Source organism: Haliotis rubra, unplaced genomic scaffold (assembly GCF_003918875.1).
Source record: "Haliotis rubra isolate DU_JTF1 unplaced genomic scaffold, ASM391887v1 Scf317, whole genome shotgun sequence".
NCBI lineage: Eukaryota > Metazoa > Mollusca > Gastropoda > Lepetellida > Haliotidae > Haliotis > Haliotis rubra.
This window is the reverse complement of record NW_025766988.1, coordinates 1,099,085-1,171,173: the sequence shown is the minus strand read 5'-3', so window position 1 is coordinate 1,171,173 and position 72,089 is coordinate 1,099,085. Positions and strand designations below refer to the sequence as shown.

Sequence of the window (72,089 nt, the reverse complement as noted above, 5' to 3'; positions counted from 1 at the left end):
TGCAGAAAGATAGGATATCTATCATTTTCAGACCCCCCTTGCATAGTTTTTTTTGTAAAGTATTTTTATTCACTTTACTTGGTTACATTTGAACAAGATATGTGGGTAGAGTAGAATGGTACAGGTTGCATAATAAAAAGCAGACAGTGTATAACATATGGTACTGGGAATATAGATTAACAATTGAGATGCTAGCTAATATTACAGAGAATTAAAAGACTAAAAAATAAATTACAGGACTGCATCTAGGACATTCCATTTTCTGTAAAAATGTTTCATATTATCGTTTTTCTTCTCGATAAATTTCTCTATCTCGTAGATATCTTTTAATAATGTTCTGTAGATGGTGAAGCTAGGTTTGTGTCCTTTTATATTCATTACGAAAATGTGGCGCTTTGCCAATAGTATCATGTGTTTGAGTAAGTGGTTACTACTGCAACAAAATAGAATATCATGGTTTGACATTTCATACGTTTTACCAAGGACTTGAGTTATAAAATTGTTAAATTCTGACCAGAACATTTTGATGGTTGGACAATCAAGGTATACATGGTAAATATCCTCACTTACTGAACCACATAATGTACATAGGTCATTATCTATCAATTTCATTTTTAGTAATTCTCGTTTAGTGTAAATGACTCTATGCAAAAACTTATATTGAAAATCTAAGAGTTTCGTGTCTTTAGTGCATTGTCTATATTGTGAAAATATGGTTTTCCAATTTAACAACTCATTTAGTTCCCCGTTCCATTTGAGACACACATTCGGAATGTTATAATCAGATATAAAATTATCATAGAATATCCTTGAACCTTTACTAGGTTTAGTCAAATCGTTCCAAGGAGAGCACATAGATAACGACGGTATATTAAAATTGTTATTTGTTCGTATAACGTCTTTCCACTGTTTGGGTATACTAAGGAGAACACGATTAAAGTCAAGTACAGTACCTTTAATACCAAATTTTGCCTTAAGTTCTGCGAATGTTAGAAATGCGTGGTCGTTACAAATATCTTTAATATAAACTATTCCACATTTAATCCAGTTATGAATGATCAAACTTGGCTGGTTACACTGATGATTTAACCATAGTGGCTGCATGAGTATTTCATTAATGTTGTTATTGTTACATACCGATCTTTTAACATATCTATGCCAGGCATCAAGAGAATCTTTCCAAAATGGATTTTTAATATTATAATGTTTTGTGATGTTGGCTCCTAAAAAAAGAAGGTTTTGTAGAGGGAAACCGGCGAGAGCATAGTTCTTAGGTTTTGAAATATATCTCTTCAAACATGAAAGTTTTAAAGAGTCGATAAATGTTTTCACGTCGACCATTCTTAGACCACCTTCTTCGTACCTTCGGACTAAATTAATTCGTTTTATTTTATCAATTTTATCATTCCATATAAATTTGAAGAATAATCTGTTCAAATCAGTGATAAATGTTTTTGGGGGATTAGGGAGAGAAGAGAAGATGTGGACAATCGTGGATAAAGCTAAACTTTTAACGACGGTTATTTTCCCTATCAACGTTAAATTGCGTCTTTTCCAATTCAGTAGAATTCTTTTATATTTGTCGAGTCTCTTCTTTGTATTAATTACCCATAGGTTTTCTAAATGAGCATTTAATTTGATTCCCAATACTTCGAAATTCTCATTATGCCAATCCATCTTATAGTCCTGGGATAGGACTATTTTACTACCTGCCATTGAGCCTAGCCATACTACTTTTGTTTTATCAATATTTATTTTCAAACCTGACATCTTGTAAAAGGAAAGCAAAGTTTTCATAGCTTCATTAAGAGGTTTCGGAACCGTCCAAAAATAATTCAGTGTCATCTGCATATTGACCAATAACATGTTCGATGTCGTTTAAAACAATTCCTTTTATTCTGTGGTTGTCTCTGATCATTATTCCTAGTATTTCTGCTACCAATAAGAATAAATATGGAGATATGGGATCACCCTGTCTACATCCCCTTTCATTATCGAAAAACGTGGACAAGTGACCATTCTGTATCATACACGAGGATGCATTAGAAATCAATATGTTAACCCATCTTTGAATGTTACTTCCAAAACCAAACTTGTCTAGGACCATCTTAATGAATAATTTTGACACGGTGTCGAAAGCTTTTTCAAAGTCAATTAAGATTAGTAAACCTTTTATGTTTTGCCTTTTTAGTTTCAAACATAATGTCATAAAGAAGTCTAATGTTTTCCGTAATGCATCTTCCTGGAATGAATCCTGTTTGATTTTCGTTTATAAGAAAATTCAAAGTTTTTTTAATCCTGTTTGTTATACAAGTACTTATAACTTTATACAATGCGTTTAGGAGAGAGATAGGTCGCCAATTCTTTAGGTATCTTCTATCCTTACCTGGCTTAGGGATACATGTAATTACTCCTCTATTCATTGTCGTAGTCATAGAATTCTGGCTGAAAGTTACTTTTATATATCGGTGAATCCAAATTTTCAGATTTTTCCAGAAAAATTTGAAGAATTCGATAGGGAAGCCATCTAAACCTGGACTTTTGTTATTTTTCATTGATTTAACAGCATGCGAAAGTTCTTCGACACTAATATCGCGCTCTAGTTCATTTGACTGTTCTTTATTTAAAGAAGGAGTAGCAATATGTTCGAATACAGCTTTAATGTCTTCATCTATGTCGCAATTAGATTTATACAGGTTTTCATAGAATCGCTTTTGTTCCACTATTATTTCTCGTCCATCTGCTATTTCTTCACCATTATCACGAATAAGGGAGTTAATAAGTTTGTTTGTATAGTTTCTATTTTCTAAATGGCAAAAATAATTTGTAGGTTTATCCCTTCTTCATACCACTGGATTCTATTTCTAACTTGGATTCCTTTTATTTCTTCTTCTTTTATTTTTTCCAATTCAATTTTACTTTTAGATAAATCAGCAAGAATTGTTTCATTAACGTTTTGGAAGTTACTTCTTATTTCATCTTCTATATGACATATATTCTCCTCTAGTTCTTTATATTTTGCAGTTCTGCTTTTCTTAAGATATGAAGAGTATGAGATGGATTTTCCTCTCAGTTTCATTAAAAATGTCTCTAAAAATAGAGTGTCACTGATAGTCAAACGTAAGTGTTCATCATTAATCTCGTTTAATTCTTCATCTGAATATGTAGGTCTGCGTATTCTCGTTTTGTTTCATTAAGTAAGTCAATTACTAGTGTTATATAATCCTCTCGTCTCAATAATGATGTGTTAAACTTCCAATAGCCGCTTCCCTTTTCCTTATTTTTTTGTGTTGATAAAGATAACGTTACAGCAGAATGGTCACTTTTATAACCAGGTATGATGGATATATTACTATTTATGTTAAAGAGGTCTTCAGTTACCAAGAAGAAATCTAATCTGGCTTGTTGGCGAGGATTCTTTTTCCACCATGTATACTTTTTTGTTTTAGGGTTTAACTCTCTCCATGCGTCTATTAAGTTTAAATTGCCTATTTGGTCCAAGACAGTCTTACGAGCCTGTGGGTTATTAATGTGTTTATAGTTTTCAAGGTCTATGGAGGGGTCTAAGACAAGATTCCAATCTCCACATACTGCAATTGAATCGTTACCCATATTTACAATCTTATCAAATAAAGATATATAAAAGGAAGGACTATCAGAGTTCGGTCCATATACATTTGTAAGGGTTAATCTTATGTCGTCAACAGTTATATCTAAAATTATGTAATTTCCATTTTCGTCTTTAGAAACATTGTGTATTTCATATTTCAAAATTATTATTTAGAAGAATGGCAACACCTCTTGAGTTTGACTTATATGGAGCAATGACACATTCTAAACCCCATTCATTTCTCATTGTGTTCTCATACTCTGCAGAAATATGTATGTCTTGTAAACATATGATTGAGAATTTCTTTTTTCTATATAAATTCATGACTTCTTTACGTTTACCTTTATCGGCTAGGCCTCTACAATTACCTGAAACTATGCTAATTTTGTTATTTGTATCCATAGTTAAAGAATCTTAGAGTAATCGTAACTTGTCTGGTCGTAAATGGTGTTTCTGTATCCAAGTGAAAGTGTTTTTTTGTTTTATTATAACATAAGGTAATAAAAAAAATAAGAACAAAGAAAATTCCGTGGTTGCCACGAGCAATTTCTCTGAAGGAGCAGAAGGCTCTGCCTGCCCCATGGTTAAGACAAGAACTAAGAAGTGAGTAGGTGAGTGATTGAGCGAGTTTTAGCTCGACGCCGCAACACGAGCGGGGAGACACCAGAAATAGGCCCCACACGCCGTACCCACGCGGGGTGCCGAACTCAGGCCCTCGGTGCGAGGAACGATAAAAACGCCAAGACAACTAGGCCATCGCCCGCCCCCAGGAACTAAGGAAATCAAATCGTGAAACAAACCTTATTCAAGTTAATTTTTTGGGAAATAAAGTTCAAGTACATAGTATGATATCTATTGTATAAAATTCGAAGTATAGAAATTGCATGACATGGCTCGAGAGTGTTGTAACAGTGACATGTTTTCCGGTGCTAGAATGGGTAAGTATTTACAATCAAAGTAAGTTTTCAAAGTTACTTACAGTTTGCGAATCCTTAACGTATCGCTAAAACATACTCCGATACTTGAGGATCCAAAACGAACACCAACACGTGCTTCAATGTCGCATACAAATGACATGTTTCACGTGCTCACGTTAGCCCCGAGCACTCGGTAAACCCGACACACTCAGACGCGTATAGATTCTAAAAATAGCTCAGAGGGCATTGAGTACAACTGATTTATGATGGATTTTGAACCTCTATCATATAATATAGAAAGCAGATTCGGAATAGAGCTGTTATCTTTAAATTTATAGAATACTATCAACACGTCATTGCTGCCGTTATGGATAAGTCTCTTTGGAAAAAAATATGTTTCCAGTTTGTATTTTAGAACTGATAGTAAGAGGAAAATAGTATCCTCCAGAATGTCAACAAAAAACATGGATGTAAGTTTTCAAAGTTACTTACAGTTTGCGAATCCTTAACGTATCGCTAAAACATACTCCGATACTTGAGGATCCAAAACGAACACCAACACGTGCTTCAATGTCGCATACAAAGGACATGTTTCACGTGCTCGCGCTAGCCCCGCGCACTCGGTAAACCCGACACACTCAGACGCGTATAGATTCTAAAAATAGCTCAGAGGGCATGGAGTACAACTGATTTATGATGGATTTTGAACCTCTGTCATATAATATAGAAAGCAGACTCGGAATAGAGCTGTTATCTTTAAATTTATAGAATACTATCAACACGTCATTGCTGCCGTTATGGATAAGTCTCTTTGGAAGAAAATATGTTTCCAGTTTGTATTTTAGAACTGATAGTAAGAGGAAAATAGTATCCTCCAGAATGTCAACAAAAAACATGGATGATTGTCACCGATAATCTATTGATTGTCATGTCTGGTCCATGGAGATCCAGCTTTCTTAGGGTCACGCGTCTCCAGAACCACTTCGGAGGACACAACTCTGACTCGTGTCCAGACGCCTGTGTCTTGACGAAGGGAAGCAGCCTGACGACTCAGGATCGCGCGTTTCTTTTTCAAGAAGGGTGGTAGGTCGGTCTGTATACTTATACCGGACTTTCTGAGGAGTTTCCTGGCGTCGAACACTGCGTCACGGTCAGGGATATACGTAAAGGTGGCTATGATGCTCCTTGTGGGGTTTGCGTTGTGCTTCCTCTGGTATTCAGAAACTGGGAGTCGATGCACAATTTTGAAAAACATGTCAAATGCTCGCTGCTCGGTGAAGTTCAGTTTTTCAACCATGAACTCACGCAGTACCCTCTCTGTGTTCTCTTGAGGAGATTCTGGTATACCATAAAACAGGAGGTTCTGTTTTCTATCGTGAATATCCTTGAGGATGTGTTGACGCTCCAGTTGAACTCGCTTCTCCTTCTCCTCACATAACTCAGTTCGGAGATTTTGCAACTCAGTGTCCTGTTTCGCGACATCAAATTCGAGTCCACTTACTTTAGTTTTCATGTCCTGAAGTTCGCTTTTGACGGAGTCGATAGAATCTTGCAGCTCATGTTTTGTCGCTTTAATGAGGTCGGCTAGTCTCTTTTCAGATGCTAGTATAATGTCCTCCACTCCAGAAATGGTGCGTGTGACGCGTTGTGTCTCAGCCATGGTTCGAAGTTGGTTTAAAATAACCAAAATAACAATTCAAGTGTTGATAAATGTATCGTAGGTTGTGATTTAGCACTATATTTGCCACTTTTAGGAGTTTAAAGCCGAGAATATATCTTCTTGTTTGACGATTAGGTGGATTTTCTCCATGGGGTGGCGAGAGCCGGCGAGACACGTCAAGCTCGAACCATGCGCAACCAAAAAAATGTTTAGATGGGTTGGGAAGCGCCATAAAAAGGTGTGTGAAAAGGGGGATAATCTGTGATTTGATAATCATAATCCTGCCTCTCAAAGTAAGAGATCTGTTCGACCATGAAAATAGTATTTTTGAAAGTTTAGAAAAATGCTGTTCAAAGTTTAGTGGAATCATTTCATCTTTCTTAGTTGAAAAAAGTATACCCAGAATTTTAAATGGTTCTTTCTACCAGCGGAGAGGTATATGAGGACAAAGTTGTTCGTTAGAATCACGCTTGGAACCAAACCATACTGCTATGGTTTTATCACAGTTAACATTTAACCCGGATACAGTAGCAATTTTTTTAATAACATAGATTAGCTCCAATAATCCCTTTTCGGATCCATCAAGTGTAAAGTTTGTATCGTCTGCGTACTGAAAAATGAGATATTCCATACCCTTTATTTTAATTTCCTTAATATTCTTGTTTGATCTAATTGCTATAGCTAATAATTTGACACTAACAACAAAAAGGTATGGGTCCACTGGGTCACCTTGACGACAGCCACACCCCAAAGTGAAATTTGTTGATAATGTTCCAGAGTTGATAACAGAGCTACAGCTGTTCCTTTGAAAACGTTTAACCCAATTTCTGAGTACATGACCAAAGTTAAACGCTTCAAGCGATATGTCAATGAAATCCCACTCAACTGTGTCAAATGCTTTCTCAAAATCAATTGCGATCAGAAGGCCAGGTACTACATGTTCTTCACAATAATGCATTAGATCATATAGTATTCTAGTATTTTCCCCAATAAAACTATATTTTTTTGAAAACATGTTTGTGTTTCACTTATTATTTCAGGAAGAACTTCTTTAAGTCGTGAAGCAATTGCAGCGAATGCAATCTTATAGTCTACATTTAAGAGACTAATTGGTTGCCAATTTTTCAGGTAACGCCTATCAGGACACTCTTTGGGTATACAAATAATTAAACCTTGTCTTTAAAAATCTGACAGCATCCTCATTTCGTACGAGTACACAATAGATCGCCAGAGAATTACACCAATATCTTTCCATTTGTTTTTATAAAATTCTGCACTGAGCCCGTCCGAGCCAGACTTTTTCTGTTCTTCCTATTCTTTAATGCTCGCGCACATTCATCAAGTGTAAGCTCAGTTTCACAGAATTCACGTTTATCATTTGAAAGTTTGACCTCAATATTAGTGTAAACGTCTATGTTATTTTGCCAGCCACTTGTATGTTTACTACTCTACAGATTGTTATAAAAGTTTGATGATTCTTTTGATATGTCTTCCATTTTTTGTCAAAACTGCGGTTAGTTCACCCATATTTTTATTGACATAGCTTTGTTTTTCTAAATTCATAAAATAATCTTTTTTTTCTCTCCCTCTTCGTACCATTTAGCTTTACTCCGAAATATGATTCCTTTTTACTTTAGCAATTCTAATAATTTCAAGTTTTTCCTTTTTCGAGCATAAGTCCTTGTTTTCCTCACTACTTAATGTTGAATATCTGGCTTCCATTTCATATATTGCACATTCTAGGTTTTTTTGTCGTTTTTTTCGTTTTGCTTTTTTCGCCGAATTGAAAACCCTATTGTTTTGGTTCTTATATTCATTTTAAGTATCTCGAAAAATAATTGATCATTCACTGATAATTTTGATAGTTTCGAAATTATCTAAATCTCCGGAGATATGGTATTTTGACACAGTATCGCGTATGGTTTGTTTAACAAGATCAACATAGTCACTATCATAGAGTAGGCACGAATTGAATTTTAAATACTCCGGTCCACGCTCTGTGGGACTCAATGCAAGCTCTAATGAAATAAGAGAATGATCGGACCTTTAGATAATATCAATAGAAGTACGCTTAACAAGGGACATAACTTCTTCAGAGACAAGGAAGTTATCAAGCTTGCTTTGTTTAACGTCATTTCTTTGTCGCCATGTATACTGATGTTTATCAGGGTTAAAAATTCTCCAAGGATCAACCAAACCTAGCTTAGTCTTTATTTTATTAATTTTCTCGAATGCCCCAGGATTATTTCTGTGCTTTATATTATATGTATCTAAATAATAATCTTGAACTACGTTCCAATCTCCACCCAAAATAATCAACCCGGGTAATTGTTCTAATTCCAAGAAGAGGTCATGGAAGAAGTCTGGTGAGTCTTTATTTGGTCCATATATATTCGTTATTGAAAACCTAGTATTTTCTATTGTGATGTCTAGTATAATAAAGCGCCCACTATTATCTGAAATTATTTCATGTACTTCATGAGATTTTAATTTCATTATTTTGGATTCAGTTTGCCACACAGGGTAATGCTTTGAATGTATTTGTATTGATGACTGAACCATCTTTCTTAAACGTGAAACGTTTGACTGATTTGAAACGTTTGACTGATGTTACCATCTGATCTTTCAACTCTGTGGCAATTTCTTCTTCGGACATGTCGGACAGGCAACGTGCCCTCTCACGAACAATGCCACGACAAGAGTTTAGTGTTCTGTGCACAGACACAGCAACCTCAATATTAGCAAATGTATTTGTTGATAGCAAATTGAGAGATTGCTGTCTCCGTGCACACTCCACAAGAGTGAACCACTACGGAGACGGGTTACGTTGTTTACTTCACCGCAAATACCAGATACAGCCTTTGAAATGGCAAACGGATTTAATTTCATTGAAAGGAAATCAGTAGCCTCAATGACTAGAAATCGTGGCCAGGAATCACTGTCAGAAGATGTTTTTTCCAGTTGAGGGATCCAAATCCTCAAAACGTCTTTTCTTTTCAGAGCGAGTTGAAGTGATAGTGCCAAGGTGAAAGGAAATGATTCGACACCCCTGCTCCCCACCCACCATGGAGTGTCAACAAGGACGGTGTCAAATAGCATCGGATCTCCGAGATGCGGACACCAGGAATACAGGGGTGTTATACTCCAGAGATAAAGACATGAAAAACCATGAAAAACTAAAAGAATAAATGTCGGCCCATGACATCATTCCCAAGAATCACAGATTTCAGAGGTCTAATATCACCAGATTGGCCCATGAGCCACTGCCTTCTGGCAAAGGACTCTAGGCAATTTAATGTAATCAAAAATTTATAATACTGCAGATCCAGAAACCAAGACCCAATCATAATATAATGTGCAAATATAGTCACCATGCACAGGGCTTGGCGTGACCAGCCGATTGATAGAACCGGGCCATTTCTACCACCCGTCTAGGTGAAGTAAGGGGCGAAGTGGTGTGTTGGGCAAAAGGAACACGGTTCCAGGCTCCCAGTACCCTCAACCACCAGACTCCCGTCCTCCACCGACACAGGGGGGCAACCCACGGCAAACAGGTTGGTGGACCAAGTATACCACAAGGTCCACACGGGGGGTTGAAGAGCGCTTAGCGTTACCCAGCACCCACCACGGGTGCCACACAGCATAAGCCATCAGATAGGTAAAACGTAGATAATCAAGATGACAAAATAAGTTCCAAACACTTTCTAAAAGTGCCTAAGCTGAAATTGTACCTGGATTACTGTTCGCGATTGATTCCGGTGTGTGGTAGAGCCTTCTGGTCTTCTGGATGGGCCCGGTGTTGGTCTGCCATCTCTCCGTCCCCGAGATCTTGTCTCCCCCTCCCCAGGTTCTGTCTTGATGATGGGTTCCGGTCGAGGTTCCACCCTCTCATGTTGACCTGCCGGACACCCGCAATACGTACAGTTGTGTCTGAGGACTGGTTGGGAATACTGTGTACAATCCTCGGGGCAGTCTTTACACCGACCGCGAACAATTCCACGCTTATCTGTGTTGATGTCTGTGAACACTGCCATGTCTAGAAGAACAAGATTAAAACAGTAAGTTCGGCTGTCTGTGAGATTCGGAAAGGTAACGGTGAAAAAGAGTAAAAACCTGTCGCCATCATAAAAGTAAGCAATTACATAATGCAGCATTGAGGCGCATCAAATAATTGTCAGAATTAGGGTGTCAAACTATTTGTCACTTTCGACACTAAAAGTTTTGGTTGATCTGTTGTCTTGGTATCAACGAGTTCTGAAAAATAATAGTAATTGTTTTTGACTAACAATAATAGATGCGTGTTTGCTTTGACATTGAAGCTAAATGTGTTTCATGTGTAATCTATATACAGAGGTGTGTCCATCAAATCCTCAGTGGGCAAGGGAGGTACCCTGGTGGTTAAATTGTTTGCTCATCACGAGGTTCGATTCCACGGAACAGTAACACAAGAAGACGTCCACCTTAGTTGATCAGAAAGCTGCGTTCACTAGCTTTATGGCATGTTCCCAGACTCTTGTTTAGCGGTGCTCGCTCACTCATGAACAAACAAATTGCCTGGCTATCTTAATGGGCCATCAAACGAAACCACCATTCATTATGTTCGTAAAGGTATTCATTTCATGAATAATATTTTACTCTCTGTCACATTCAGACCAAGAACTAGGCTTGGTCGCGAGACTGTTTGACTGTGGCTGTTCCCTATACGCTCTAATGGTAGCTGTAATAACATTACAAATCAATTGTTTGTACAACTGGCGCAGATCAGGAGAGAGCCCGGGTTCTCCACCGGGAGCACAGCCTTACTGACACTCTGGATAATGCAGAAGGCTGCAGTGTTGGGGAGTGTACATATTCTCCGGAAAGTTCCTGGTGGGTTCGACACTAGGCAGCGTTTCCTGGGAGAAGTCCCATTCCCTGTGTTTACTGCGTTTAGAGGGGGGCAAGGGCCCTGAGCTGATGATGAGCCTTACCAGCCTGAATGTGCTAGGATCACCCGAACCCTCTCTGCTGCATTTTTATCTTAATCTGTAAAAAAATAATAATGTGTATTTATAAAGCGCTATATCCATCCATAAGGTGCATGCTCAAAGCGCATAAAATGAGAGAAAAGACAAACGTAATGAAATAATAGTATGAAATAAAACCTATAAATGATAGCCTGAAATAGGGCCTATGAATAATAGCAGGACAAAATGTCTATGAATTAAAGTCCATGAATAATAGCGTGAAATAAAGTCTATGAATAATAGCCAGCCCTGAAAATAGTTGCGTCTTGAGTTTTGATTTGAATGCAGTTAATGGTGATGAAACTTGGTGTCCAGAGGACCTTTGTTGCATAGTCGAGGAACTGCGTGACTAAAGGACTTCTGTCCATAGCTGGTAAGATTATACTTTGGTATGTTCAGAAGATTCAGATTTTGAGATCGAGGAGTCTTCATAGGGATGTAGTCTGCTGGCATATTAGAGGGATATGATGCTGCCATGCCATATTGACATTTGTACACCATACATAGAACTTTACAGTTGATTATCGCTTCAATGGGAAGCCAGTGCAAATCCTTAAGAACTGGCGTTATGTGCAGTGATGTTGGTGTTCTCGTCACTCTCCTGGCAGCAGTGTTCTGGACTTTCTGGAATTTGTACAACTGACGTTTACTGATTCCTAGAAGTAAGCTGTTGTTAAAGTCAAGTATCTATTTGCAGTTCCATAGTAAGCTGAGAATCAAAGATGACGCCAAGGTTTCTTACAAGGTCAGCAAAAGGGATTGAAGCATTTCCAACTTCAACAGAGGTAACAGGAATGTCACGCAAATCATGTTTAGTGCCTATTAACAATACCTCTGTTTTCTCATTATTTAGCCTCAACATATTTGATGACATCCAGGACTTGACATCAGTTGTGCAACCAGTAGTACGTTGCAGGGCTTCCTGAACATTCTCGGGTTTGAAGCTGTCAATCAGTTGACTGTCATCAGCATAAGATTGATGGCCCATTTTATTATTTTCTATCACTCCACCAAAACCAGTTGTTTAAAGCACAAGCAGCACTGGACCCAGCACAGATCTCTGAGGTACTCCACACGATAGTAAGAAACATTTAGACTTCTTGATTGATGACGACGGTTTGTGATCTATTACTCAGGTATGACGCAATCCAGGCAAGCGCAACATCTGTAATTTCCATCTCCAGTTGAAGTCTTGAGAGTAGCAGCTTGTGGTCCAAAGTGTCCAACGCTGCAGAAAGATCTAAGAGTGTTAATGAAGCAATATTCCCATAATCATCCCATCCAGCAATATCCAGAAATGGCCTTCACACAAAATGTGGGGAGTCGAACCCTGGTTTGCGGCGTGAAGAGCGAGTGAGTGAGTCAGTAAGTGTGATTTTAAGCCGCTTTTAGCAATATTCCAGCAATATCACGGTTTGGGAACGCCAGAAACACATTATACCCATGTGGGGAATCGAACCGGGTCTTCGACGTGACGCGAGGAAGTTTTAACCTCTAGGATAGCCCACCGCCCCCTCGGCGTGAAGAGCGAACGTTTTAACCACTTTGCTACCCAAACGGCCCAGTTTTAACCTTTATCATACCGGTACTAGATCACATTGTCAGAAAACACTTCAAATTTGCAGGAGAGTCTTAATGGTGCAACTAACAAAAACCAGAAATTTCATACTGATATCTCGTACCGGTGCAGAGGTACAGGCATGTTCCCCTAAATGGGAACATTGGCAGGATCATCGGGAAAATGAAACAACACTATATTTTTGTTACACATCTTATATTTCTTTAAAATTTTGTGAGTAAAACTTTCTTTAACACATAAATCGATGGTGCAGGAATGTTCTGGGAAGAGCTAGTTAATGTAATGTGTGTTAAACAATCACATAAATTATGATGATGGGTATACAACGCAGCTGGAATGGGTTTTCTTCCCAAAATTCCAGCGACCACAATCATGTGGCAAGTGTTCTTGAATGTTAGCCCAGCCTTGTCACCAAGTCATCTGGTTCTAATTGGGGATTTCAATATCCATGTTGATTCTGTGTCTGACTCCTTTGCTAAATCCTTCTTTGACATCTTTCAGTCTCCCACAGCACGTGTCATACACTAGAACTAGTCATAACCAAGGATAGTTGTGATATTCTGGATGTCGTTGATGTTAGTGACAAACAGATTTCTGATCATTCACTTATTCAGTGTTCTGTCAAACTTACTACACCTAAGCAAGTGAGAAAACAGGAAGACTTGAAATATAGATATGACACAGTTTTCTAATGACACTGAATTATCTGAGCTGCTACAGTCACTCTCTGATTCTTGTGGAACTGATGATCAGACTGATGTGTTAACTGCTTGCTTATCACGACTATTGGATAAGCATGCTCCTCTGAAGTCTAGTTCTGTTGTCATTCGTCCCTGTTCTGTTGTCATATCTTCCTTGTTGAACAGAGTCTTGAAGCTGGATACAAATAGTACACTAGCCAATAGATTTGCCGGGTTTTTTCAACGCCAAGTTATGGGATATAAGCCGTGAACTTGACATAAGACTACTCAGCAGAATCAGGTTCAGTAATGTTTCAGTAGTAAATATTTGTCTGAACTCTCCTTAACCTATCCGGAAGAACTAAGGCAGGTTATATCCAAAGCTAAAGCAACTTCTAGCCTGGAAGCCATAACAACATGGCTATGTAAAGCATGCTTGGATTCTCTCATCAGTCCATTATCCAACTGAGGGATGCCACTGTTACCAAAGTTCTCAAACAGGCAGTCGTCACTCCTCTCATTGAAAAGACCAAGTTTTAAAAATCGGTTGAGTTCAAAAACTACCCGGCCAGTATCTAATCTGTCTTTCATTTCAAAATGTTTGGAGAACATTGTTCCACGAAGGCTTGAAGAACACCTACTCAATAACAACCCGCTTGAACCCTTCCAGAGTGCTTACAAATCAAAACATAAAGCACAGACACTGCACTTGTTTGTATCCATAACGATCCCATGATAGCAATGGGTCAGCAGAATGTAACCCTGGTGGTCCTTCTTGATTTGTCATCAGCCTTCGACACCTAGACCACACGATACAGCTTTCTCGCTTGGAGGAAAGACTCCAAGGAAAGGCTCTTTCTTGGATCAAATCCTATCTGTCCGCCAGAATTCAGGTTGTCAAGATTGGTGACATTACCTCACTTCCGACAATAGTTAACGTTGGTGTTCCGCAGGGTTCAGTTCTGAGGCCTTTGCTTTTCAGCATATATATCCTTCCAAAAGGTGATATAACCAGGAAACACGGTTTGATGTTTCATCTCTATACTGACAACAACTAGATCTACATATCTATAAAGCCATCTGAAACCGCTACTGGAATCAATCAAATTGAAGACTGGGTGGGGGAGGTTAGATCCTGGATGACTGTCAATTTTCTAAAATTAAATGACAGTAAAACAGAATTTCTACTACTTGGTTCTAAACAGCAGCTTTTGAAAGTGCCTGCAGGTCTGTCACTTAACATTGGTAACAGCAATGTCAGAACCACTCCATATTTAAGACATCTTGGAATCATATTTCAATCCAACATGTCCCTTGAAAACAAATGTCAAGAACTTGAGCAAAATTTGTTTCTTCCACATTCACAACATCAGTAAAATCCGCCATCTTCTTGACCATGAAACGACACAACCTCTTATGCAGACTCTCATCACATCACGACTGGATTACTCCCGTGGATAACTCCCTTTTCTTCCATATTCCTTCATCTCTGATCACAAAGTTACAGCGAATCAAGAATGCAGCAGCAAGGGTTGTAACACGCACCCCGCGAACTGAGTATTTAACACCTATCATGAAGGCCTCCACTGACTGCCCGTGAATTTCAGGATTCAGTACAAGATACTTCTTCTAGTCCAAAACTGTGTCTATGATGAATCATCGTGTCACTATCTCAGAAGTCTTGTCAGCATGTACCAACCAACCCATACCCTCTGTTCTGTCGACTATCTTCGCCTGTCGTTGGCCTGTCAATCATGAAATCATCAATGGATAATCGAGCCTTCTCTGCCTCAACTCTCCTCTAACCATCTTCCTCGATATCTGTCTCTATAAATCTCAGGTTAAGACTCTTAAAGGCACATCTCTTCAAGCAAGCCTTTGACTAGCTATTCTGAATGACTTTTCTATATCTCCTGTACACTGAGCAACCTATATGGATGGAAGTTATAGAAATATATTTATTTATCATCATGTTTTACAGATTAAAAATAGTATGCATCAGAAAGGGTTCGGGTGATCATGGCACATTCAGGCTCATCATCAGCTCAGGGCCCTAGCCCCCTCTACACGCACCCCAGTGTCGAACCCACCAAGAACGTTTCGGAGAATATGTAGAATCCCAATCACTGCAGCCTTCTGCATTATCCAGAGTGTCAGAAGGGCTGTGCTCCCGGTGGAGAACCCGGGCACCAAACCAAGGGCACCAAAAACAATAGGGAGCCTGACGACAGTGTACTTGGGATACAAGCGAGACATTTCAAAGGCGAGGTCCGGATATTTAGCATGCTTTTCCTGAATCTTGCCAATCACATTGCTGTCAAATGGGACAGAAAATTCAATGATATAAATAAATTCATTGATTAGTGGGGATACACCGAATGTTTACTGAATACACTATAAAACACAGCGGAGATAGAAGTTCGTTGAACGTTAGATACTCACTGAAACAATTATGTCGTTTGAATATATGAAGTGTTAAAGAAACTTACTGAAATGGTTTAGTCTATGACAATTATTGCATTGCATGTATGCCACTGTTAGAACCAGTGTGGGTGAATATTACATTGGGTGTTTAACACAAATTTCGGGGTTTGGATTACTTCTGTGTTTGTTGGTTAAGGCCACACACGCTAATACTCAAGCTATATGAATAAATCGAATCTGGAGCAGACAATCCAATGATTAAAGGTCACATGCAACCAAAAAAACAAACATAATTAAAACACAATGATCACTTATTCATGACATATAATATACAATGCTGATTGTGGAAAAACAAATAAACAAAATTATAAGCGTACAATCGCGAATCAAAAGTGCAATATTTTGTACTTGGGTTTACTTCCCTCGAATCGAAGCACCCGGGAGACCTAAGTCTTTTCATTGGCTGGTTCATTTTCCGATACTCTGAGGGCTCATTGTGTGTGTGTGTATATAGAGATGATCTTTTTTATTGGCATTTTAGAAGTATGGTGAGTAATACGAAAGTAAGATTCTTTATGGATAACAACTTCTTTTATTGTATATGATGCGACGTTTCGGTTTGGTTTCTTATACCGTTGTCAAGCAAGAGTTTCCGTCCGATCCAGTCATACGAGAAAAATGGATGCAGTTCGTTTTAACATGTCATGTGTACAAGTATCACACCTGCTTTTCTGAGTAATTACATAATATGACAGAGACAGAACTCAGGTGTACGAACCATATATTAATGTATTTTGTTTATGGTGTATAGCCTGATAGGTGTTAAGTTCAAATTGTGCGTGGTCAATGATTGAAGTTGTGTATTGTATATTGCCTTTAGCAGACGGGCAGGCAGGCAGACACATAGGTGTCAATAAAACAGAAATTGAGTTTTGTCTGTCAGAGACTGCTTATCACAATCAACATATTTTAAAACATTTCAGTTTCCAAGCTGAGCATTTTTTTAAAAACAAATAAACTTTAGCATATGTTATATTTGGGATTACACATTCTTAGTAAAGTACAAATTCTGGTACTTTATTGAGTTGAGCCCCATCCGGGATTCGAACTCAATCCCTCAGAGTCAGGCACCAAATCGCCAGCACACAAAGTCAGCCGCTTAACCCGCTCAGCAACCGCGACTTCCACAAAAAATGGAAGTCGGACAACTGGTAGTCTAGACTGCGGACTTTGTGTACCCCTCTGATGAGCATTAACTGGCACGGCTCCCACGGCCGAAAGCTATGATTACACAATGCCATTTAGAAAGTGGTCAAATGTAACATATGTTATATTTGGGATTACACTTTTTGTTATTGGTCATATGCAACTTAAAACACAACTTGGCAGATTCTGATACCTTTCGGTGTGGACTTACCGAAACAAATCATCAAAAATGCAAATTCAACTTATAAAGTTGAAAAATAACGCGATGGAAAAAACCGCGCGAAATCGTAGTTCAAACGATTCACTAACTTTCCCCCAGCGCTTGGGGGAATTGAAGTGGTTTCAACAGCTGGGCTGCGCTCATAGCACATGCGCAATGAAATAGGTTCGCGGAGCTTGGAAGCGGGTTGTCCGGTGAATATTCGGTGAAGGCTTTGGTGTGAGCTATTTTTCTAATGTTTTGTTGATATTTCACAGGCGCGAGCTTTTTATATGTTATTTAACTGTTTATATAATTTCATTTGTCTATTTCACCACACGTTCTTCTTACCGAAGATACTTAAAAGCAATGTCATTATTTAGCGTCGACAGAATTTCTAACTGTGATATAGATATGTCGTTGTCACAGACAAAACTCAATGTCTGTTTTATTGGCACCTATGTGTCTGCCTGCCCGTCTGCTAATGACAATATTCAATACACAATTTCAATCACTGACCACATGCAATTTGAACTTAACACCTATCAGGCTATACACCATAAACAAAACGCATTGCTTTATGGACTGAGTTCGGTCTCTGTCACATTAGGTAATTACACATACAGGCAGGTGTGATACTTGTACACATGACATGTTATGATGTATGTTGATTGCAAAATGTTATACACAAAAAATGAGCATGCATTTACAAAACCCAACATCTCTATATATACACACACAATGAGCCGTGAGGGAATCTGCAAATGAACCAGCCGTTACACTTGAGTGCACACCCACCCGCTCTGACTGGGTTCGGTATCCCGGCTGCTTCGTTTCTTGGGAAGTAAACCCAAGTACAAAATATTGCACTTTTGATTTGCGATTGTACGCTTAAAATTTTGTTTTTTATGTTTTTCATAACCAGCAATGTATATTATATGTCATGAATAAGTGATAATTGTGTTTTAATTATGTCTGATTTTTGGTTGCATGTGACCTTTAACATATGTTACATTTGACCACTTTCTAAATCGCATTGTGTAATCATAACAAATAAACTTTGTTTTTTTTTTACTCTTTTAACTATTACATATGAAAGGTCTGTGGTTAGTATTATGCGGTACACCAAATTCATCTTAAAAAACTTGTGGTTGATTAATACCGAGCGATTAAAAGTTGCATAAAGGTCGCCTGCTTCGATCTCGCCCGCCAACGAAACTACAGAGGGGTTACGTAACTCAGAGACGTCATATGAAGGAACGATTTTCAGTTAGTTGTATAGAAAGTGTGGAGCAAGCTTGTCATTTTGATGATTTCTCGACATCAACGAAGACATGCCGAATCGTTGCGTTGTCGTCAATTGCTCCTAGGGATCGGGCGATGGTGTCACCATGCACAGATTTCCACAGGAACCCGCAGTTCGTGCTAAATGGGTTATGTTTGTGAGTGCTAAGCGTTGTGGAAGCCTGAAACGATATCTTACTTGTGTTCAGATCACTTCACGGAAGTTAAAGAATCAAAACTACTTACTAGTTGTAGTAAAATATGTATATGATTGATGACCATAAAGATTTTCCATGACACAACTTGTAACTAACGATTCATTCCTCAGAAGCGAGGTTGTGGTCGAAGTAACAATAATACTGTAAGTAGTATTATATTGACACCCACCTCGCTTCCACGAGAGAAATTGTTATGTTTTAAGCTATGTCATGCAAAATCCTATTGGCCATCAATCAAATACATATTTTACTGCCGGTAGAAAGTAGTTTTGATTTTGTAACTCGGTGAAAACAAACCTAAATAGCATTTATACTCAGACTGGCGGATGTTCGCGACAGGGCGCCGCCATTTTTGAAAATCGTGAAGTCAATGGCTAGTGGCTAAAGTCTGTTATAACTAATGAGATTATGGTTTGTTTTCATCAAGTTAGATAATCAAAACTACTTTCTACTCGTAGTTAAATATGTATTTGAATCATGACCAAAAGGATTTTGCATGACACAACTCGTAACATAACGATTTCTTCCACGAAAGCGAGGTGGGGGTCGAAGTCACAATACTGCGCGATAAATTTCTTGCTACATTCACGTGGTTAACGTCCACTCACAAGTATGTAGATACTAACTAGTCAATGTACGTCTTTATATTTGGTCTTACAATCCAATTAGTTTATTATCATACTTGTATGCATTTTGAAACTACATAAAAAGCAGACGATCTGCTGATACTTATAGTGAATTTATAACAGGACTGTAATATCTAGACATTTTATAGTTTGCCAGTGTGAATTATAATTCGCACACACGCCCTTGTGTATTTTGTCTGTCTCATTACACTTCCCGGCGAAAACAATGATTCTGTTGAATGCTACGACAAATGAATAAAAACAAAATGCAAATATTAAAATTAAAACAGATTAAAGTTATAGGAACAATGTCAGGCTATTATCTTGTTCGAGGAATGTATCCATCAATATCCACAACAACGAGTGATATGCCATTCATCTGCAGCTGTTCCACGTGATGTGCCTTTTAACAGTCTAATATACGAAAAAGTGATATATCGTTTCAGGTATTTCACATTGGTGTATAGTCTCATTGGTCACCCAAGATAGCACACCTGGCAACTGATTGCATAATGTCCTCCATTCTTTAAAAACGGTAATTTAGTTAGCCAATAATGAGCGGTCTACTCCCATTTGTGAGAACTCCCAGTTGTGAGACTCCCAGTTGTGAGATAGTGGAGAAGGTAAGTAGCAATGAAAACACACCTTACTCCCCTATCTGATAGAATAGATTAACCCCAGCTAATTAGGGATTAGCTATTTAACTGAATCTTGTAGAGGTAGCTTAAAAGATAAAGTAATTAACCTACTCAGGTAAATCGCTTTAAAAAATAAACACTTTGTGTAGGTAACTTCGTGATCATTTGAAAGAGAAATTAATTTACCTACTCAGATTTACGTGATGACACACAAACAAATCATCAAAATTGGGAATAAAAAATCATAATGAAATATTTAATGAACTATTTCTTCTGTGTAAATATAATGATAATCTTTTTCAGTATTTCAGTATTTAACTTGTTCTTTATTGAAAACAATAAATGTTCTTCAATGAACAAAGTCTTCTGTGTTAATTAACTCATTAATGAACTATGCCTCCTGCGGGTACTCTTCAGCAACAGGGCTGTTCCCACTTTCATCGTAGGGATGGGGAAGCACCACCTGTGTGCACTGAACCATTAATTAATGTGTCTCACAAATGGGAGTTCTCACAAATGGGAGGACACCATAATGAGCAATCAATCAATTTATTGGCGGTTAATCCTTTGAAAGAAGGACGTTGTTTTTGCGACACGACAGAGTGTATTCAGTATAGATTAGTAAATCTACATACATAAACACTACCTTTTGACAAATCCGCTGTGTAAGATAAAAGTAATTAATAAATCAGCGTGTTGTCGGTTGATCCTTTGATCGATGTTTATAATGTTGATTATTTACTCCAGACACAAGAAATGCCAAATGGGAACCTTTGTCGGGTAATCTAAGTGGTGTTACCACTAATTATACCTGTTATAGATTCATTAACTGACCATCACGTGAATGATGACAAATAACATGTGTAGGTTTATACCACCTAACACGGGTTACAACAAGGGAGTATTAATTGCTGTATTGCATGTGAAAACTTAAGGGCCGACACTGTTTTGAGAATACAAACAGAACTTCACTGTTGCATAAGAAATACATATAAGCATTTGCTGTGTGTTAAAACTGTATGTACCTATTTACCTGAGTAAATTTTCAGATTCTTCTAGCAATGGCAAAGTAGGGTTGTTTAGTTTACGGATTCAAATAAATCAAATGTCATACGTAATAGACGTCATGCTCCAATGCACACTCTAATTAGTACAAATGGTAAAGAAAGCAAGCGAGTGACCTATCCCTGTTGTAGATTATCCCTGGTTTTTACTAGTCACCTTCCCGGTTCAAGCCGCGCGAACGTAATCAACTGTTGAAACCACTTTTCACCCCAAGCGCTTGGGTGAAATTAGTGAATCGTTTGAACTCCAATTTCGCGGGTATTTTTTCATCGCGTTATTTTTCAACTTTATAAGTTGAATTTGCATTTTTGATAATTTGTTACTGTAAGTCCATACAGAAAGGTATCAGAATCTGCAAAGTTGTGTTTTGCGTTACATGTGACCTTTAAAATCATGGCCCTCGAACACTGTATACGTTGATATGCCTTGACCACTCCGATCCCGTTAGACGCCTCTTACAAGGCTCGCTGAAGATCAATTCTAACCCGGATTTGATTTGAGGAAAACAAATGGTAGAACAGAGTTGCCTCCCCTGCATTGTCAGCGCCGGAGTCGGTTAAGTTCACAGTTTTCTAACAAGGTTTCTGTTGGGTTGAATAAATTCCGCTTTCAAATTGTAACGCATTTGTTCTAGTGCTTGTTAGGACATCAGGCGTGTCACGTAGTCTGTGTTACATTGAATAAACATGTCTTACCTGTGAAAGAATCTATAGCTGGAGTGATCAGGACAGCACACCTCCCGCTCCCGGCTACAACAGGTACGACTCGGACTCTGACCTACATACAGACGTGACGTCAGTGTTCTGGGAAATTCACTTTTACTTTCGTTTGTAACTTAAGTGTTCATAGCTGCACTAGACTAACGCTTAGTCTCTGAACATACATAATTTATAGTGACAAATAAACCCAATAATGACAGGCACATATTTACTCTGACATCAATAACTTATATTTATCATTTATAATGGAAAGGATTGTTTCGAATACTGTGGCGCCAGGCTCTTCATGACAGATTATTGTTGCGCCGCATATATATAATTTGTGTGACGATTTTCTTGTGGATCATGTTAAAATTCATGATGGAAACAAAGCATGCAACAGTTGTCTCCATTCTCTTTCCACAGAGGTTACTTGTTATAGTGGTTGCATTTAGCGCTATATATATAAATTTCAGTATTATTATATTGTAACGGAGATGGCTCTGACTCAACAACACAACTCCGTTGAGGCTGTAGTCCGGATTTATTACGGTAGTTTGTATAAATAATACAAGTCATCTATGGGCGACTTGTTTCAAACTGGCCACATGTTGTGAGGCACCAACAAAACACCAAGGACCTGTGATTCACCAAAGTCAAAATCCTCCATTCATGACTTTCAAACCACCTTGCCAGGTTGGGAGAAAGACAGCAAGTGAACAAACTTCACACTTTCCAAATGCAACTAAATTCAACATCCAATCAAGATGCTGCACATCTTCAGCCAATAAAGACCAAGGACAAGGCAGCAGACCTGACCTCATTAAGACTTTGCTAATTTGCATAGGAACTACTTTCAACCCCTGACCCAGTGTTGACTATAAATATATCATGGACTTTGAAAATGTAAACCTTTTCACTGACAATTGCATTATTGTTTTAAGGTGTTATGAATTGATTCCAAACAGGAACATAAGACAAGACATATTAAAATAGATTGCTTTTCCAGAACATTTTACTATTTGTATATATTGTACTTGTTACACACTTGTTTTGTACTTGTTACACACTTCTACGAACCTCTGTTCTAATACGGCCCTTTCATGGTGCGAGCGTTCAGGATTCGTGATTGGTTGCAATCAGATTTAGTTGTGAAATCAACGAAGTTGTTTCAAAAGTGATCATTCGCAAGGCCTCGGTAATTCCCGTAGGCTTCGGGGAAAATAGAACCTCTTCCCCTGCACGATGCGCAAACGTTTCTTCTAGACAGAATTCCATACTCCGGCACAGCGATGACTTAACATAACATCACTTCCATAGGCTAATTTGCATATCACGTGACCGGACTTCTCTCTTGTTTGTAATCAAACGCGCATATTCATAATAAGAAGAGACTGGACTCACGAAAGCTTTTCGGCGCTCTCTTGATAATGTTTTACATTGTTACATATATAGTCTTCCACAACTGCGACAGTAAAGTCTACGAATGTACATATTTAGATATCAAACTGGCTGCATCGTTTGCATCAGCACGTGGAGCCGTACAACCTATGTAAACAAAGGATCGCTACGCAAATCGAAATAGTGTTACATGTTTTTGGATATTTTCTCAGTGATACTAAACCATTATATTAAAGATGTTAGTTAGATGTGTAGACTCGTCAAAACTAAAAGAGTAAAAATAAATCTGTACTTGATATTGAAAAGACATTGCAAGACTTGACGAATCGTCACATTTTTCTGGCCTGTGGCAGAGGTACTATGCTGGCTTGCCGCATGGAACTCTGGGTAGGAGAGTGGACAGAATTCATGTCAAGTCATGTAATGGCGGGTCAATGGCGTCTCCATCGCCCTCGTTGACAACGGAAATGCTAGCCATTAAATGTCTTGCGTGTCACATCAACACACGTCCCCGGCAGAGGAGGGATATTTGTGGCACCATATTTGTTTCCGTTAGTCAAGCTGGAGCTAGGTCGATGTAACACGTGTTCTGGTTGGATAGAAAACAGGGAGATAATTCGTGTTGTTATTTTTTTGCCGCTAGGGTACTTTACGAAAACCGGGAAATATGGCCGTATTGTATTTTGTTGATGGTTCCGTACTGCTGTTTGGTAAAAGAATAATCGTCAACCAAGCGAAGTGCCCTATTAAATCGGCACGGACTCACTTGATTTCTGGTCAAGACTCGATTACTTACAGACCACCACTGAGCTGTTACTGAGTGCTGAGTTAAACAACAACAAAGTAGAATGATTGGTGTACTGTTCCGTTTTATACCGACTTTTGAAAAATGTTCAATGTGTTACCTGTTCGCTGTGTAAAGTTGTCAGTACTAGAGAACGGGTACGCCGACGGCCCTTTAGGTTGATTTTCGTGAATATGCAGGAGAACTCATTCAGAGGCAAATGGATGCAGGACGTCACAGGTCAGAAAGGTTTATGAACCCGTGTTTCACCCAATGCGTTCAAGTTATTTTTAGTAAAACCTTTCATTAAAGGGAAAAACAAAAGCCTAGTCCATCAAAGCCTTGTGATACAGTCAGGCTGTAACCTGAATCAAACAGGGCGCGCTCACAGACAGCCCGACCTACTTTCTCCAGCTTTCTGTTTAAACCTGAATAGAGGGTGTGTGTTGAAAGTACATAAAACCACAATAGAGGCTGGTTGTGTTGCTTTAAGACATGGTGGTCAGTCATCCAATATTCCAGCAATACCACGACGGGGGACGTCAAAAATGGGCTTCCCACATTGTACCCATGTGAGGAATCGAACCCGGGTCTTCAGCGTGACGAGCGAACGCTTTAACCACTAGGCTACCCCACCGCTCAAGACCTTTAGTAAAATGACGATGAGTGATATGTCACACGTTGTTCGTCCATATATTCACGTTCATTTGGGGTTGTTTCGCTGTGGATCGAGGTGTGATATATTATGTAACTGTCATTTAGAAGCAATGCTCGAAGGAATAAAGAAAGAATTATCTATGAGAATAATATCTTCATTGGAACATGAGGTGGAACAAAACCTGTTCGCGCTCAATTTCTATGGAAACATTTGTAAAAATATGTGACTATACGTGAGAATAATCACCACAGACCAGACTAAACTAAAAACATATCAAAAATATAAATGATTGAATATATATTTTAAAATGAAACTGTCTACGGATCGACACTAAATGCAGTAGATGCGGTTTATTATCCGTACTTGGTATTTTGCAACCTAATAGCGACAGTCAGTGAGACACATGCAAAACGAAAAGCTTACAAACAACACTGGTGGAAATTCCCGTCACAAATCATACTTCCACCATGACTTCAGTAAATACTGGATAGTGATTGTTAATAAAAGTTATTCAGAGGTATATATCATCACGTTATATACCTCTGATTTTCAGCACAGTATGTATTTTTTTAAATCTTAATAACTCATTCATGCGAGAATGGAGACAAACATACTATGTGGGAAAACCAGAGGTATAAAACGAACTTATATTATAATAGCTCTAAATTATTATTTAAAACCTCATGCTACGCGTTCGGTTTTAGATCAGATTTAAAGCTATTATAATTTCGTTATATCCCTCTGATGTTCCAAAACAGTATGTTTATCTCCTAAATGTTCAGTTGATACCGGCCAAAAGCTAAACAAATATTGACAGGATAAATCAATGCTTTATAATATAAGCAACCTTCAGAATATGATACGACCCGTATCAATCAATTGGCCTCTAATCCAAACGTTAGACTAACGCTTAGTCCCTGAATATAATAATATATAATTTTGATAGTAACAAATAAACCCATTCAAATTGAAAAGGGGCCCCAGTGAGTTGGGAGATTCAGGCTGAACCTGAGGAAATCTAGACTTGCTTCATTTAAGGCTTTAGCATTGCAGGGAGGGCTAGGCAGTCAGGAAAATAATGTTGTTCAGTGACTGTGAGACAGACTAACCAAAGTAGATGTTGATAGCATTTTCTCAAGATGGCCGGTGTTAATGAAGGGTGAGGAACATGCAACTATCTGTAGTTTCTCAGTGGGTAGGACGCCAGCCAGGCGTGGACTTCCAGACAGTTACTAGTTTAACTCACAAGCATCTATTCCTGGGTAAACGCATAACCACACTTACAGTGAATAAGTACGCGTAAAAAACAGTACCTATTAATCTGACATGATAAAATCTGAAAATTTGAATACATTTTTCTTAAAAAAATGTGAGTGTATTGATATTTAACGGACTGATTATTGGAAATTAAAAAAAAAAACAACATATTTTAAAATATATCAAAGAAACAGTCATTCTTGTTTTTCATATGTAATGTGAGTGTTCTGTTACAAGATACGCTTAGATGTAAGTTTGTTTCATCCTACTTTTAGAAGACATCATTGGTATGTCACTCTTTTACACTTTTGTGTCAGTTAAAACAATTATATTCTAACGGTTGATGGTTTCCTCTCTCATTAAACCTTCAAGCACATCCCTTGGCTTCTCCCCCTGCAGATTTGACAGACACTGTCGATATGACATCTCTTTCTTGCCTTCCCTACACGTCTTGAGGTGCGGGTCATCATCTTTGTGTTTCAGCCAGGCGATTTTGATGTGAGCACTTTTCAAATGCAGAAGGCTACATTGTTGGGGGAGTGTACATATTCTCCGGAAGGGAATGGGAATAATTGTCAACCAAACGAATATTGGTAACACAGTTCCTGGACTCGTCCCTAGGTGTTCTGGGACCCCAGTCCATACACTTTACATCACCACTTTACTTTCTGCCTTCTCTGGAGAGAAGAATAAAATATAAGAGTAAAGCCTAATTATTTCAACATCGCTAAATAATAGATTCATAAGCCTTGTTATTCTTGATAACATAAGTTAATAATGACAGGCATATAATTACCTTTCACCAAGTTCCTAATAGACATCATATGTAATGGGCGAGGGGGTGGGGGGATGCTTGCGGGGGGGAGGTGGAATAGCCTGGTGGTTTAAGTGTTCGCTCGTCACGCCGAAGACCCGTGTTCGATTCCCCACATGGGTACAATGTGTGTGAAGCCCATTTCTGGTGTTCCCCGCCGTGGAATATTGCTAAAAGCGGCGTAAAAACTGAACTCACTCTCTCACATATATAATGGGAAGGATTGCTTTTAATAATATGGAGGTCCTTTATGACAGACTATTGTTGTGCAATTTTGCACACATATATTTGTGTGATGATTCTCTTGTGGAGCATGACCAAACATATGGCATCCCACAGTTGTCTCAAAAGAGCCAAGGATTTTGGACACAAGCTCAGCATCAAATCAATTTTGTTAATGGTTCAGTATTGCCGTACGGTACAAGAATAATTGTCAACCAAGCGAAGTTCCCTACTAAATCGGCACGGACGCACTAGACTGGCCCGGAACGCGGCCCAGGCTCTGAATACACTCGGCCTAGGCTCGATTATTTACAGACAACCGCCTTATAGGGAGTGAGTTTAGCTTTAGGCCGCACTCAGCAATATTCCAACATGAGCATAGATGGACGCAACTGGGATACGATGACATGTGTCAACCAAGTCAGCGAAGACAACATCAACGAGTTATGCTACCTGAAAACATATTTATTCGCTCCATAGAACTTATCAAATGTATCACTGTAAGGTAATAAACATTTTGTACAACTCCAATTCTGTCAAACATAACGCCTGCCGTGTTTGCCGTTTTCAGATTAGTTGCCTCTTGCGACAAGCATGGGTTAGTGATGATCAATTCTAACCCGGATCTTTAAGGGTCCGCCGCCATATTAGCTGAGCTAGTGCTGAGTGGAGCGTTAAACAACAAAGTAGAGTAATTCGTGGATGGGTTCGTTCGCTGGCGAGAAATGACACTGGGTTTGGGCTGCAATATGACTATGATCAGTGTCACTGACGGTGTAGGACGAACCTCTCTCCAGAGTCTCGGTAATTACACATGTAGTGTGAGTGAATGAGTTGAGTTTTACGCCACTCTTAGCAACATTCCTGCAATACCAGGACGGGGGACGTCAGAAATGGGTTTCACACATTGTACCCATGTGAGGAATCGAACCCGGGTCTTCAGTGTGCCGAGCGAACGTTTTAACTACTAGGCTAACCCACCGCTCAAGACCCTTAGTAAAAAGACAGTACGCCGTTGGGTGATATGTTACACATTGTTCTTCGTTATATTCAGGTGTATTTTGTCTTTTTTCGTTGTAGAGGTGTGATGTTACTGTCATTTTAGAAACAACGCCCCAAGGGATAAAGAAAGCATTATCTATGAGAATATATTTATTGGCGCATAAGGTTGAAAACTGTATCAACAAAATCTTTTCGGTCTCAAAAAGTCAGTTTCTACTGAAACATTTGTAAAAGTATGCGACTATATGTGAGAGAAATGACCACATACCAGACTAAACTAAAAACATATAAAAATATAATATATAAAATATATATTCTAAAAAGAAACTGTCTACGGATAGACACTAAATACAGTAGATGCGGTTTATTATCCTTACTTGGTATTTTGCATGCTAACAGCGACAGTCAATGAGACAAATGCGAAACGAAAAGCGTTGGCTCGTTCTCAGGGTGTTGTTTTTGTAAGGGATTAACTGGTCGGGAAGTGTTCAAATGTGAACTGTTATCCGGAATTGTTAAGGTTTCATGGACTCTGTTCACTCTTGTAAGCATATGACTATGATAGGCGAGTGAGTTCAGTCAGAAATTGTTTTCAGTGTTGATTGATTTCATAAAATATGTTCACTCCGATACGTATACACCGATAGGTGAGTAAATTTACTCAAACGTTTAATCAGACTCCCGAGTCAAGAAATTGTACTATAAACTCTTGCAAAATGAAGTCAATCATGCATCCCTTTCGCTATGGCAAACGTACAGTTAGATAACAAATTTCTTCCGACATCTCGAAGTGGAAGATACTTCTGCGTGAATGGGCACACTTACAGAATCCTGAAGAGAAGACGAAATGACTGGTGTTATTGGCAATGTACCATCAAGGATTCTAAATCAATTGTATCTACCGTCAACGACCTCCTCATACAGCTGTTCCGAATGAAATTGAGGTTTCTCGGTGTTTAATAATAAAATACGCCAACCTGCAAGAAAGATACGACGCCAGCAAGAACAGATTGAACTGCGGGAACACCTGCGCCATTGTACTTGTATTATTTATTAAAATTGTTAAAAAAAACTTGCTTCGTTTCCTTATAATATCACAATTTAGTATTGCCCCAAGTCTTGTAATCAAACACTCTGTCTATTGTCTGTTAATGAGCTCTGTAACACATTCGCACGAAGTGGACACTTTTTTCTGGACATTGTTTTTACACGACACAGGGTGTCCACGTCCCGAGAATACCCAAGTCAAAACATTAATTACACAACAGTCTCGTTTCCTGCTGACTGGGTTCAACTTAGTACAATAACCAGTCTAGAATACATAAATATTAATCAGTATTATTTGATACATCTAAGCACTTGTATATTGCAACACTACGCTCCTTCTAATCCTTGCAAACACGTCGTGCTGCGTGCTCTGTCGTAAAACGTGCTCTGACAAATGGAAATCTGGAAATCATGGAAATTTCAAAACTAGGCTCTGCCTTTAAACACCCCCGGTGGAAATTCCGGACAGAAATCATAAATGTTCCGTTGGCGCCTGCCTAAAGATAAACGAATCGGGACAAGATAACCCAATGCTCTATGGTGTAAGCAACCTTCAGGATATAATACGATCCGTATGAATTAAGTCGCTTCAAACCAAACGTAGATGTTTATAGTTAATTCTCAAGATGGCCCATGTTAATGATGGGTACATCGAACTATCTGCACAGTTTCTCAGTGGTCAGGATGCCAACCAGGCTTTGAATTCCTGACAGTTACTAATTTAATTCACAAGCATCTATTCCTGGGAAAACACATAAATACACTTGCAATAAACAGATAAGCGTAAAAACCAGTACTTATTAGTCTAACATCATAAAATCTGAATATTTGAATACATTGTTTTCAAATATTTTAAGTGTGTTGATATTTAACGGAATGGTTATTGGAAAGAATATTTTTAAATATATCAAAGAAACAGTAATTCTTATTTTGCTAAGCAATGTGAGTGTTCTGTTAACAAGATACGTTGAGATGTTGGTTTGTTTCATCCCAATTTTGCATGACATCATTGATACGTAACTCTTTTAAACTTCTGTGTCAGTTAAAACAATTATATTCTAACGATTGACGGCTTATTTTCTCATTAAACCTTTCAGCAAATCCCTTGGGTTCTTCGCCTGCAGATTTGACAGACACTGTCGATATGACATCCTTTTCTTGCCTTCTCTACAAGTTTTTAGGTGAGGGTCGTCATCCACGTGTTTGAGCCACGCGACTCTGACGTGCTCCTGTACCAAATTCCTGGGTAAACCTTTCAAACATTTGCTGATGTCTTGATTGCTTCCACCAGTAAATATGCTGCGAAGGTTCGATAATATGGGCGTCTTCTTTGGCTCACCAACATAAATTATTTTTCCCTTCCACCGGATTGTGAACACGCCACGTTCTGTTCTGCTGAGGTGTCTTTCAAGTTGAGAATATTCGACACCATCATTCTCAAATAACGTCTTACAACCTTTCTGAAACCAACATGTGAAATTTATAAAGGTCAGTTCATGGAAATTTGTTAAATCATTTAAAATCAATCTTTAATTTCACAAACATAAATACACAGCGTCTGAGAGACCAATCGCCGGGTTTATGGTGTAACAAATAACGTACGTACGTGTCTATGTCTCAGTTGACATTAAATAAAAATAGCACTGTTTGCCCTGGATCAGTGGTGGCTACACAGCAGATCGGTAAAACATAGATAATCAAGATTGCAAAATAACTTTAAAACAGTTTCCAAAAGCTAAAATGTACCTAAGTTGAATTTATACCTGGATTACTGTTCGCGATTGATTCTGGTGTGTGGTAGAGTCTTTTGGTGACTCATTTCGCCTGGAGGGACCAGGCTTGACTTGGGCAGTGGTCAAGCCATCTGTTCTTCTGGATGGACCCGGTTTTGGTCCGCCATCACTCCGTCCCGGAGATCCTGCCTCCTCCTCCCCAGGTTCTGTCTTGATGTTGACTTCCGGTCGAGGTTCTACCCTCTCATGCTGACCTGCCGGACACCCGCAGTACGTACAGTTGTGTCTGAGGACAGGTTGGGAATACTGTGGACACTCCTCGGGGCAGTCCTTACACCGACCCCGAACATGTCCGTGCTTATCTCTGTTGATGTCCGTGAACACTGCCATGGCTAGGAGTAGAACAAGATTAAAACAGTAAGTTCGGCTGTTTGTGATATTCGGAACTGTAACGGGGGAAAAGAGTAAACACCAGTCGCCATCATAAAAGTAAGCCATTACATACTGCAGCATTGAGGCGCATCAAATAATATTCAGAATTAGGGGGTCAAACTATTTGCCACTTTCGACACTAAAAGGTTTTGGTTGATCTAGAAACTGTTGTCTTGGTATCAACGAGTTCTGAAAATTAATAGTGATTTTTTTTTTTCTAATGACATTTTATATTTTCACAGTATCATGTGTTTGTTTATTCCACTCTGATGTACCCGTGTGTCGGTTCCCATAATAGATGCGTGTTTGCTTTGATATTGAAGCTAAATGTGTTTCATGTGTGATCTATATACTGATGCATGTCAGTGGGCAAGGGAGGTAACCTGGTGGTTAAATTGATTGCTCATCACGCGGATGACCGGGGTTCGATTCCACCGTGTACACGTTCTGAAGCCAATTCCTGACCTTGCTACATAGTTTCACTGTCAGGTTTCAGTGCCGCTACAGTTTACGTTAGTACGTTTACTACGTTTCGCGGACTTTAACGGACCAGTAACACAAGAATAAGTCCACCTTAGCTGATCAGAAAGCTGCCTTCACTAGCTGTATGGCATGTTCCCAGACCCTTGTTTAACGGTGCTCGCTCACTCATGAACAATTAAACTGCCTAGCTGTCTTAATGGGCCATCAAACGAAACCACCATTCATTATGCTCGTAAAGGTATTAATTTCATGAATAATATTTTACTCTCTGTCACATTGAGATCAAGAACTAGGCTTGGTCGCGAGACTGTTTGACTGTGGCTGTTCCCTATACGCTCTAATGGTAGCTGTAATAACATTACAAATCAATTGTTTGTACAACTCACGCAGATCAAGAGAATGCCCGAGTTCTCCACCGAGAGCACAGCCTTACTGACACTCTGGATAATGCAGAGGGCTGCAGTGTTTGGGAGTGTACACATTCTCCGGAAAGTTCCTGGTGGGTTCGACTAGGCAGCGTTTCCTGGGAGAAGTCCCATTCCCTGTGTTTGCTGCGTTTAGAGGGGGCAAGGGCCCTGAACTGATGATGAGCCTTACCAGCCTGACTGTGCTAGGATCACCCGAACCCTCTCTGCTGCATGTTATCTTAATCTGTAAAACATAATAATGAGTATTTATAAAGCGCTATATCAATCCACAAGGTGCATGCTCAAAGCGCATAAAATGAGAGAAAAGACAAACGTAATGAAATAATAGTATAAAATAGAACCTATAAATGATAGCCTGAAATAAGGCCTATGAATAATAGCAGGACAAAATGTCTATGAATTAAAGTCCATGAATAATAGCGTGCAATAAAGTCTATGAATAATAGCCAGCCCTGGAAATAGTTGCGTCTTGAGTGTTGATTTGAATGCAGTTAATTATGACGAAAGTTTGATGTCCAGAGGACCTTTGTTCCATAGTCGAGGAGCTGCGTTACTAAAGGACTTCTGTCCATAGCTGGTAAGAATATACTTTGGTATGTTCAGAAGATCCAGATTTTGCGATCGAAGAGTCTTCATAGGGCTGTAGTCTGCTAGCATATTAGAGAGATATGATGGTGCCATGCCATATTGACATTTGTACACCATACATAGAACTTTACAGTTGATTCTCGCTTCAATGGAAAGCCAGTGCAAATCCTTAAGAACTGGCGTTATATGCGATGATTTTGGTGTTCTCGTCACTATCCTGGCAGCAGTGTTCTGGACTTTCTGGAGTTTGTACATCTGACGTTTACTGATTCCTATCCTGTCAGCTGTTACTATAGTCAAGTCTAGAATGAGCAAGCATTTGCACAAGTGTTTTCCACGGCATCTCGTGTTATGAGATGGCGTAGTTGAGTGATACAGCGGAAATGGTAGTAACACAGTTTTCAAAGTGTATCTATTTGCAGTTCCATAGTAAGCAGAAAATCTCGGGTAAGTTGCGCTTGAAGTGTTTTTTCGCAGAACCTTTGCATCCGCGAAATGTTAAAATATAAATGATAATGTTCGTCTTTCACAAATGGTGACTAGATTTTTAACAGCGTTCACAGCCAAAATAAGCACACGATCACTGCAAACGCATGCGGACAGTGTTTCCAGGGGGTGAATTGCTTGTGTGTCAACGCCTTTATTGTGACGCTCAATGCATAATATTGCCATCAGGAACACAGTGTGTATCGTATCTGATATATGGATATATACAGGCCCGTGAAGATCCGGGTTAGAATTGGTCTTCAATATCCCATGCTTGTCGTAAGAGGCGACTAACGGGATCGGGTGGTCAGACTCGCCGACTTGGTTGACACATGTAATCGTATCCCAAACTGCGTAGATTGATGCTCATGTTGTTGATCAAGGGATTGTCTGGTCCAGATTCGACCGCCGTCACATAGCTGGCATATTGCTGAGTGCGGAGTAAAACAACAAACTAACAACAACCTATTTACTGACTGTATATATTTTAAATGTTTACATTTGTTGACTGTACGGTTTACACTGCCCTCTTGACTTTGACCCATCCGTTTATATTTTTTTACTGTTTGTACTATATACATGCATATATAACATCCTTCACCCATTTTGTCTGTAGAAAACACACCCTCATAGCATAACCTGCTCTTTCCATATTTCTATCAAACTCGTATTCAAATAAAATAATGTTCAGAGAGAATCACTTTTACATTATTTGTAGTAGTACTGCTAAAATGAAAGAAAGCTAATACCTCATACCTCGAAATCGAAAAACACAAACGTGATCAACTCTACAGTACTTCCATCTCCTTTGGCACTTCTTCTTGGGGTGGTGTATTCGGGATTACACTAGTCTCTCTTAGTAAAGTACTTTTGTTAGGGACCCGTGAAGGTCCGGGTTAGAATGTGCCTTCAGTAACCCATGCTTTTCGTAAGAGGCGACTAACGGGATTGGGTGGTCAGGCTCGCTGACTTGGTTGACACATGTCATCGGTTCCCAATTGCGCAGATCGACGCTCATGCTGTTGATCACTGGATTGTCTGGTCCAGACTCGATTATCTACAGACCGCCGCCATATAGCTGGGATATTGCTGAGTGCGGCGTAAAACTCAACTCACTCACTTACTTATGACACAATATTACAAACAAAGCAAGCCCTATACGTTTTACCCTACAATATTGGTAACACAGTTCCTGGACTCGTCCCTAGGTGTTCTGGGACCCCAGTCCATACACATTACATCACCACTTTACTTTCTGCCTTCTCTGGAGAGAAGAAGAAAATATAAGAGTAAATCCTAATTATTTCAACATCGCTAAATAATAGATTCAAAAGCTTTGTTATTCTTGATAACATAAGTCAATATTGACAGGCATATAATTACTTTCCCCTCAGTTCCTAATAGACATCATATGTAATGGGGGGGCTGAGGTGGAGTAGCCTAGTGGAAGACCCGTGTTCGACTCCCCACATGGGTACAATGTGTGAAGCCCATTTCTGGTGTTCCCCGCCATGGAATATTGCTAAAGTGAGTGAGTGAGTAAGTTTAGTTTTACGCCGCACTCAGCAATATTCCAGCTATATGGCGGCGGTCTGTAAATAATCGAGTCTGGACCAGACAATCCAGTGATCAACAGCATGAGCATCGATCTGCGCAATTGGGAACCGATGACATGTGTCAACCAAGTCAGCGAACCTGACCACCCAATCCCGTTAGTCGCCTCTTACGACAAGATAGTCGCTTTTTATGGCAAGCACATGGGTTGCTGAAGACCTATTTTACCCCGGATCTTCACGGGAAGGAATATTGCTAAAAGCGGCGTACAAACTGAACTCACTCTCTCACATATATAATGGGAAGGATTGCTTTTAATAATATGGAGGTCCTTTATGACAGACTATTGTCGTGCAATTTTGCACACATATATTTGTGTGATGATTCTCTTGTGGAGCATGACCAAACATATGGCATCCCACTGTTGTCTCAAAAGAGCCAAGGATTTTGGACACAAGCTCAGCATCAAATCAATTTTGTTAATGGTTCAGTATTGCTGTACGGTACAAGAATAATTGTCAACCAAGCGAAGTTCCCTTTTAAATCGGCACGGGCGCACTAGACTGGCCCGGACCGCGGCCCAGGCTCTGAATACACTCGGCCTAGGCTCGATTATTTACAGACAACCGCCTTATAGGGAGTGAGTTTAGCTTTAGGCCGCACTCAGCAATATTCCAACATGAGGATAGATGGACGCAACTGGGATACGATGACATGTGTCAACCAAGTCAGCGAAGACAACGTCAAGGAGTTTTGCTACATATGTATTCGCTCCATAGAACTTATCAAATGTATCACTGTAAGGTAATGGACATTTATCTAACTCTAACGAAATATTCTTTCAAACATAACGCCTGCCGTGTTTGCCGTTTTCAGAAGAGTCGCCTTTTACGACAAGCATGGTTTAGTGAAGATCAATTCTAGCCCGGATCTTCACGGGTCCGCCGCCATATTAGCTGAGCTATTGCTGAGTGGAGCGTTAAACAACAAAGTAGAGTAATTCGTGGATGGGTTCGTTTGCTGGCGAGTAATGACACTGGGTTTGGGCTGCATTATGACTATGATCAGTGTCACTGACGGTGTAAGGACGAACCTCTTTCCAGAGTCTCGGTAATTACACGTGTAGTGTGAGTGAGTGAGTTGAGTTTTACGCCACTCTTAGCAACATTTCTGCAATACCACGACGGTGGACGTCAGAAATGGGCTTCACACATTGTACCCATGTGAGGAATCGAACCTTGGTCTTCAGTGTGATAAGCGAACGTTTTAACTACAAGGCTAGCCCACCGCTCAAGACCCTTAGTAAAAAGACAGTTCGCCGTTGGGTGATATGTGACACATTGTTCTTCGTTATATTCAGGTCTATTTTGTATTCGTTGTAGAGGTGTGATTTATTATGTTACCGTCATTTTAGAAACCACGCCCCAAGGAATAAACACAGTATTATCTATGAGAATATCTTTATTGGCGCATAAGGTTGAACACTGTATCAACAAAATCTTTTCGGTCTCAAAAAGTCAGTTTCTACTGAAACATTTGTAAATGTATGCGACTATATGTGAGAGAAATGACCACATACCAGACTAAACTAAAAGCATATAAAAATATAATATATAAAATATATACTCTAAAAAGAAACTGTCTACGGATAGACACTAAATACAGTAGATGCGGTTTATTATCCTTACTTGGTATTTTGCATGCTAACAGCGACAGTCAATGAGACAAATGCAAAACGAAAAGCGTTGGTTCGTTCTCAGGGTGTGGACAACCTGAACATTTGCATTCGCAGGACGTGGACAGACGGTGTACCTTTGATGTCGTCTGTTGTTTTTGTAAGGGATTAACTGGTCGGGAAGTGTTCAAATGTGAACTGTTATCCGGAATTGTTGAGGTTTCATGGACTCTGTTCACTCTTGTAAGCATATGACTACGATAGGCGAGTGGGTTCAGTCAGAAATTGTTTTCAGTGTTGATTGATTTCATCAAATATGTTCACTCCTGTAATTATACACCGATAGGTGAGTAAATCTACTCAAACGAGTCAAGAGTCAAGAAATTGTACTATATACTCTTGCAAAATGAAGTCAATCATGCATCCCTTTCGCTTTGGCAAACGTACAGTTAGATAACAAATTATTTCCGACATCTCGAGGTGGAAGATACTTCTGCGTGAATGGGCACACTTACAGAATCCCAAAGAGAAGACGAAATGACTGGTGTTCTTGGCAATGTACCATCAAGGATTCTAAATCAATTGTATCTACCGTCAACGACCTCCTCATACAGCTGTTCCGAATGAAATTGAGGTTTCTCGATGTTTAATAATAAAATACGCCAACCTGCAAGAAAGATACGAGGACATCAAGAACAGATTGAACCGCGGGAACACCTGCGCCATTGTACTTGTCTTATTTATTGAAATTGTTAAAAAAAACGTGTTTCGTTTCCTTATAATTTCACAATTTAGTATTGCCCCAAGTCTTGTAATCACACAGTCTGTCTATTGTCTGTTAATGAGCTCTGTAACGCATTCGCACGAAGTGGACACTTTTTTCTGGACATTGTTTTTACACGACACAGGGTGTCCACGTCCCGACTGACTGACTGACTGACTGAGTTTGGTTTTACGCCGCTTTTAGCAATATTCCAGCAACATCAGGACGGGGGACACCAGAAATGGGCCTCACACATTGTGCCCATGTGGGGATTCGAACCCGGGTCTTCGGCGTGACGAGTCAACGCTTTAACCATTAGGCTACCCCACCGCCCCCCACGTCCCGAGAATACCCAAGTCAAAACATTGATTACACAACAGTCTCGTTTCCTGCTGACTGGGTTCTGTCCTATTGCGCAACTTAGTACAATAAACAGTCTAGAATACATAAATATTCATCAGTATTATTTGATACATGTAAGCACTTGTATATTGCAACACTTATCTGTCGTAAAACGTGCTCTGACAAACGGAAATCTGGAAATCGTGGAAATTTCAAAACTAGGCTCTGCGTATAAACACCCCCGGTGGAAATTCCGGACAGAACTCATAAATGTTTCGTTGGCGCCGGCCTAAAGATAAACGAATCTGGACAAGATAACCCAATGTTCTATGGTGTAAGCACCCTTCAGAATACATTACGAACCGTATGAATTAAGTCGCTTCAAACCAAACGTAGATGTGGATAGTTTTTTCTCAAGATGCCCATGTTAATGAAGGGTAATTCCAACTATACTAGGCACATAAAGAAACTGTGCATACAAAAATTTAAAATCTAAATTTATCAAACCTGTGTAGACACATAAGGATTTAAACTCAGAGATTAGTGACATGTATCCAACATGCATGCACGTGCCACGTTCCGTGACGTCAGTGGGTTCGTCCTTGAGACGTGCAATACGTTGTTGCACGTGCATTCCGGGAAAGAGAAACAGAGCAAATGAATGACACACAATACTGTCACTTTGGAAAGCTCAACCCCTCCTGCCCTTGCGATCGTTCAAAAAATTAAACGGCTATTGAAACGCATAGCATGCCAAGGTTCACGTCTGCACACGTCATGAGGCCATTGGGATGGTCTGTGGGGGAATGTCTAAACGACAAGTGGCTGCGAATTTCCACTGCCACCGGAACACCATTTCTGCACTGGTGAGACGCTACCAGAACACAAATGACGTCATCGATCGGCCACGTTCTGGACGTCCACGTGTAACAACGTCAAGACAGGACAGATGGATAAAGGTGACCCATCTTCCCAAAAGGTTTCCGACTGCAGTGACGACTGCCCGAACCATCCCAGGACTTCGCCGTATCCACCCCAAGACAGTTCGACAACGTTTACGTCATCACGGGATCAGACCACGACGTCCCGCCATACGGCCTATCCTGACACAACGTCATCGACAAGCTCGCCGAATGTGGTGCCGAAATCATGTCTGCAGACCCTTGTTTTGGTGGAGAAATGTTGTTTTTACAGATGAGTCCAGGTTTAAAATTTCCCTTAGTGATGGACGTTAACGTGCCTATAGACGCGTGGGAGAACGTTATGCACAGGCCTGTGTATTGGAGAGGAATCGCTTTGGTGGTGGTTCCGTGATGATTTGGGGTGGAATAACAGCACGCCAAAGAACTCCTTTGGTGATTGTTCAGGGCAACTTAACTGGTGTGGGCTACAGGGATCATATTCTTTGACCTGTGGCAATTCCTTTTCTGCAACGTTATGGCCCTGGGTTAACATTACAACAGGACAATGCCCGCCCTAATACGGCAAGGGTTGCTATGGAATTTTGCAACATCACAACGTTGACTTACTGCCTTGGCCTTCACCTTCACCGGATCTCTCCCCAATAGAGCATGTTTGGGACGAGATGTATCGACGTCTACGCCATCTTCCTCATCTGCCAGGTAACGTCCTTGACCTTGCAACAGAACTTGAGTGAATCTGGCATGACATCCCACAAGCCTTCCTTGCACGTTTGATAGGCTCTATGCGTCGTCGATTCACTGCTGTACTTAATGCCGATGGTGGACATACCCGTTATTGAGCTTGTGACATGGTCGTTTGACCCCTGTCCCGCTTGTGGACTCGTGACGTCATTGTGATTGACTTTTCAATTGAAATTCTCCCGACTTGTTATGGTCTCATGATCCCTCCATAAAAGTTTATATGTACCTTTGACATTGTTATCGTACTTATCAACTGGGATAATATTTTGACAATGCACAGTTTCTTTATGTGGCTAGTATATCTGCACAGTTTCTCAGTGGTCGGGATGCCAACCAGGCTTTGAATTCCTGACAGTTACTAATTTAATTCACAAGTATCTATTCCTGGGAAAACACATAATACACTTGCAATAAACAGATAAGCGTAAAAACCAGTACTTATTAATCTAACATCATAAAATCTGAATATTTGAATACATTGTTTTAAGTCTGTTAATATTTAACGGAATGGTTATTGGAAAGAATATTTTTAAATATATCAAAGAAACAGTCATTCTTAATTTGCTAAGCAATGTGAGTGTTCTATTAACAAGATATGTTGAGATGTTGGTTTGTTTCATCCCATTTTTGCATGACATCAATGATATGTAACTCTTTTAAACTTCTGTGTCAGTTAAAACAATTATATTCTAAGGATTGATAGCGAGTTTTCTCATTAAACCTTTCAGTACATCCCTTGGGTTCCTCGCCTGTAGATTTGACAGACACTGTCGATATGACATCCTTTTCTTGCCTTCTCTACAAGTTTTAAGGTGAGGGTCGTCATCCACGTGTTTGAGCCACGCGACTCTGACGTGCTCCTGTACCAAATTCCTGGGTAAACCTTTCACACATCTGCTGATGTCTTGACTGCTTCCACCAGTAAATATGCTGCGAAGGTTCGATAATAAGGGCGTCTTCTTTGGCTCTCCAACATAAATTATTTTCCCCTTCCACAGGATTGTGAACACGCCATGGTCTGTTCTGCTGAGGTGTCTTTCAAGTTGAGAATATTCGACACCATCATTCTCAAATAACGTCTGACAACCTTTCTGAAACCAGCATGTGAAATTTATAAAGGTCAGTTCAAGGAAAGTTGGTAAATCATTTAAAATCAATCTTTCATTTCACGAACTTAAATACACAGCGTTTGAGAGACCAATCGCCGGGTTTATGGTGTAACAAATAACGTACGTACGTGTCTAAATCTCAGCTGACATTAAATAAAAATAGCACTGTTTGCCCTGGATCAGTGGTGGTTACACAGCGTAACCATCAGATCGGTAAAACGTAGATAATCAAGGTGACAAAATAACTTCAAAACAGTTTCTAAAAGCTAAGTACCTAAGTTGAAATTATACCTGGATTACTGTTTGCGATTGATTCCGGTGTGTGGTAGAGTCATTTGGTGACTCATTTCGCCTGGAGGGACCTGGCTGGGGTGGGACCGTGGTCAGGCCATCTGGTCTTCTGGATGGGCCCAGTGTTAGTCTGCCACCTCTCCGTCCCCGAGATCGTTCCTTCTCCTCCTCTGGTTCTGTCTTGATGATGAGTTCCGGTCGAGGTTCCACCCTCTCATGCTGACCTGCCGGACACCCGCAATACGTACAGTTGTGTCTGAGGACAGGCTGGGAATACTGTGGACACTCCTCGGGGCAGTCCTTACACCGACCCCGAACATGTCCGTATTTATCTCTGTTGATGTCCGTGAACACTGCCATGTCTAGGAGTAGAACAAGATTAAAACAGTAAGTTCGGCTGTCTGTGAGAATCGGAACTGTAACGGGGGAAAAGAGTAAAAAGCTGTCGCCATCATAAAAGTAAGCCATTACATACTGCAACATTGAGGCGCATCAAATAATATTCAGAATTAGAGGGTCAAACTATTTGTCACTTTCGACACTTAAAAGTTTTGGTTGATCTAGAAACTGTTTGTCTTGGTATCAACGAGTTCTGAAATTTTTTTAATATTTTTTTTGGACAAATGACATTTTATATTTTCACAGTATCATGTGTTTGTTTATTCCACTCTGATGTACCCGTGTGTCGGTTCCCATAATAGATGCGTGTTTGTTTGCTTTGACATTGAAGCTAAATGTGTTTCATGTGTAATCTATATACTGATGCGCGTCCATAACATTCTCAGTGGGCAAGGGAGGTAACCTGGGGGTTAAATTGTTTGCTCATCAAGCGGATGACCGAGGTTCGATTCCACCCTGTACACGTTCTGAAGCCAATTTCTGAAATAATTTCACTGTCAAGTGTCAGTTTACGTTTGTACGTTTTCTACGTGTCGCGAAAACTTTAACGGACCAGCAACACAAGAAGACGTCCACCTTAGCTGATCAGAAAGCTGCCTTCACTAGCTTTATGGCATGTCCCCAGACTCCTGTTTAGCGGCGCTCGCTCACTCATGAACAAACGAACTGCCTGGCTATCTTAATGGGCCATCAAACGAAACCACCATTCATTATGTTCGTAAAGGTATTCATTTTCATGAATAGTGTTTTACTCTCTGTCACATTCAGACAGAGAACTAGGCTTGGTCGCGAGACTGTTTGACTGTGGCTGTTCCCTATACGCCCTTATGGTAGCTGTCATAACATTACAAATCAATTGTTTGTACAATTGGCGCAGATCAGGAGAGTGCCCGGGTTCTCCACCGGAAGCACAGCCTTACTGACACTCTGGATAATGCAGAGGGCTGCAGTGTTGGGGAGCGTACATATTCTCCAGAAAGTTCCTGGTGGGTTCGACTAGGCAGCGTTTCCTGGGAGAAGTCCCATCCCCTGTGTTTGCTGCATGTAGAGGGGGCAAGGGCCCTGAGCTGATGATGAGCCTTACCAGCCTGACTGTGCTAGGATCGCCCGAACCCTCTCTGCTGCAATTTTATCTTAATCTGTAAAACATAATAATGAGTATTTATAAAGCGCTATATCCATCAACAAGGTGCATGCTCAAAGCGCACAACTTGAGAGAAAAGACACACGTAATGAAATAACAGTATCAAATACAACCTATGAAAGATAGTCTGAAATAAGGCCTATGAATAATAGCAGGACAAAATGTCTATGAATTAAAGTCCATGAATAATAGGGTGCAATAAAGTCTATGAATAATAGCCTGAAAGTAGTTGCGTCTTGAGTTTTGATTTGAATGCAGTTAATGATGATGAAAGTTTGATGTCCAGAGGACGTTTGTTTCATAGTCGAGGAGCTGCGTGACTAAAGGACTTCTGTCCATAGCTGGTATGATTATACTTTGGTATGTTCAGAAGATTCAAATTTTGAGATCGAAGAGTCTTTATAGAGATGTTGTCTGCTAGCATATTAGAGAGATATGATGGTGCCATGCCATATTGACATTTGTACACCATGCATAGAACTTTACAGTTGATTCTCGCTTCAATGGGAAGCCAGTGCAAATCCTTAAGAACTGGCGTTATGTGCAACTATTTTGGTGTTCTCGTCACTGTCCTGGCAGCAGTGTTCTGGACCTTCTGGAGTTTGTGCAGCTGACGTTTACTGATTTCTAGAAGTAAGCTGTTGCTATGGTCAAGTCTATGAACAAGCATTTGCACCAGTGTTTTAGCGGCATCTCGTGTTATGGGATGGCGTAGTTGAGTGATACAGCGGAGATGGTAGTAACACATTTTACAAACTGTATCTATTTGCAGTTCCATAGTAAGCTGAGAATCAAAGATGACGCCAAGGTTTCTTACAAAGTCAGCAAAAGGGGTTGAAGCATTTTCAACTTCAACAGAGGTAACGGGAATGTCACGCAAATCATGTTTAGTGCCTATCAACAATACCTCTGTTTTCTCATTATTTAGCCTCAACATATTTGATGACATCCAGGACTTGACATCAGTTGTGCAACCAGTAGTACGTTGCAGGGCCTTCTGCACATTCTCGGGTTTGAAGCTGTCAATCAGTTGACTGTCATCAGCATAAGATTGATGGCCCATTTTATCTTGATAAACAGGACATTTTAATACAAAATGGAATTCATCCTCTAAATCATTGGGACATGACAGGCATGTTCTATTGTTCAAGTGAATATTATTATACCTTCCTGTTTCAATATATAATTTATGTGAAGAGAGTCGAAATTTAGTCAAATATTTTGTATAAATTGCAGGAATTGATTTTTGAAGATAATATTGCAATTCGACGAGGTATGGTCGGTTTACTGGTGATCTTTAATTAGGTGGTGATAGGCTGAGGAGATAAAATAACCTTGATCCCGGTTCATGGTGGGGTTGAAGCGTTGGGTTTTTATGGCTTCAAGAAGTTTCCTAATCTTATAGTCTGACCGGCTGGTTTCCAGGATGTGGATGTTGTTCCAAAGGATGACATGAGATTACCATCTCAGTGTACATCAACTTATCTGTTGTATAAACTGATTCTGCATATTGTTTTAATCACTATCACTCTGTACATCAACCTACTCTGCTCAAATCACTAATTAGTAATCCAATGTATATCAACCTTTTCAATTGTATATACACACTATGCAGCTATGTATATATTCTCCATGTTACAACTCTTCGTATCACCTGCTTGATAACGGTGTTAATACCTACACCGAAATGTCGCACTCATTGCGATAAAGAAGTTGACTATCCATAGAACTTGGTTTTCCTTCATCTATACAACTTCTAAAATGCCTCTCAAAGAAGTTATGGTTCATCTATGTAGGCATTGTGAATGTTATCCCTGAAGTGTGGTCTTGGGGATAGTGGAATCATAAGGGAATTGCATCGGACATCATTTTTGCCACTGTCAAAACCAATTTTCAAGTGTAAACTTTCTTTAGCTCTGCAGTTCATAAACATTACTCATGCATTTCCAGAGTGATGAGAGACTATGGTTTTACTCCGTTTTAGGCATATTCCAGCAATATCCAGAAACCAGAAATGGCCTTCACACAAAATGTGGGGAGTCGAACCCTGGTCTGCGGCGTGAAGAGCGAGCGCGTGAGTGAGTGAGTGAGTAAGTGCGGTTTTAAGCCGCTTTTAGCAATATTCCAACAATATCACGGTGGGGAACGCCAGAAACACATTATATCAATGTGGGGAATCGAACCGGGTCTTCGACGTGACGCGAGGACGTTTTAACCACTAGGATAGCCCACCGCCCCGTCGGCGTGGAGAGCAAACGTTTTAACCACTTTGCTACCCCACCGCCCCAGTTTTAACCTTTATCATACTGGTACTAGATCATATTTTCAGAAACACTTCAAAGGACAAGGTATGATAAAGGCCCTTATTGGCCCACAAAATTTCATGATATTCAAAGTTCTACAACATGATAATTTTAGCATAAAAAATGCTAAATAAATTGTTGAAATTACCTCCATATGGTTTTTTTATATGTTTTAGTGCTAGTTTTTTCCTCTTTGAAGACCTTAAAGTTAACCTATTTTACAATATCTTTGAGAAAACTGCTGCATTTTCATATTTTCAGAGTGATAAAAAAGTGTGAGCAAAGCTTGACCCATCCCAATTTTCTCACCACACATGAAGAGAGTAAATTAGAATGCACTCCTAAAAATTGTGGTGGGTCACGCTTTTGCTCATATCAAAATGTTTAAAAAGTACATTTTTCTGTTGTATGAAATTGCCCCATACAACATCTCAAAATAAACATTGGCGTAAAAGTAATATCTCTGAAAACTATCCGTCACATTTACACAACTATACCATGATTCATTCCTATTTTTGGATGTTTTAGGGCACTAAAATGAACTTATCAATTGTGTTATTAAAAATTCAATATCGTAAGGGACTCTCAAGGCTGATTACTTTGAGGTAAAAAAGAGGGTAGTATTTTGGAGGACCCTGTTGATCACTGCTCGAAAAATAAGAAGCCATCAGAAGATTTTCAAAATATGATCAGGCGGCATTCTAAAGGTGAGAATCTTTGTAATTATGATAAAATTTTATCATATTTGTTCTATCATCTGTTTAGCAACCCCTCTGTGTCACCTGTCACTGTCAAATAACACTGGCATTCCACTGGATGTAACTGTGTATAAAACATACACATTTTAACAAAAATAATGTACCTTGATGTTTTCTAGGATATATCAGGCTACATTTAATATTATTAATAAGAACATTGTTATCAAGGTCTAGCAGATGATGAAAAGCAAGCAGACGTCAAGTGACACATTGTTGCAAAGTGTGATATATAAGCTTAAAGTGACAAATAATAATAGCAGAATCTGTAGCCTAGTGGTTACAGTGATGGCCTCTCAATTTTTTTCTGTTATCAGACATTCAGGTTTCAAATCCTAATGTTTTTTCTTTTCTTCTTTTTTTTCTTCAAAAAGTTAAGTTAAACATTGTAAATTGGCTTGACAAAACTTGTACTTGAAATACAAATTTTGTAAAAACAATTCTTAAGTTTGGTAATGTAAGTTACACTGTTCAAACAAACTTGAATTAACATCATGTAAATCTTGTTTAAGCCTGAAGACACTGACTTTTCCACTTTGTAGAAGGTAAGCATTGTTTCAAAATGTTAGTATGGTAATTTCTTTAAGTAAATATTTACAAACTGTCCAGAGCTGTTAATTATTGGTGCACTGATCAAACAAATAATTAGTTTATGGATATTTTGTGGGCTGCCAGTCAATTACCGATAACCAAATCACATAATCAATAAAAGCATTCACTATTTCTTCTTAAAAATATGTTTACAGAATCAATGACTATTGGTTTCAATTGTCATATTAAAACTGAGGACTGATTACCTTTGTTTTCATGTGCTCTAACAGTTGTTTTTATCCTATATCTATAATTGATCAAAAAGTGGCCTCTACAATTGATTATGCTTTTGGAGGTCAATTTCCTTCCCTATATAACTATACTATTGACATGTTTAGCATTAGAAAAATTAGAAGCACCATTTCTTGAACATATTGATAATTCTTTTATGATTTCAAATATTTGTTTCAGATAAAGAAATTTGCTTGGACTGATTTCAGAGTGTCATTTCATGAAGATGACAACTTAAAACTTAAGGTGGAATGTAAGCATAATATGAGTGCTAAAAATAACCAATATTTTTTCTTCAATTTTCTAATTTAATGTGATAGAATTTCAGAAATACTGATGTCTCAGTGTTGATTAAATCTGCATAAGCCTTCAAGGCCAGACTACTGACATTTGAAAATAAATAAGTAATGTTACCCTTGAATAGATTTATAATATCAAAGTTTTAAAACAGAATTTTCTTTTGATATAAAGTCATCTGTTTTTCAGTTGAGAGAAGATCTGGGTATGGCAAACACCAAGACAATATGCCAGTTTCCAGCAACTCTAGTGATACATGGTTGAATGCTGCAGTTCTTGACAGTGATTCAGAAACTGATTCAGAGATTGATGACCATGTGGATGAAGAGTGAAAGTGGATGTTTTATATAAACTCTGTCAAAAAAGAAACGCAACCCCTGTCCTCAGATATGAAAAATTCGTTTGAATGAAGTTATTGCTTCCAAACTAAATTTTATTCGAATGTATTGAAATGATACACGTAATTAATGAAGATTACCATCCAAACAACTGCATTTGTACGCATAAGTGTATTTTATTGCTTATTCCGTCACAACGCATGAAATGACCCTCATGGTGACTTCGCACAAAAACACATGCAAATCATGAAAATGGCAGTTAATGTAGGGGTATAAAAAGCCCATAATGCTTCCGTATTATATTCATTCATTTGTCGCCGAAAAGCTGTGTTAAAATGCCACGATTGAGTGCTGCCGACCGAAATATCGCCATTGGTCGTGTTCAAGCCGGAGAAAGTTTTTGGAACTGTTGCACGGCACCTAAATGTTCACAAACAACGATATCCCACGACTTTGGAGCCGCTACAACAACTTCAATTTGACCAACGATCGCCCGAGAAGTGGAAGGCCAAGAATCACGACCCCCTTCAAGATCGGTACATCCGGGTCCATCACCTGCGTAATCGGCATGCCCTACCAACCGTGACTGCCACACAAATACCAGGTTTGAGGAGAGTGTCAATCAAACGATTAGGAACCGTCTGAAAGAAGCGGGTTTACGTGCCTGTAGACCAGTTGTTGGACCTGTACTACGCCCCCTACATCGACGCCGACGACTCAGGTGGTGCAACAACGTAAGGATACGGACTTTACAAAACTGGAGGCGAATCTGGTTTCTGATGAATCACGTTTTCTTTGCAACGTCACGACGGAAGACAGCGTCTGTATAGGAGACGTCATAAACGTTTGCGCCCATCTGCGTCCGACAGGTGGACAGATTTGGCGGAGAAAGCGTCATGGTTTGGGGAACCATCTCATACAACCAGAAATCAGACTTGGTGCTCGTTCCAGGAACCCTGACAGCCCAACGTTACATCAACCACGTGTTAGAGCTTCACCTTCTCCCCGATTATTGACCAACAGACACAGATTTTCAACGGACAACGCCCGGCCTCATACTGCACGTGCAACAATGAACTTTCTGCAGAATTCCAACGTCAATGTCTTGCCATGACCCTCTAAATCACCAGACCTCAACCCTATTGAACACCTGGGGATACTCTGGATCGACGCGTACGTCAACGTCAGCCGCCGCCACAGACGCTGCAACAGCTCGCCGTTGCACTGCAGGAAGAGTGGAGAGCCATTCCCCAGGAAAGAATCCGGCGTCTTATCCGTTCTTGTCCAAGGAGATGCCGTGCAGTGATTGCAGCGCGTGGTGCTCATACGAGATACTGAGGAAGACGCCCCCCTGGTGACAAACTGGTGTCTGTGAGATGACTTTTGAAATGACAATTTTAAACATGCCCATCTGGGTTATTATTCTGCCAAATTTCAGACTTCTGTCTTAAATAATAAAAATGCCGTGTCGTCCTAAAACTTCAGATCAAAATCTCTAAAATACAGGGGTTGCGTTTCTTTTTTGACAGAGTTTATCTTTGCAGTGAATGAGTTGTGAATAATTACTTTTTGAAGATTTTTGAATACTGACTTTTAACACTTGCTTGGTGTCAAAATCAAGCTGTGCAAAGAATGTGATTTCACCTGAAATAGGCCCCTTTGAGGTCAAGACCTGTGCTTTTTAGTGCAACATGATTGGTTATTATAACAACATGTTGAGAATGAGATGTTTACTGTATATATTTGCAAGAATGTTGTAAATACTGACTTTTAACACTTACTTGGTGTCAAAATCAAGCTGTGCCAATAATGTAGTTTCACCCAAAATGGCCCCCTTTGAGGTCAAGACCTGTGATATTTAGGGAAGCATGGTTAGTTATTGTAATAACATGTTGTGAATGAGATGTTTACTGTATATATTTGCAAGAATGTTGTAAAAAACTACTGACTTTTAACACTTACATTGGTAGTGTTAAATCAAGCTGTGCAAAGAATGTAATTCACAATCTGAAATAGGCCCCTTTGAGGACAAGACCTGTGCTTTTAGTGCAACATGATTGGTTATTATAACAACATGTTGAGAATGAGATGTTTACTGTATATATTTGCAAGAATGTTGTAAATACTGACTTTTAACACTTACATGGTGTTAAATCAAGCTGTGCAAAGAATGTAATTCACCTGAAATAGGCCCCTTTGAGGACAAGACCTGTGCTTTTTAGTGCAACATGATTGGTTATTATAACAACATGTTGAGAATGAGATGTTTACTGTATATATTTGCAAGAATGTTGTAAATACTGACTTTTAACACTTACATGGTGTTAAATCAAGCTGTGCAAAGAATGTAATTCACCTGAAGGAAATAGGCCCCTTTGAGGACAAGACCTGTGCTTTTAGTGCAACGTGATTGGTTATTATAACAACATGTTGAGAATGAGATGTTTACTGTATATATTTGCAAGAATGTTGTAAATACTGACTTTTAACACTTTTACATGGTGTTAAATCAAGCTGTGCAAAGAATGTAATTCAATCTGAAATAGGCCCCTTTGAGGACAAGACCTTCTGTGCTTTTAGTGCAACATGATTGGTTATTATAACAACATGTTGAGAATGAGATGTTTACTGTATATATTTGCAAGAATGTTGTAAATACTGACTTTTAACACTTACATGGTGTTAAATCAAGCTGTGCAAAGAATGTAATTCACCTGAAATAGGCCCCTTTGAGGACAAGACCTGTGCTTTTTAGTGCAACATGATTGGTTATTATAACAACATGTTGAGAATGAGATGTTTACTGTATATATTTGCAAGAATGTTGTAAATACTGACTTTTAACACTTACATGATGTTAAATCAAGCTGTGTACAAAGAATGTAATTCTACCTGAAATAGGCCCCTTTGAGGACAAGACCTGTGCTTTTAGTGCAACATGATTGGTTATTATAACAACATGTTGAGAATGAGATGTTTACTGTATATATTTGCAAGAATGTTGTAAATACTGACTTTTAACACTTACATGGTGTTAAATCATGCAACATGATTGGTTATTATAACAACATGTTGAGAATGAGATGTTTACTGTATATATTTGCAAGAATGTTGTAAATACTGACTTTTAACACTTACATGGTGTTAAATCAAGCTGTGCCAAGAATGTAATTTCACCTGAAATAGGCCCCTTTGAGGTCAAGACCTGTGATTTTAGTGCAACATGATTGGTTATAGTAATAACATGTTGTGAATGAGATGTTTACTGTATATTTGCTAAAACCGGTTGAATACTGACTTTTAACACTTTGTTAAAAATCAAGCTGTGCCCAAAATGTAATTAGACCTAAAATGGGCCCCCCTGTGATTTTTTGTGGGACATGATTGGTTATCATAAGTACATGTTGTAAAATTGACCTATAGTTTATGTTTGCAAAGAAAGTTGTGAATAAGGAGCTTTTTGGTAATCAATTGGCAAGTAATTGAATTACTGTCCACAATGTATTGCAACCCTAATTGGGCCCCTTAAAGTTAAAACCTTGTAATTGATGTTGCATGTTTCTTCATCATGAATACCTGATGTAAAACTGACACTGTTTGTATGTAAATAAACTTATAGTTGTATATAAGTCATTATGGCACCTACTGATATTTCAGATTTCTTGTTATTTTTTCATGGGAACTGATAAAACCCATTTTTGGCCCCTCTGCATTGAAATTATGGCCTAAGATCATTTAAAAAATAGCTTTTTTATGCAAAGCCATCTTGTCTCTAAACAAATAACATGTGTTCAGCCAATTCTGTTTGTGTGCCAAAAACCACCCCTATCATACCTTGTCCTTTACAGGAGAGTGTTAACGGTGCAACTAAAAATAACGAAATGTCATACTGATATATCGTACGGGTCCAGAGGTACAGGCATGTTCCCCTAAATGGGAACATTGGTAGGATCATCGTGAAAATGAAACAAAACTATATTTTTGTTACACATCTTTTATTTCTTTGAAATTTAGTGAGCAAAACTTTCTTTGACACATAAATCGATGATGCAGGAATGTTCTGGGAAGAGCTAGTTATTGTAATGTGTGTTAAACAATCACATGAATTATGATGATGGGTATATAACGCAGCTGGAATGGGTTTTCTTCCCAAAATTTCAGCGACCACAATCATGTGGCAAGTGTTCTTGAATGTTAGTCCAGCCTTGTCACCAGGTCATCTGGTTCTAATGGGGGATGTGAATATCCATGTAGATTCTGTGTCTGACTCCTTTGCGAAATGCTTCTGTGATATCTTTCAATCGCTTACAGCACGTGTCTGGTCCAACTCATCGCTCAGGTCATACACAACTAGTCATAACAAATGATAGTTGTGATATTCTGGATGTCGTTGATGTTAGTGACAGGTATCTGATCATTAGACAGTTTTCTAATGACACTGAATCATCTGAGCTGCTACAGTCACTCTCTGATTCTTATGGAGCTGATGATCAGACTGATGTGTTAACTACTTTCTTATCACGAATATTGGACAAGCATGCTCCTCTGAGTCTAGTTCTGTTGTCATTCGTCCTTGTTCTGTTTTCATATGTTCCTTGTTGAACAGTCTTTTGAAGCTGGATTACAAATAGTACACTAGCCAATAGATTTGCCGGGTTTTTTCAACGCCAAGTTATGGGATATACGCCGAGAACTTGACATTAGACTACTCTGCAGAATCAGGTTTTCAATGAGTAATGTTTCAGTAGTACATATTTATCTGAACTCTCCTTAACCTATCCGGAAGAAATAAGGCAGGTTATATCCAAAGCTAAAGCAACTTCTAGCCTGGAAGCCATAACAACATGGCTATCTAAAGCATGCTTGGATTCTCTCATCAGTCCATTATCCAACTGAGGGATGCCACTGTTACCAAAGTTTTCAAACAGGCAGTCGTCACTCCTCTCATTGAAAAGGGCCAATTAAAAATCGGATGAGTTCAAAAACTACCGGCCAGTATCTAATCTGTCTTTCATTTCAAAATGTTTGGAGAAAATTGTTCCACGAAGGCTTGAAGAACACCTACTCAATGTCACTTAACATTGGTAACAGCAATGTCAGAACCACACCATATTTAAGAAATCTTGGAATCAAATTTCAATCCAGCATGTCCCTTGAAAACAAATGTCAACAACTTGAGCAAAATTTGCTTCTTCCACATTCACAACATCAGTAAAATCCGCCATCGTCTTGACCATGAAACGACACAACCTCTTATGCAGACTCTCATCACATCACGACTGGATTACTCCCTTTCTTCCATATTCCTTCATCTCTGATCACAAAGTTACAAGGAAACCAGAATGCAGCAGCAAGGGTTGTAACGCACGCTGAACTGAGCATTTAACACCTATCATGAAGGCCTTCCACTGACTGCCCGTGAATTTCAGGATTCAGTACAAGATACTTCTTCTAGTCCAAAACTGTGTCTATGATGAATCATCGTGTAACTATCTCAGAAGTCTTGTCAGCATGTACCAACCAACCCATACCTCCGTTCTTGTCGACTATCTTCGCCTGTCAGCCCCAATCATGAAATTAGGAGATAACATCATATTGGGCAATTTAGTTATTGAGTATTTGAAGCACGGGAATTCATTTGGACCGACGGCGTCAGCCAGAGGTTTCAAATTAAATATTCCCGTGCTTCAAATACTCAATAACACCCGGAAATTGGCCAACACGTGATGTTTATCGACATTGTAAACACAAAGTAAACCAAAGGTTTACGCACGTTTTTGTGTCTGCACTCATTGACACCGAGTATGGGTACAGCAGTGAAATGTCATCAGCCGGCCGTTTCGGATGTCTCCTATGGTAGCATCTGGAACTGTTCATCTGTGACGTCATTCGGACTTTACGTCACAATATGATTTTAATGACGTCATCACAGCCACTGACGACGTAACAATACAATGGTGTGAGCGATGTTTGTATGTATTAATACGCAGCGAATTTTCGGGAATCGAATACCATTTGATCATGTTTTTCAACCCATCAGATTAAAGAACACAGTGACTTTTGGTTTACAATCATCAATGGATGACCGAGCCTTCTCTGCCTCAGCTCCTCTACTGTGGAACGATCTTCCTCTTCCCTATAAGGACTGTTTCTGAAAAATCTCATTTTAAGACTCTCTTTAAGACACATCTCTTCAAGCAAGCCTTTGATATAGCTATTCTGAATGACTTTTCTATATCTCCTGTACACTGAGCAACCTATATGGATGGAAGTTATAGAAATATATTTATCATTATGTTTTACATATTGGAAAATAGTATGCATCAGAAAGGGTTCTGCGGTGATCATGGCACAGTCAGGCTGGTAAGGCTCATCATCAGCTCAGGGCCCTAGCCCCTAAAAGCAGCCCAGTGTCGAACCCACCAAGAACTTCTGCATTATCCAGGGTGTCAGAAGGGCTGTGTCCCCCGGGAGAACCCGGGCACCAAGAACAATAGGGAGCCTGACCACAGTGTCCTTGGGATGTAAGCAAGACATTTCAAAGGCGAGGTCCGGATATTTAGCATGCTTTTCCTTATTCTTGCCAATTACATTGCTGACAAAAGGAACAGAAAATTCAATGATATAAATAAAATTCATTGGCTTTATCAAAAAGGACAAGATATCTCATTCGAAAATAAAAGAATTGAACAGATCATTTGCTGTTTTTTCTTATCTATTAATGCAGTTTAAGTGAATATGTTGATTTTAACGATGATCCTGCCAATGTTCCCATATGGGGAACATTAAACTTCAATTCAAAATTTTGACCCTAAATTCCTGCTATCATGATAAAATTTCTTTTGCCATTTTATACCTACATCATTTGTTTATAAGGACATTTTAAAAAAAGTTTAAAATATGATGCAATTATATGGGGGTATGGGGGTGGGGCTGGGGTTGGTTATGATTAGTGGGGTTACACCGAATGTTTACTAAATACACTATACAACAGACAGAGGAGAGAGAAGTTTGTTGAACGTTAGATACTCACTGAAACAATTATGTCGTTTGATTATATGGAGTGTTAAAGAAACTTATTGAAATGGTTTAGTCTATGACAATTATTGCATTGCATGTATGCCACTGTTAGAATCAGGTGTGGGGAATATTACATTGGGTGTTTAACACTAATTTCGGGGTTTGGATTACTTCTGTGTTTGTTGGTTAAGGCCACACACGCTAATACTCAAGCTATATGAATAAATCGAGTCTGGAGCAGACAATCCAATGATTAACATCATGGCCCTTCAACACTGTATACGTTGATATACATTGACCGCTCCGATCCCGTTAGACCCCTCTTACAAGGCTTGCTGAAGATCAATTCTAACCCGGATTTGATTTGAGGAAAACAAATGGCAGAACAGAGTTGCCTCCCCTGCATTGTCAGCGCCGGAGTCGGTTAAGTTCACAGTTTTCTCAGAAGGTTTCTGTTGGGTTGGATCAATTCGCTTTCATATTAAAACGCAGTTGTTCTAGTGTTTGTTAGGACATGAGGCGTGTCACGTAGTCTGTGTTACATTGAATACACATGTCTTACCTGTGAAGGAATGTATAGCTGGAGTGATATGGACAGCAAACCCTCCGCTCCGGCTGTACGACTTGGACTCTGACCTACATACAGACGTGACGTCAGTATTCTGGGAAGTCCACTTTTACTTTCGTTTGTAACTTAAGTGTTCATAGCTGCACTAGACTAACGCTTAGTCTCTGAACAAACATAATTTTATTGTAACAAATAAACCCAATAATGACAGGCATATAACTACTCTCCCTTCAATCACTTATATTTATCATTTATAATGGGAAGGATTGTTTTGAATAATGTGGCTCGAGGTTCTTCATGACAGATTATTGTTGCGCAGTTTTGCACACACATATATATTTGTGTGACGATTTTATTGTGGATCATGTTAAAACTCATGATGGAAACAAAGCATGCCACTGTTGCCTCCATTCTCTTCCCAAAGAGGTTAATTGTCATATGTTCCTACGAACCTCTGTTCTATTACGGCCCTTTCCTGTTGCGAGTGTTCAGGATTCGTGATTGGTTGCAATCAGATTTAGTTGTGAAATCAGCGAAGTTGTTTCAAAAGTGATCATTCGCAAGGCCTCTGTAATTTCCGTAGGCTTCGGGAAAACTAGAACCTCTTCCCCTGCGCGATGCGCAACGTTTCTTCTAGACAGAACTCAGTCATGTAATGGCGGGTCAATGGCGTCTCCATCGCCCTCGTTGACAACGGACAAGCAAGCCATTAAATGGCTTGTGTGTCCAATCAACACACGTCCCCGGCAGAGGAGGGATATTTGTGGCCCCATATTTGCTTCCGTTAGTCAAGTTTGATCTAAGTCGATGTAACACGTGTTCTGGTTGGATAGAAAGCAGGGAGATAATTCGTGTTGCGATTTTTTTGCCGCCATGGGATTCTACGAAAACCGAGAAATATGGCCGTATTAGAACAGAGGTTCGTAGGAAGGTATGACAAGTAACCTCTGTGGGAGGAGAATGAGTTGTCTCAAGAGAGCCATGGATTTTGGACACAAGCATAATATCAAATTGTATTTTGTTGATGGTTCTGTAGTGCTGTACGGTACAAGAATAATCGTGCACCAAGCGAAGTGCCCTATTAAATCGGCGCGGACTCACTTGATTGTCTGGTCCAGACTCGATTACTTACAGACCACCACTGGGCTGTTTCTGAGTGCTGTGTTAAACAACAAAGTAGAATGATTGCTGAATTGTTCAGTTTTATACCAACTTTTGAAAAATGGGAAATGTGTTACCTGTTTGCGGTGTAAAGTTGTCAGTAGTAGAGAACGGGTACGCCGACACCCCTTTTGGTTGATTCTCATGAATATGCAGGAGAACTCATTCAGAGGCGATTGGATGCAGGACGTCACAGGTCAGAAAGGTTAATGAACCCGTGTTTCATCTAAAGCGTTCATGCTATTTTGAATGAAACCTTTCATTCAAGGTAACAACAAAAGCCTAGTCCATGAAAGCCTTGTAATACAGTCGGGCTGTAACCTGATTCAAACAGCGCGCGCTCACAGACAGCCCGACCTACTTTCTCCAGCTTTCTATTCAAGTGGGAGTGAGTAGGGTTTTACGCCGATTTTAGCAATATTTCAACAATATCACGGCAGGGAACACCAGAAATGGGCTTCACACATTGTACCCATGTAGGGAATAGAACCCGGGTCTTCAGCGTGACGAGCTAACGCTTTAACCACTAGGCTACCCCATCGCCCTATTCAAATGAGAGGGTGTATGTTGAAAGTACACCATACCACAATAGAGGCTAGTTGTGTTGCTCTAAGACATTGTGGTCAGTCATTCAAAAAATATACATCTTGAACATAGAGCGATGTTTCTTTAAAACCTATCGTTTCAGGCATAACTCAGATATCTGTGCTATGTTGCGCCAATAGGCCTAAGTAGGGTCCTACAAGACCAAAATTATTTGTACAGTTATAAACCTTCCCTTAGCAACATATCTGTAATAGCATGTGTTCAATGGTTGAAGCAAAAAACGAGTAAAAACTTAACTTTAGTTATGCCTGAAACGACAGGTTTTAAAGAAACATCGCTCTCTGTTCAAAATGGATATGTTTTGGATGACTGACGTATCGGAGTGAACCTATTTTATTAAATCAATCAACACTGAAAACAATTTCTGAGTGAACTCACTCACCTATCATAGTCATATGCTTACCAGAGTGACCAGGCGTCATGAAACCTTAACAACTCCGGATAACCTAATTCACATTTTAACACTTCCCGACCAGTTAATCCTTTACAAAAACAACAGACGACATCAAAGGTACACCGTCTGTCCACGGCCTGCGAATACAAAATTTCAGGTTGTCCACGTTCTGAGAATGAACCCACACATTGTAACCATGTGGGCAATCGAACCCGGGTATTTAGCGTGACGAGCGAACGCTTTAACCACTAAGCTACTCCACCGCCCAAGACCTTCAGTAAAAAGACAGTACGACGATGGGTGATATGTTACACACTGTTCTTCCTTATTTTTATGTTCATTTTGTCTATTTCCGCTGTAGAGGTGTGAATTATCATGTTACTGTCATTTTAGAAGCAATGCCCCAAGGAATAAAGAAAGAATTATCTGTTAATCTTTATTGGCGCATAAGGTTGAAAAATATATCTACAAAACATTTCCGCGCTCAGAAAGTGAGTCTTTTGAAACATTTGTAAAAATATGTAACTATATGTGAGAATAATGACCACAGACCAGGCTAAACTAAAACATATAAAAAATATAAATTATTAATATATATTCTAAAATGAAACTGTCTACGGATAAACCCTAAATGCAGTAGATGCGGTTTATTATCTTCATTTGATATCTTGCAACCCAACAGTCAATGAGACAAATGCAAAACGAAAAGCTTACAAACAACCCCGGTGGAAATTCCCGACACAAATCATACTTCCACCATGGCTTCGGTAAATACTGGATTGTAATTGTTAATAAAAGTCTTTCAGAGGTACATAATCACATTATACCTCTGATTTTCCAACACAGCTATGTATTCTTTTTAAAATCTTAATAACGCGGTTATGGTAGAATGGAGACAAACATACTGTGTTGAAAAACCAGAGGTAAATAACGAAATTATAATAGCTCTAAATTATTTATTTAAAACCTCACGCTAATTTAGAGCCAATAAAATCTCGTTTAATACCTCTGATTTTCCAACACAGTATGTTTATTTCCTAAATATTCAATTGACAAATCTGGAAAAAATAAACCAATGCTTTATGATGTAAGCAACCTTCATGATATAATACGACCCTTATCAATCAAGTAGCCTCTATCCAAAGGTTAGACTAACGCTTAGTCCCTGAATATATATATATATATATATTTACAGTAACAAATAATTCGAAAAAGCCCCAGTTAGTTGTGAGATTCAGGCTGAAAATGAGGAAATCTAGACTTGCTTCATTTAAGGCTTTAGCATTGCAGGGAGGGCTAGGCAGTCAGGAAAATAATGTTGCTCAGGGACTGTGAGACAGACTAACCAAAAGTAGATGTTGATAGTTTTTTCTCAAGATGTAAGCAACCTTCAGGATACAACACGAGCCGTATGGATTACGACGTTTCTAACCAAAAGAAGATGTTGATAGTTTTTTCTCATGATGGCCCATGTTACTGAAGGGTGAAATACATCCAACTATCCGCACAGTTTCTCAGTGGTAAGTACGCCAACCAGACAATTCCAGACAGTTACTTAATAAACTTACAAGCATCTATTCCTGGGTAAACGCATAACCGCACTTACAGTAAATTAGTAAGTGTAAAAAACAGTACCTATTAATCTGACATAATAAAATTTGAATATTTGAAAACATTTTTCTTCAAATATTTTGAGTGTGTTAATATTTAATGGACTGCTTATTGAGAAGAATATTTTTAAATATATCAAAGAAACAGTAATTCTTATTTTGCTAAGCAATGTGAGTGTTCTGTTAAGAAGATACGTTGAGATTCGTTTCATCCCAATTTTGCAAGACATCATTGACACGTAACTCCTTTACACTTTTGTGTCAGTTAAAACAATTATATTCTACAGATTGATGGTTTCCTCTCTCATTAAACCTTTAAGCACATCCCTTGGCTTCTCCCCCTGCAGATTTGACAGACATTGTCGATATGACAACCCTTTCTTGCCTTCTCTACACGTCTTGAGGTGCGGGTCATCATCTTTGTGTTTCAGCCAGGCGATTCTGACGTGAGCTCTTTTCAAATCGTTGCGTAAGTTTTTCAAACATTTGCTGATGTCTTGATTGCTTCCACCATTAAATATGCTTCGAAGACAAGTTAATATGGGCGTCTTCTTTGGATCTCCAACATAAATTATTTTCCCCTTCCACAGGATTGTGAACACGCCACGCTTCTGTTCTGCTGAGGTGTCTCTTAACTTGAGAATACTCGACACCCTCATTCTCAAATAACGTCTTACAACCTTTCTGAAACCAACAAAGGTAAGCTCAGAAATTTGTTAAATCAATTAAAATCAATCTTTATGTCACAACAAACTAAGTAACTTAGGCTCAGTATTATTCGTTACACTGTTATACTGAGTCCAACAAACCCCAGTAGAAGGTCGCGCCAGCTGTCCTTTGAGCGACCTATGACCGTCCAATCAAACGCGAGACGGACGAACGGAATTCACCAATCAGAAAACGGCTACAAATTAGGGTTCAAATTGGCGACGAATATCTGAATTTTACAGGTGGCTCGCTTAGGGTTTTACAAATTTATTTGTATATATAGCATAGCACCCCTGGCACATTTTACAAATTCACAATTTGTGTCCTTCACAGCTTGCCATACTGATCAGCTAGCTGCCAGCAGGTACATCCTGGGCTCTGACGGCTCCTGCAGTCTGTGCACTCAGGTGATATAAATGCTGCCCTTTGCCTGGCACACAACATGCTGGCAGTGGCAGCCCTCACCATGTAGTTTTCCTAATTACAGGTATGCAATTGCAAGTTTGTTTGAATGAATTGTTTATATCAAAACAATATCTCATATTTATAGGCAGGTGTAATCCTGTGTTCTAGTAAATATACTCAACAACAAAAGTTCTTGTGACACATACATTTCTTTTATAAATTTGATCAAGTTTAACCCAAACCATTAAAACACGTCCATAATACGATAACAGAGCAACTTTTAAGTGACTGTTTGAAAACCAGGTGAAATTGACTTTGCACGTGCAATTTCGTGAAAAACGAGTCAGTCTGTGGGTATTTAAACATGAGTTGCGGATAGATCTTTTTCATTGTGGATAAATACACGTTCAATGAGTGTTGCCTGAAAAAACATTGAATTTCGAACCACAAGTAAACTCTTTTGATGTCAAGGCTTTCTGAAAATGAACGGTGGCGGGCACTTGGAATGCTCAAAGCCGGAACCGCGCAACGGGAAGTTGCTCGTCGGTTTAATGGAACACTGTATGGAACTTGTGGTAATAACATCAGCAAATCACTCACGTCAGAGACCGTCCCCGCAGTGGCTGACCAGCACTGGGGGTCTTACCCGGTATTAGACTGTGAACTGTGATTTTAGCATGACAACATTCACATGGCCATCTTACCGTTTACAAACGTGTCTAATCCAAGATAATGGTCAACATTCACAAGTCAGGTGTCTGTTCTGTACATTACATGTATTTGTATTGCATTTGGTTTCAGATTTTTTCTTCTATATCTTTGAATGTGTCACAAGGACTTTTATTGTTGAGTATGGATTCTATAATGGTTCAGTGACCATGAACTGTATTAATTATTTCTATATAATAATCAAGTATGTGTCACAATGATAGTTTTACTTTGCCCTATTAATGTTCTATGCAAGACACATTATGCTGGCAGTGGCAGTCAGGTACATGTAGTTTCCGTGATTACAGGTTTACAAATGGTAAGCTCAGATTGTACCCCAACTGGCAAAATAAAAGATTAAAATACCCAGCGCCTAAGAGACCAATCGCCGGGTTTATGGTGCAGGAGCGGATGCAGGACATATGTTTATATATCGTTTACATTTTGCAATTGTATCATGTTTAATTTTATGTTATGAGAGTTATAAATGATTATTTTTTCATGCACAAAGATGGAAAATGAGAACTTTTTAATCTCTGAGAATACAAAATGTTGATCTTTTCATGGACAATTATAAAATATGAAATATTAATGTTCAAAATGTAACTCAATTTACGCAATAACGCCGCGAAAAAGGTATCGTGATACTTATGAAACTTATATGTATCGTGACATCCCTTGTGTGCAGGTTATGGGGAAATGCTCCTCGAGGGAAAAACAACCCTGGATCACTGTTGATTACGCAGGATAAACTATCAGTTAAGGTAAAACGTTGACAATCAAGATGACAAAATAACACTTTCTAAAAGCTAAAATTTTTACCTAACCTGAAATTGTACCTGGATTACTGTTCGCGATTCATCCCGGTGAGGCGACTCATTTCGCCTGGAGGGACCAGGCTGGGGTGGGACCGTGGTCCAGCCATCTGGTCTTCTGGATGGACCCGGTGTTGGTCTGCCATCTCTCCGTCCCGGAGATCGTGCCTCCTCCTCCCCAGGTTCTGTCTTGATGATGAGTTCCGGTCGAGGTTCCACCCTCTCATGTTGACCTGCCGGACACCCGCAATACGTACAGTTGTGTCTGAGGACAGGCTGGGAATACTGTGGACACTCCTCGGGGCAGTCCTTACACCGACCCCGAACAACCCCGTACTTATCTCTGTTGATGTCCGTGAACACTGCCATGTCTAGGAGTAGAACAAAATGTATACAGTAAGTTCGGCTGTTTGCGAGATCTGGAACGGTAACGGTGAAAAAGAGTTAAAACCCTGTCGCCACCATAAAAGCAAGTCATTACTGAATGTATCGTTGAGGCGCATCAAATAATATTCGGAATTGGGGGGATCTCGGGAGTCAAATGATCAGTCAAACATTTTGTAACTTTCGACACTAAAACGTTTTGGTTGATCTTGAAACTGTTGTTTTGGTGTAAACGAGTTCTGAAAATTAACAGTTATTACATTTTTTATTTCAGTTTTCACCAAACACCAACACGCATGTTTTTGATGTTTAATTGCATATATAATATATTTACATTGATATGCGTGCAGTGCTTGGATGAATAACATCGACAGCGAGACGGCGAGCCTGACCACCCGAGCCTGACCACCCGATCCCGTTAGTCGCCTCTCACGACAAGCATTGGTTACTGAAGACCAATTCTAACCCGCATCTTCACGGGTTGATTAAAATCATGATCCTCGAACACTGCCATAAATTATGAACGTTCCCTAAAAGCAATAAAAAGGAAAAGGAAACAACCCTGACAAGGGCTGGAATAGACAGTATAATGATATTGACCAAGAGCGTTCGTCGGGATGCTCTCGGATGGTATACAACATACGGAAGACAAAAGTCAGCGATAAAGTTGAAGACATGAAGACAGAGACCCCTATGTTTATTATGGTTGGGGAACAAATGGTCCAAATGGTACAAGTTGATGGTGATCACGTGACAGATCGCACACCGGGACCGAGTGGCCAATGCCCCCGACGCGGGGACCCGCTCTGTCACTTTAATAGACGCACAGGCAGTAGCCAGACGGCGATTCTTCATCGTCGACGTAGTCGTTGGTGAGGCGGCGGCCATGGCCGACGCCCCGACTAGCCACACAATCCGTCCGCTTCTGTCGATGATTTGAGTCCGTCTCCTCGCCTCGTCTCCCTGCCTGATCACGTCAGACAGGTTATATAGATGGGGACATTACGCCACATTGTGCAAGGTCACAAGGGTTACGGAAGTTCAAAAGTTCAATTCTAGCCCGTATCTTCACGAGTCGATTAATATCATGATCCTCGATCACTATATACGACATGTATCAACCAACCACAGGCAAACTGTAGCGCAAATCGCGTTGCGCAGCACATAGAAAATGACCTGTCTTACTACACGCGAGCGAAACGAGTGGGAAGACTGGTCATTTTCTCTATGGTGCGCAACCGTATTTTCGATACATTTTATCTGTGAACCTGCTCACGGAGCCTGACCATCCGATCCAATTACAAGGGCGTAGCTACCATAATCGCCCGGGCTTACACATGATTTTTGCTGTGAAAGTTGGGTAAAGCCCACAATACTAGCTAAATATAAAGATTTGCAACCTTTGGACAAATGGCTTGCTACGCGCCTGCATTAGACGTCTCTAACAAAGCTTGCTGAAGAGCAATTCTAACCCGGATATTTTCGGGTATTGATTTGAGGAAACCAAGACCAGAACAGAGTTGCCTCCCCTGTATTCTCGAAGCCAGTGTCGGTGAAGTTCACAGTTTCTATGAAGCTTTTTGTTTTGTTTATAAATTCAGCTTTCACATTTGAACGCAGTTGTTCTAGTGTTTGTTAGGATATCAAGCCTGTCACGTATAGTCTGTGTTACATTAAATAAACATGTCTTACCTGTGAAGGAATCTATTGCTTGGGTGACCTGGTCACCACGCCTACCGCTCCCGACTGTACGACAGGGCCTCTGACCTACATACAGACGTCAGTGTTCTGTTTGTCTACTCTTGCATTCGCGGGAAGCCAACCCTATCAGCCCTCAATCGCCGTAACACACTCGATTATTCTCAGTCAGCGTGCACATTTGTGATCATGGAAATTGGAAAAAAAATTGTATCTGAACACAATTTCTTCGATATGACAACAAGTATTATTTACTTGACTTATGTACAGAATACTAGGATATAATGTTACGGTTTATTAATAAACGGCAGTGGGAGTATTCTCTGATGTATTTTACGTCACACAAAATGATTTAATGTTAGATATATATAAAACTATAGTTTAACTTGTTTTAATTGCATTGTTTGCTGAAATCCTTTAACAAACTAAAGTTATTTTCAACACAAATAAATCAAAAGAGTAATCAGATGTTACATAGAATATGGTCGTTATATTGACTTCAAACAAGAATTTCCAAATAGAATCTCTAGTTCATCTAATATAATATTGAAAGACTAATACTGGCATTTCTATACTTAAAGACAACGTCAAGGAGTTATGCGACCTGAAAACATATTTATTTGCTCCATAGAAGTTATCAAATGTATACAACCGTAACCTAAAGTCCTGTCAAACAATGGCTGCAGTGTTTTCCGTTTTCAGGACACTGCAAATGCAAATAATTTTATTACATATTTATAAGAAGCGTTTAGTAACAAACGTTGGATTATATAGGCATTTATGTTCATTTAAAAGTAAAATCTAATTTTATTACCTACGAGAGCGAAAATAGGGGGGTTCATATTTTTCATACGATGCCGTAGGGCAAATTATTACCCACGTGGTCAACGTATGGGTAGTTGCATACTAATCTCGTACGTCACACGAGTGTCGTATCGCGTTGACCTGTGTCGTAACGACTTGACCTGAGATTTGATTGGATAACCGATGACCTCTCAATTAGAACTACTTGTTCATTCATAACAAACACGTGAATTCATTCATTCTACAACTTAGATGCATTGTGGGAATGTAAACATTGAGAACGTTGCCGTATCGCTGTCTAATTGTGAGTCGAACTGAGACATTATATGCGTCGAAAAACATAGACGCAAAGTTTCCACCAGTGATGATAGCCGAGTGAAGCAACTGCAAACCAAGAAACAGAGTGCTTCGGAGTAGTATAATGTAGGAGGCTGTACGAGGCGATGACAACTGACATGCATCGTGACGTCGCTTACCAAGGGGGCAGACGAGCAAGGCGTAGTGACGTCATTAAACTGTGACGTCAGGCAAAAGTGTACTACAGAACAACATTCTTCCGCAACCTGTTTATGAAACCGGTTTCGGTTTGAAACCATAAAAATAACAAAAATACGCTATTTTGTCAATTTACAGCATGTAAGACGTGGGTAATAAATAAAATACCACACTCGGTCTCATAAAATACGAATTATACAAAACTCGTGACCGAGGTATCTGACCGAGCGAAAGCGAGGTCAGAAACCATAGGAAGGACACTCGTTTAGTATAATTCGTATGTAATGAGACCTCGTGTAGTATTCACTATTTATTACCCACGTGGTCAACGTATGGGTAGTTGCATACTAATCTCGTACGTCACACGAGTGTCGTATCGCGTTGACCTGTGTCGTAACGACTTGACCTGAGATTCTAACGATTTGATTGGATAACCGATGACCTCTCAATTAGGTCACATTCTGACGTAACTATTTTTTCATTCATAACAAACACGTGAATCCATTCATTCTACAACTTAAATGCATTGTGGGAATGTAAACATCGCGAACGTTGCCGTGTCGCTGTTTAATTGTGAGCCGAACTGAGACATTATACCCGTCGAAAAACGTAAACGCAATGTTTCCACAAGTGATGTTAGCCGAATGAAGCAACTGCAAACCAAGAAACGGGGTGCTACGGAGTAGTTTACTGTTGGAGGCTGTACGAGGCGATGACAACTGACACGCATCGTGACGTCGGTTACCAAGGCAGTGACGTCATTACAGTGACGTCATGCAAATGTTGTACTACAATGCAAAACTCTTCCGCAACCTCTGTATGAAACCGGTTTCGGTTTGAAACCAAAATATTAACAAGAATACGCTATTTTGTCAATTTAATGCATGTAAGACGTGGGTAATAAATAAAATACCACACTCGGTCTCATTACATACGAATTATACGAAACTCGTGACCTTCCTATGTTATCTGACCTCGCTTTTGCTCGGTCAGATACCATAGGAAGGACACTCGTTTCGTATAATTCGTATGTAATGAGACCTCGTGTAGTATTCTCTATATATCACTTTGTCATGGTGACGTGACGTCATGAATAATGCTATGACGTCACATTTCTTCTATGACGTTGCGTTCCACATGCGGCGACGGCGGGTAGCCAGCCCGTGTTTGAAAGTAGATTTGGGTTTATTTTCCTCTATTTGACGACTTCGGTAATAAATAGAATATTATATGAGTGCCAATGTCTTACTATGTTTACGACACGAGTGCCTAAATGTTGGTATTTCCCGAGCGACAGCTATCCTCTATGTATGTTACGTTACAGGAAGGACGTATATTCGTCATAGATTTCTTTTTGCACTTACAATCATACGACAACGCAATAGGGTAAATGTGCATGTTGAGGGAGGATGAGTGAACAGTGATAATATAGAGATGTCATGGTTGATGAGGGCATGAGTGAGTGAATTTAGTTGTACGCCGCACTCAGCACTATTCCAGCTATTTGGCGGCGGTAACCATCCCAATGACGTGACGAGGGTTATCTCACATTCAGAGTTACTGACAATACTCAATACAAAATGAAACCATAGGCAAACGATGGTTATAACGAACGCACAGGGACCGCTAAAGTTAGTTCGTGTTAACCGTAGTACGACTTAACCGTAGCTCGTTATATGCATTTCAACTAACATAGACTGTCACAGCATCTGGCGGGGGCCGAAAGGAACAGATCCTAAAGTACTGTCGGAAATAGAAAACAAAATCTGTTTTCTTTTCGCATTTATATCTACAATTTATGTAGTTATATTTGAAAGTGTGAAATATCTGTTAAACTAAGTTCGTCTTAACTACAGGCTCAGTAGCAGGGAGGTAGGTAACGTAGAAAGAGGACTTTACTGAGATGAAATTAGTGCAGAAATTAGTAATGCGGGTTTTTTCGGAGTCTAAAGTGACTTATTTGGAACAAACCATGGCTTTATGCAAATAGTGTGCGATGATATTGCATTACAAAGGACACTTTTTAAATGCCCATTTTGAAATTAAACTTCATTATAAAAGATAGCTGACGTAAAAAATAACGACTTTAATACTGAAACTATTAAAGATGCAGCTACCATGGAGTCTCACTGCCATTATAAAAAGAAACAGGTAGGAAGGGTCTCAAAAGCAAAATCAGGACGGGTGTCGCAGACGGTGGTTGGGGGCGGCCCGGGGAATAGAGATATCAGCTGAGATAAGAAACTGGGGAAGCAAACGGCATGTCATAACAATTTACAAATAATATCCAGTCCTGTCGATCTTCGGGTGGTCATGCCACCTATAATATTTTGAGCCATTCAATACGATGGCTGATTTAAGTTTTTCTATGGGTATCATACTGTTTTACATATCTCAACATAAACTTTATGAAAGAAAGACACGTAAGATGTTAATCAACAGATGAGACATATAAAACACACATGAAAAAGTATAAAATATCTTTGAGATGACCACTTCTTCCTGTAGGCAGCACATGCATTTCATTCTGGAAGGATTGGGCTTGGTGACTAGCTCAACAAGGTAGTCTGGAGCCGTATGATGGTAACACTGGTAGGAAAGACTCAGGACCTTGAATTCTGGCTCTGATTGGTAGTCATTGCAGAGTCTCAAGAACTGGCGTTATGTGGATCCTTGAGGGAACATTGCTGACAAGTCGAGCTGCAGAGTTTTGTTCTTTCTGGAGTTTTGATAGACGTTTTTCCGGAAAGCCTGTAGAAGATGCTATTACAGTTGTCAATCTTTGACAGAACCAGAGATGGCACTAGAGCATGAACCGCCTCCGCGGTGTAGTGGTTAGAGCATCCGCCCGGAGAGCGGAAGGTCGCGGGTTCGATCCCCGACCGCGTCATACCAAAAGACGTTAAAATATGGTACTTGTTGGTCCCTACCTGGCGCTCGGCATTAATGGGTACAAGAAGGACTGGTCGGCTCGGAGTCAGTATAATGTGTCTGAGTGAGGTATTCATGCTTCACTGCGGCATGGTATCTCAGTGGGCTAGCACTATAAAACCAGCTTCAGTCTGGGCTGTAGACTAAGGCTTAGTCTCTGAATATATATAATTTTGATAGTAACAAGCAAGCCCATTTATATTGAAAAGGAGCCCTAGGGAGACCAGAGATTCTAGACTTGCTTTATTTAGGGTTTTAGCACTGCAGAGAGGGCTTGGCAGTAGGGAAATTAGTGTGGTTCAGGTACTGTGAGACAGACTATCTGGGCTAGTACAAGCAGCCGCACAGACACGTACACATACACATACACACGCATGCACGTCGTCATATGAGCGAAATATTCTCAAGCACGACGTTAAACCCAATTTCACCTCTCACCTCACTAGAGCATGAGCTGTCGCTGTAGTAAGAGAGCTTCTGATGGTGCTAATGGAAGTAACAGGTTGTGCAGACTGTGTCAATATGAGCTTTTAAAGAGAGATCACAGTCCACATGAAGTCCAAGATTTTTTACGGCTTTCGAAAATGGAATGACAGTGCTGCAAACTGTGAATGAGTTAGTCATCACTTGATGAAGATTCTTGCCGGCAAACAACGCCTCGGTCTTCGACTCATTCAGTTCAGCAAATGTGTCATCCATGTTTCTACGTCCACTTGTACAGTCGCTCACACATTTGCTCTGCAGTACTGGGATTGCGGGAATCGGACAACTGGGTGTCATCTGCGTAAAAATGGTGGCTCACATCATGTGTACTGATTACATCGCCAAGATCTCTGGCGTAAGGCGTAAGCAACACAGGCCCTAGAACCGATCCTTGCCGTACTCCACAGGATAAAGGGCTTTTTTTAGATGCATGATTATTTATGATAACTCACAGCTGTCAATCGCTGAGACTTGAAACAAACCGTGATAGTGCCATTCCGGCTATTCCAAATGAAGTCTCAAGTTGTCTCAGAAGTGTATGGTTATCAAGAGTGTCAAAAGCTGCTGATAGGTCAAGAAGTACAAGTAGGGCAATCTTTCCGCTGTCAACCGAGCAAAATAAATCATTCATAACACGAATGAGTGCCGTTTCCGTACTATGACGTGGGCTATAAGCAGACTGGAACATTTCCATAAGTCCGTGCACTGTAAGATGGGAGTTGAGTCTCACTTTCACAGCCGTTTTAACAAGTTTGGATAGAAAGGGTAAGTTGGAGACAGGACGGATATTTTTCAAGTCATTTTGATCAGATCCCGCTTTTTTTTATTAATGGTCTGATGACCGCCTCCTTTGGGGTGTAGGAACCGCGCCTGAAGTTAAACTCAAATTTACCAGTTTAGTTATAGGAACAATAAGATCATAAGTGAATTCTAACAGAACGTTGGTCGTCATAGGATCCAAGACACATGTCGTTGGCTTACTATCCTTAATCAGTTTGAACACTTCCACTTCCGTGAATGGTTGAATACAGTCCATGACAGAACCATCAAACTGGCATGTAGAAAAGTTTTTATTGTCCTTCATCTCACTTCTCAATCTTGCACTTTTAACGGCTTGAAATAATTCATAACAAAGTCTGAAATGGATATACTTCATATTTTGTAAAGTTCTCAAACTATTCATCACCATGAACATCCAGGTTAGAATTGGTCTTCAGTAACCCGTGCTTGTCGTAAGAGGCGACTAACGGGATCGGGTGGTCAGGCTCGCTGGCTTGGTTGACACTTGTCATTTGTGTAGATGCTTGTGACGTTTGTCTCGTCCAGGCCCCGGGATCATGAAAATGTCTTAAGTCCATATTTTGTCTTCAGTCTTAAAATTTTGACTTAAGACAAAATTTAGTCTAAAATTTGGGATCACGAAGCTCGATCTTTGAGAAAATCTACAGTCTAAGACCAAATTTGATCTTAAGTCCTAAGACTGCCCCTGAGTAGACTTAACACAATATTTGTAGCATTAAAAATGGCTGAAGTGATTCGCCTCATTCGTAGGATTCGTTCTAAGAGAAATAGACTACATATTCAGAGGACTTTCATGATCCCGGGGCCAGACTCAATTTGTACATTTGTATAACTGAAATATTTGCGTCACTAAAGAACAGCCAAATAAAATCAATACAATTTATACACGGAGAGGCTAAATTTTATAAGGAGCAACATACCTCCTCACCGACTCAAATAAATGTTGGTCACGAGTTGGGAAACTTATTCACATTGCTGTTTGAGAGGAGCGCTGACATGGACGATAGTGGCCGTAGTTGTAAGTAACTGTTTATTGATGTTGTTTTAAACAGCGTTGCTTTATAAAATCCAAACAGAAATCGTTAAAGCGTATTTTGTTTGTATCATGACTAAATGCCTGACTGATAGCCACTGCACTGGTTAAATCTATGCTCGTCGTTCGAGGCCACTAACGGGATTGAAAGGTCAGGCTCGGTTGGTAATGCACGTTATCGTATCCATATTGCGTTGATTGATGCTTGTGATGTCAATCAACGACCCAGACTCGACTATATGCAGACTGCCACCATAACACTGAAATGTTTAGAACTACCAAACAAAGCATACAATTGATCAGCCTGACCGATAACGACTACACTGGTTAAATGCAATTATAAAGGTGGGTAGTTAAGTAGAATATTTGTAAACAATGAGCCAAATAACGTATTATATGTACAGTTCTACATTCAAATTTCGGGATAGTGAATTATTTTGTGGGCTAGTAACTTTCAGGCGTAGGTCGTCAGCACTCCTGTTTGCCGTGGGTTGCGCCTCGGTGGAGGATGGGATTCCAGTGGATATTTAGGCAATAACTAACAAGTGACGGGGAATGACAGATTATGTTTCCCGAGTTATATTAATTGCGTAATTCTCGAGCCATGGCGAGAGAATTACATAATTACTATAATAGGGGGAAGATAGTATGTTATTCCCCGTCACGAGTTGGTTATTGTTTTTATTACCCAGATCAGTTTTCGATCTAAAAATCGCTAAAATGAAAACAGCGTTCTCATATAGGAAACCCGCGGCGTGGGGGAATCCGCATATCCCTACGCGTTGATTGGCTATTTTATTTTCGGAAACAGCCAATCAACGTTCACCAAAGGTGTAACCTCCCTAGGGACTTCCAGGAAAACACTTCCCTGTGTCCTCCTTCCCATACATCCTCGATAATCTCCAGGGTATACGTGTTGATCACTCTCCACTATACCCTGGATGCATCCACGGCTTGGCCCGATGATTATATTGCCTCCCTTTGCTGGCTCTGCATTCTCACAGTAGCCAATCAGCTAAGCTGACGTTACATCCGAGCTTGCCAGCGTCAACAAAGATAGCGGTCGCAGTCGCGAAGGTTTGTTCGCAGTGCCACTCAGATTTTTGAGGAAATAATACAGACAAATTGACAGATCTAAAACTTTCCAAAAATATATAAAAGAACTCCTTCTACCTCTTTCAGAGTACCTCTGCATCAGTTGTGTTGCCAAGTTTAAACATTTAGATAATTTAAGAAGCGAAAGTGAGTTGTGATTGGTTCGCTCAACTTCCCAGCGTAGACACCTGATTAGATAAAAAGCCAGCCAAGGGTGGTAATAAAATCATCGGGCCAAGCCGTGGATGCATCCAGGGTCTAGTGGAGAGTGATCGTAACGTATACCCTGGAGATTATCGAGGATGCTTCCCATATGGCTATCTGTGATCTTCTAGTTTGTTTACTGTCCTTCGTTGACAGGGTTTAAAATTTGACTTTATATATTAGGACTCTATAACTTGTTTCAGCCATGATATGGCTTAACTTCTGCCAAAATCTTAACTCACTCACTACAACTTTCAGTAACAATGTTTCCCTGTTTATTAGGAGTTAATATGTATTTTGTATAATTGAGTGAATGGGTGATTTTTCCGGCGGGGGACACCAGAAATGGGCTTCACCCATGTGGGGAATCGAACCCGTGTCTTCGGCGTGACGAGCGAACACTTTAACCACTAGGCTACCCCCAATGCCCTTATATACTACCCATCAAATGTTTAGACTCACTTAAAAGCACTCACTATATGTTATGTATATATGTATGGTTACATCGAAGATGATTTTTTCTTCACTAACTTGGGGAACCAACTGAAAACCTTATGCAGATGAATTGCAGGAGGATCATGCATAAAAATTCATGAAAAGCATGTGCAAATAGCATGCATGTGAACAGCTGCATTTTGGTGTAAAGTTTTGTTACGAATTCGTCAATTTTCATCATTTATTGAACTCATCACAATAATCTTTTCAACGTTACAAATATGTTTTACAATACGCCAGTTCATGTACCTTTAAACAGTATGGAAAGTTTTGCAAAATTTACTTTAGAACAGTTGACTTAAGTAAATGGCTACATTTACACTAGTGAATCTAAACGTTTGATGGGGAGTATGTAACTGTATGGGTGACAACGTTCGAGAGTCTCCAGAGGGCTTATAGGACTTCTGTCCTGGGTGCCGTTTTACAAGGTGAATCTTAGCGCTGAAATGATCGTAGCTCCAGTACCTTAACAGGGCGGTGGGATAGCCTAGTGGTTAAAGCTCACTCACCCATACCTTAACATAGACTACGGACATTCGTAGAGGGACGTTGCTTTGTGCAACGGCACCGTGCCCTTCACTGAAGCACGGGTAGCACACGTCGTGACTTCTCACGTAAATGACTGTTTGAAATGTGCTTCTGTAAGGTGAGATATTGACCTTCGAACGTCTCAGAGGCAGCTTAAGTTGTATGCTTACCAGTGAACCGGGAATACGGAACTCCATTCATTGGTGCTATGTCAGCGCATCAAGTCATATACAACAACAGCAGTCGAGACAGTGACCTATTATGGCCATGAAGTAATGGTGCATCAATTGAAATGTTGGTCCAATTCTCTGTGCAGAGTTGTGTACGTTTAGGGCGCAGGAAAATATGATCGTGTGTTAGAATTCCGTTGGTTTCACCAAAGTGGTTAAGTTTGAGGACCCGAATCACTTCGGCTTTCCTCCTGCTCGTACAGATAACACATCGTGCATAAACGGACGTACCGCATAAAACCAAGTTAAACCAAACTCTCCCACCCACTCACAAAATACGTCTATGTACCTTTTCTGTTTCAGCACATCTTT

General features: G+C 39.7%; 3 protein-coding genes across 3 annotated transcripts in view; 1 reads left to right on the top strand and 2 right to left on the bottom strand.

Moving 5' to 3' along the window:
- Nucleotides 1-39,354: 39,354 nt before the first annotated feature.
- Nucleotides 39,355-54,264, bottom strand: LOC124283491. Its single transcript, XM_046719556.1, has 3 exons — nt 54,184-54,264; nt 40,544-40,905; nt 39,355-40,234 (listed from the first exon to the last, which is right to left on the bottom strand). Exons 2-3 carry the CDS (start codon nt 40,901-40,903, stop codon nt 39,833-39,835), a joined length of 762 nt encoding a protein of 253 aa, XP_046575512.1. The 5' UTR covers nt 40,904-40,905; nt 54,184-54,264; the 3' UTR covers nt 39,355-39,832.
- A 2,508-nt stretch (nt 54,265-56,772) lies between these two features.
- Nucleotides 56,773-62,750, bottom strand: LOC124283492. The gene is made up of 3 exons (XM_046719557.1): nt 62,673-62,750; nt 60,621-60,967; nt 56,773-58,640 (listed from the first exon to the last, which is right to left on the bottom strand). The coding sequence occupies exons 2-3, from the start codon at nt 60,963-60,965 to the stop codon at nt 58,242-58,244; spliced, it is 744 nt and encodes a 247-aa protein (XP_046575513.1). The 5' UTR covers nt 60,966-60,967; nt 62,673-62,750; the 3' UTR covers nt 56,773-58,241.
- Nucleotides 62,751-69,119: 6,369 nt separating this feature from the next.
- LOC124283466 (E3 ubiquitin-protein ligase RBBP6-like) overlaps nt 69,120-72,089 on the top strand; it is a 7,525-nt gene continuing 4,555 nt past the window's right edge. The window contains exons 1-2 of the mRNA XM_046719529.1: nt 69,120-69,210; nt 72,081-72,089. The exon at nt 72,081-72,089 is cut by the window's right edge and continues 638 nt beyond it. The gene's annotated coding sequence lies outside the window, so the exon portion shown is untranslated. The remainder of the gene's footprint in view (nt 69,211-72,080) is intronic.

Excerpts from the sequence above, each read along its gene's own strand:
- LOC124283491 (XM_046719556.1), bottom strand. The coding sequence starts at position 40,903 with ATGGCAGTGTTCACGGACATCAACAGAGATAAATACGGACATGTTCGG. Across the intron at positions 40,235-40,543 it reads AATCGCAAACAGTAATCCAG|AAAGGTTGTCAGACGTTATT; the intron begins GTATAATTTCAA and ends TGCTGGTTTCAG.
- LOC124283492 (XM_046719557.1), bottom strand. The coding sequence starts at position 60,965 with ATGGCAGTGTTCACGGACATCAACAGAGATAAGTACGGGGTTGTTCGG. Across the intron at positions 58,641-60,620 it reads AATCGCGAACAGTAATCCAG|GTTGTAAGACGTTATTTGAG; the intron begins GTACAATTTCAG and ends GGTTTCAGAAAG.